This window comes from Dipodomys spectabilis, unplaced genomic scaffold (assembly GCF_019054845.1).
Source record: "Dipodomys spectabilis isolate Male_0828 unplaced genomic scaffold, ASM1905484v1 ptg000422l, whole genome shotgun sequence".
NCBI classification, from domain to species: domain Eukaryota; kingdom Metazoa; phylum Chordata; class Mammalia; order Rodentia; family Heteromyidae; genus Dipodomys; species Dipodomys spectabilis.
Genome location: NW_024871099.1, coordinates 6,409,680 through 6,467,361, shown reverse-complemented (window position 1 = coordinate 6,467,361; position 57,682 = coordinate 6,409,680). Strand labels below are relative to the sequence as shown.

At 53.2% G+C, this 57,682-nt stretch overlaps 3 protein-coding genes across 6 annotated transcripts; all 3 read left to right on the top strand.

The window, feature by feature from the left end:
* Nucleotides 1-3,975: 3,975 nt before the first annotated feature.
* Nucleotides 3,976-36,436, top strand: LOC122097542 (Fc fragment of IgG binding protein). Its single transcript, XM_042668109.1, has 19 exons — nt 3,976-4,030; nt 6,706-7,055; nt 8,547-9,117; nt 10,464-11,068; nt 12,773-13,340; nt 14,559-15,151; nt 16,624-17,209; nt 17,603-17,802; nt 18,977-19,118; nt 19,886-20,223; nt 22,278-22,854; nt 24,181-24,797; nt 26,522-27,065; nt 28,793-29,364; nt 29,975-30,548; nt 31,442-31,641; nt 33,223-33,603; nt 35,842-36,107; nt 36,236-36,436. Exons 1-19 carry the CDS (start codon nt 3,976-3,978, stop codon nt 36,243-36,245), a joined length of 7,749 nt encoding a protein of 2,582 aa, XP_042524043.1. The 3' UTR covers nt 36,246-36,436.
* A 1,942-nt stretch (nt 36,437-38,378) lies between these two features.
* Nucleotides 38,379-48,441, top strand: Fbl (fibrillarin). The gene is made up of 9 exons (XM_042668189.1): nt 38,379-38,506; nt 43,204-43,383; nt 43,492-43,593; nt 43,696-43,790; nt 44,241-44,411; nt 45,924-46,056; nt 47,072-47,184; nt 48,078-48,223; nt 48,321-48,441. Exons 1-9 carry the CDS (start codon nt 38,497-38,499, stop codon nt 48,343-48,345), a joined length of 975 nt encoding a protein of 324 aa, XP_042524123.1. The 5' UTR covers nt 38,379-38,496; the 3' UTR covers nt 48,346-48,441.
* Nucleotides 48,442-48,749: 308 nt separating this feature from the next.
* On the top strand, nt 48,750-56,879 carry Dyrk1b (dual specificity tyrosine phosphorylation regulated kinase 1B). Of its 4 annotated transcripts, XM_042668199.1 has the most exons (12): nt 48,750-48,887; nt 50,868-51,031; nt 52,401-52,520; nt 52,621-52,809; nt 53,150-53,297; nt 53,904-54,190; nt 54,635-54,781; nt 54,865-55,005; nt 55,283-55,318; nt 55,403-55,598; nt 55,944-56,050; nt 56,138-56,879. In XM_042668199.1, the coding sequence occupies exons 2-12, from the start codon at nt 50,969-50,971 to the stop codon at nt 56,504-56,506; spliced, it is 1,803 nt and encodes a 600-aa protein (XP_042524133.1). In that variant the 5' UTR covers nt 48,750-48,887; nt 50,868-50,968; the 3' UTR covers nt 56,507-56,879. The 4 variants fall into 4 exon arrangements, with proteins under 4 accessions (XP_042524133.1, XP_042524134.1, XP_042524132.1 ...); XM_042668200.1 differs by lacking the exon at nt 55,283-55,318; XM_042668198.1 differs by having other exon boundaries at nt 55,283-55,598.
* The last annotated feature ends 803 nt before the right edge of the window (nt 56,880-57,682 follow it).

Sequence of the window (57,682 nt, the reverse complement as noted above, 5' to 3'; positions counted from 1 at the left end):
GCTCCAGGCCCTGAGGTCAAGCCCCATGATAAGCACCCCTCTGTACCCCCCACAAAAGAAATAAAATGAAAAAACTACCAAGTAACCATGAAAACAATGTATACTTAACATGGCTTCGGGTGCCATTGACTGATTGAAGCCAGTTACTAAATAAAGCAGACCAATGGCTCCATTGGCCACGGATTCCAAACCACGCCAAATAATATAATTTGAGGATAACGTATGAGCGGTAAAGAGAGAATGATGATGATGATGATGATGATGATGACGATGACAGAGAGAGAGCGAGAGAGCATGAAGTGGGCTTGGGGGATGCTAGAATGTTCTCCTTGACAACTTGACCTGGGCAAAGATGATAAGGGTGTATTTATTTGATGGGCTGTATGTATTTATGATTTGTGTGCTCATTAATAGGTGTACTTGATTTCCGTAAGAGATTTGAAAATGAGATCCGTGAATCATATCAGAATGCTGGCCTACAAGGAAACAACAGGCCTAAGAGGAAACAAAACAAACATAAAAGTGAATAAGTAATTAAATACGTGGGTGGGGGGGATGATAAGCAGCTAGGTAAGTAGATAAAATGGGATCTGGGTTACCAGCCGTTCTGGAATTTGGGGGTATCTCATATGGAACCTAGCCATTTTGACTCAAATTTCACTAAATTAAAATCTCAGTCCCAGTCCAGTGCTGATGGCTCACACCTATAATCCCAGCTACTCAGTAAAGTGAGATCTGAAGGGATTGACCTTTGAAGCTAAGCCCAAGCCAGAAAAGTCTTAGCTCTTCAGCTCTTCATTTCCAACTAGCTACTAAAAAGCTGGCAGTGGAGCTGTGGTTCAAGTGGTAGACTTTGGATGGTGATCCTCAGATCTCAGCCTCCTGAGTAGCTAGGATGACAGGTGTGAGCCACCAGTGCTCAACTCCAGGTAGAGGATTTTGACAGTTTGGTTTATATTCAGTGTTTTCTTTTCTTTTTTTTTTTTTTGGCCAGTCCTGGGGCTTGAACTCAGGGCCTGGACGCTGTCCCTGAGCTTCTTCTGCTCAAAGTTAGTGCTCTACCACTTGAGCCACAGCGCCACTTTCAGCTTTTACTGTGTATGGAATACTGAGGATTCAAACCCAGGGCTTCATGCATGCTTAGGCAAGCACTCTACCACGGAGCCACATTTCCCAGCCCCTCAGTGTTTTCTTTCTTTTGAGGAATCCAGGAGTCTACTCTCTCAGCCCTCCGAGGGCCTCTGTCCTCCCAATGGGCCCCCTTTCCATGGGTGTGTGCTTATCCCCTGCTTTTTCTAGCTCTCTTTGGCTATTATCCAGCTTCGTGTTGACTTACTTTGTTTTCCTGGTTGACTTTAGAGCCTATGGGAGCTTACCCTTGTGAGTATGAGGGTGCCCAGCGCCTCCCGCCCTGACCTCCCCGAGGTTCAGTCCTCCATGATAAGAGAGGAGGAGGGGCTGTCCAGGCAGCAGCTGCCTCGTGTTGACCGAGGATTTGCAGGCTTCGCAGCGCAGCTGTTCTTCCCTGGGGGAGACTCCTTCACAAACAGTGATGTTCCACACTGAGAGGACAGAAGCAAGGCCTGAGTCCAGTCAAGACCTCAGGATGTGGACTCTAGCCCACGCTGCCTCTCTACATGCTGCCCGGACCTCCAACACTCACCTCAGGTCGATTCTGGGATGATGAGGAAGCACAGATTCTCCTCAAAATCCCACTCAGGCTAGTTACCTTCTGACGGAGGAGGGGGACCCCCTACCATGCACAATGAAAAAGCCAACGTTTCTCCCGGGGATGGGTGCACCTTGTGGTTCATGCCTTTCATCCTAGCTACTCAGGAGGCTGAGATCTGAGGATCGTGATTAGAAGCCAGCCTGGGCAGGAAAGTCTGTGAGACTCTTACCCTTCGGTGAAACACCAAAAGAAGCTGTGGATCAAGTGGTAGAGCACTAGCCTTGAATGAGAAAGGAAAGGGGAAAAAAAAAGCCAGGCACTGGTGGCTCATTCCTGTAATCCTAGCTACTTAGGAGACTGAGATCTGAGGATCACGGTTCAAAGCCAGCCCAGGCAGGAAAGTCCATAACACTCTTTTTTTGGGGGGGGAGGGGGGCTCCTGTCGTGGGGCTTCAACTCTGGGCCTGGGTGCTGTCCCTCAGCTCTTCAGCTCAAGGCTAACGCTCTACCACTTGAGCCACAGCGCCACTTCCAGATTTTTTTCTTTTTTGCTTATGTGGTGCTGAGGAATCAAACTCAGGGCCTCATGCATGCAAGGCAAGCACTCTACCACTGAGCCACCTTCCCAGCCCCATAACACTCTTATCTCCAATTAACCATTAGAAAACTGGAAGTGGCACTGTGGTTCAAGTGGTAGAGTGCTTGCCTTGAGCTGAAGAGTGCAGGGACAATGCCCAGGCCCAGAGTTCAAGCCCCATGACCAACAGAGAGAGAGAGAGAGAGAGAGAGAAAGAGAGAGAGAGAGAAGAAACAAAAGAAACAAAAGGCAAAAGTTGCTGAGGGAAAGAATTCTTCAGGAAGTAGCATGCTCATGACTTTGAGGAATGAGGAAGCAGTCCTCTTGGTCTTCATTTCCACCCCCCCCCCCCCCCCCCCCTCACCCAGGCCTCATCCTGAATTCACTCTCCATATGAAACTACAAAACAACCTACCTCCTATACAAATCACCCAGAATCCCCTTGGAAAGCAATAAACTAATATCTCTCTCTCTCTCTCTCTCTCTCTCAATCATAGTTGTGGGGTCTAGGCACTGTCTCTGAGCTCTTTTGCTCAAGGCTAGTGCTCTACCACCTTAAGCCACAGCACTAATTCTGGTTTTCTGGTGGTTCATTGGAGATAAGAGTTTTACAGACTTTCCTGCCTAGGCTGGCTTTGAACCACGATCCTCACATCTTAAGCTCTAGAGTAGCTAGAATGACGTGTGTGAATCACCAGTGCCTAGCTAATAAGCTAATTTCTCTGTGCAAGTGAGAAGCCACAAATTACAATGGACTAAAGGTGGACACATTACAGCCCATACTACAAACCTGGGTCATGGTCTTAGACCCCTGCCTCTTGCCCTCTAGAGTCAAGTAATTCATTTGTGGAGACAGGGAAGAGACCAGGACCCGGATGTGAACATTTTTTTCTATTGTTTCTGGCAGGGGCCAAAGGAAAGAATCTGGCCAGCAAGCCAGCAAACATAACCAATGCCACCTCCCACCTCTCCCCTACTATCTCCACCCTACCCCACCCCTGCCCTGAAACCCAGGCTCTCATCATCCTGATCCCCAGCTGTCTCCCTTGGGGATACCACCCTTCTAAGACTGAGCTTTCCCACTGGCTCCCAGAGTGTAGCCACCAGCTGTTCCCAAGCCCCCCCCCCCCCCTCAAACCCAGGCTCCAGAGGCTTAATCCACCCTATCAAGGGCTTCCCAGTCTCCCCATTCCAGCTGGCCCCTGAGATCAGCAGCCTCCTCCCGGAAGTTGGCATCATCAACCTGGCAAATGGCCCAGGGTGTAACTCAAGGAGTAGGGGCGGGGGCAAGAAACTCCACTATATAGCCCAGTCCATAGGCTGACCCTGTAGCTCCGGGGACCTGCAGGTGAGATGGGTTGGGCGGGGGGGGGGGGGGGCCCTTTTGGCAAAGGTGGGGACTGGAAGTTCCTTGGACTTGTCTCTGGCACCAGCCCTCTTCCCCTTCCCCACCCTACCCCTCCTTCTGGATATTTCATCTCTCTTTCTTACCCTTGGGGGTCTTTGCCCTCTCCACCTTACCCCCAGGCCCATTGGATGGCCAACCTCCCCTCCCCTGCACACGCACTCACACTGACATGGCCTGCAATCTGGCCAGCCTGGCATCACCTACTCAATTTCCCTCCCCATCTCTACCCTCCAGGCTCTTGTCCTGATGCTGACCCCTTCTGTCTTCTCCAGCCCCTCTCCCACAAACCAAGCAGCTTCTCTTTCTCTGCTTGCAGGCATGGGAGCGCTGCGGAGCTGGCGGACCCTCTGGGCTGGAGCAACCCTCCTGTGGGGTAAGTCGGACTCAGCCTCTTCCATCCACGGTCTTGTTCTAATATGAGCAACCCTGTCTGTTAGGGTTCAGCGCCCTGCTTTCCTGTCCCCTCCCCAAACCCAGCTCCCACTGTTCTCCAGATTAGCTGAGATCAGAAAGAGACCCTTAGTATCTGGAAAGAAATATGGCAGAAACACACCCCCCCTCTGAGGGAAAGCAGGTTAAAAATAAAGCAAACACACAAACAAAAATACTATAGCTGGGCGCTGGTGGCTCATGCCCGTCATCCTAGCTACTCAGGAGGCTGAGATCTGAGGATCATGGTTCAAAGCCAGCCTGGGCAGGAAAGACCGTGAGACTCTTATCTCCAATAAACTACAAGAAAACCAGAAGTGGCATTGTAGCTCAAGTGGTAGAGCGCTCGCCTTGAGCTGAAGAGCTGAAGGACAGCTCCCAAGCCTAGAGTTCAAGCCCCATAGCCAACAAAAAAACAAAACAACAAAAACCCTACCATAGTTCATTTCAGTTGCTGTAAATCCTAGCTATTCAAAAGGCTCATAGCTGAGGATCACAGTGCAAAGCCAACCTATTCAGAAAAAAATCTGAGAAACTTATCTCCAATTAACCAGCAAGAAAAGCTAGTAGTAGGGCTGGGAAAAAAAAAAAAATTCCTCAGTTCTGAGGCTAGGAAGGTGGCTCAGTGGTAGAGCGCTTGCCTTGCATGCCTGAGGCCCTGGGTTCGATTCTTCAGCACCACATAAGCAGAAAAAAAAAAGCTGGAAGTGGCGCTGTGGCTCAAGTGGTAGAGCGCTAGCCTTGAGCTGAAGAGTTGAGGGACAGCGCCCAGGCCTAGAGTTCAGGCCCATGACTGGATCCAAAAAAAAAAGAAAAGAAAAGCTAGTAGTAGAGCTCTGGATTAAGTGGTAGAGCACCAGTCTTGAGTGACAAAACCAAGAGAGAGTGCAAGATCCTGAGTATAAGCCCCAGTATGGGTGTGCACATCGCGCGTGCATGTGCACACACAAAGTCAGACACAGTGGCTCACAACTGTAATCCTAGATACTCAAGAGGCTGAGATCTGAGGATCATGATTTGAAGCCAGCCCAGGCAAGAAAGTCTGTGAGACTTCCATGTTCAGTCAAGCACTAAAAAGTCAGAGCTCAAGACCTATGACTAACAAAAAAGTGGAGATTGAGCCGGGCACCGGTGGCTCCCGCCTGTAATCCTAGCTACTCAGGAGGCTGAGATCTGAGGATCGAGGTTCAAAGCCAGCCCGAGCAGGAAAGTCCATGAAACTCTTATCTCCAATAAACCACCAGAAAACTGGAAGTGGTGCTGTGGCTCAAGTGGTAGAGCGCTCGCCTTGAGCTGAAGAGCTGAGGGACAGTATTCAGACCCAGAGTTCAAGGCCCATGAACAACAACAACAAAAAAAAAAGTGGAGATTGATGTCAGGGAGAAAGGGGTTAGAACAGAATATAACAAGCTTAGGGGAATGGAGGCTATCATCAGGAGGGGTCAGAATTCAGGATTTTTTTTTTTGTCGGTCGTAGGGTTTGAACTCTGGGCCTGGGCGCTGTCCCTCAGCTCTTCAGCTGTAGACCAGCACTCTACCACCTGAGCCGCAGCCCCATTTCTGGCTTTTTCTGCTTATGTGGTGCTGAGGAATCGAACCCAGGGCCTCATGCATGCAAGGCAAGCGCTCTACCACTGAGCCACCTTCCCAGCCCCAGAACTGAGGAATTTTTTTTTTTTTTTGGTCGGCTGTGGGGCTTGAACTCTGGGCCTGGGCGCTGTCCCTCAGCTCTTCAGCTCAAGGCGAGCGCTCTACCACTTGAGCTACAGCGCCACTTCTGGCCTTCTGGTGGTTTTATTGGAGATAGGAGTCTCACGGTCTCTCCTGCCCGGGCTGGCTTTGAACCGCGATCCTCAGATCTCAGCCTCCTGAGTAGCTAGGATTACAGGCGTGAGTCACCAGCGCCCGGCTGAACTGAGGAATTTTTGGGAGGACATCTGACCAGGGAAGGGCACTGTCCCTCAGCCTTTTTGCTCAAGGCTAGTACTCTACTACTTGAGCCACAGCTCTACTTGTAGCTTCTTTTTTTCTTTTTGGTGGCTCATTGATGATAAGAGTCTCACTGACTTTCCTACCTGGACTGGGCTTTGAACCTTGATCCTCAGATCTCAGGCTCTTGAGTAGCTGGGCATGAGCCCCATGGCTCATGGACTTTTTTTTTTTTGAACCAGTCCTGGGGCTTGAATTCAGGACCTAGGAGCTGTGCCTTAGCTTCTTCTTTTGCTCAAGGCTAGCGCTCTACCACTTGAGCCACAACAGTACTTCCGGCTTTTTCTGTGTATGTGGAACTGAGGACTCGAACCCAGGACTTCCTGCATGCTAGGCAAGCACTCTACCACTAAGCCACCTTCCCAGCCCCTTTATGCTTTTTCTTTTTTTTTTTTGGGTCCGGTCGTGGGGCCTGAACTCTGGGCCTGGGCGCTGTCCCTCAGCTCTTCAGCTCAAGGCTAGCGCTCTACCACTTGAGCCACAGCGCCACTTCCGGCTTTTTTCTTTTTGCTTATGTGGTGCTGAGGAATCGAACCCAGGGCCTCAGGCATGCAAAGCAAGTGCTTTAACCACTGAGCCACCTTCTCAGCCCCCTTTATGCTTTTTCTGAACACTTTCTTCCCTCTTCAGTTGTGCTGCCCCCAGCAGAGCCGTCCTGCAAGGGCGTGCACTGCGCGGCTGGGCAGCGCTGCCAGATGGCAGGCGGGAAGGCCTCCTGCCCCACCGAGCCAACAGCTGTGTGCCGCGCCCAGGGCGACCCGCACTACACCACCTTCGATGGCCGTCGCTATGACATGATGGGTACCTGCTCCTACACCATGGCTGAGCTGTGTGGCTCCGACTCCACCCTGCCAGCCTTCAGCGTGGAAGCCAAGAATGAACACCGAAGCAGCCGCCAGGTCTCCTATGTGGGCCTGGTCACTGTGCACGCCTACAGCCACTCGGTGTCCCTGGTCCGAGGGGAAAATGGCTTCGCCAGGGTGAGTGCCCCCCGGAAGGGGTTGGGGTTTCAGATGGCAGAGCTGTTGGTCTGAAGCAGGAGAAAGAGCCACAGCTTCACCCAGAGGTATGAGCTCCTCCGTGAGAAGCCCAAATGGAGACTCACTATCTGAAATTTGTTCTTTTTTTTTTATTTTTGGTCGTAGGACTTGAACTCTGGGCCTAGGTGCTGTCCCTGAGCTCTTCAGCTCAAGGCCAGTGCTCTGCCACTTGAGCCACAGTGCCACTTGCAGTTTTCTGGTGGTTAACTAGAGATAAGAGCCTCCTGGACTTTCCTGCCTGGGCTGGCTTTGAACTGTGATCCTCAGATCTCAGCCTCCTGAGTAGCTAGGCTGGCAGGCATGAGCCCCTGGGCTCCTAGCAGTATCTGAATCTTTCCTTCTCCACCAAATCAGCTTCTACAAAATTTATTTTTTATTTTTTGGGTCCAGTCGTGGGGCCTGAACTCTGGGCCTGGGCGCTGTCCCTCAGCTCTTCAGCTGAAGGCTAGCACTCTAGCACTTGAGCCACAGCGCCACTTCCGGCTTTTTTCTTTTTGCTTATGTGGTGCTGAGGAATCAAACCCAGTGCCTCAGGCATGCAAGGCAAGCGCTCTAACACTGAGCCACCTTCCCAGCCCCCTAGTTCAAGTGTTAGAGTGCCAATCTTGAACAAAACGTGCAAGGGTTAAAGGGAGAAACAATGCCAGTAGGAGTTGAGTGCTGGTGGCTCATACCTGTTATCCTAGCTACTCAGGAGGCTGAGGTCTAAGGATTGAGGTTCAAAGCCAGCTTGGGGCAGGTAAGGCCAGGAGACTCTTATCTCCAATGAACCATCAAGAAAACTAGAAGTGGGGAGCTGGGAAGGTGGCTCAGTGGTAGAGCGCTTGCCTTGTATGCATGAAGCCCTGGGTTCGATTCCTCAGCACCACATAAGCAGAAAAAACCGGAAGTGGGGCTGCGGCTCAGATGGTAGAGTGCTGGTCTACAGCTGAAAAGCTGAGGAACAGCGCCCAGGCCCAGAGTTCAGGTCCCACAACTGACCAAAAAAGAAAGAAAACCAGAAGTGGCTCTATGGTTCTAAGTGGTAGATTGTTAGAGCAAACAAAAACTTCAGGGACAACATTGCAGGCCCTGAGTTCAAGCTCCACAACCAACCAAAAAAACAAAAACAAAAAAGTGGGCTGGGAAGGTGGCTCAGTGGTAGAGCGCTTGCCTTGCATGCATGAGGCCCTGGGTTCGATTCCTCAGCACCACATAAGCAGAAAAAGCCGGAAGTGGTGCTGTGGTTCCAGTGGTAGAGCACTAGCCTTGAGCTGAAGAGCTGAGGGACAGCGCCCAGGCCCAGAGTTCAAGCCCCACCACAACTGACCAAAAAAAAAAAAGCTTTTTCTGTGGTTGGAACAGAAGAAGTAGATGGGTAGAGGTACAAAGCCGGGCTGGGGAGAGTGGGTACACTCACACAGGTGTCTGATCGCCCCCATCCGTGTGCAGATCGACAACCAGCGCTCACGCCTGCCAGCCTCCCTGAACCAGGGTCGCCTGCGTGTGTACCAGAGTGGCACCCGGGGCGTGGTGGAGCTGGACTTCGGGCTTGTGGTCACCTACAACTGGGACTGCCAGCTGACCCTGAGCCTGCCCCAGCGCTTCCAGGGCCAGGTGTGCGGCCTGTGTGGCAATTACAACGGGGACCCGGCCGATGACTTCCTCACGCCCGATGAGACGCAGGCGCCCGACCCCGTGGAGTTCGCCAACAGCTGGAAGCTGGATGACGGGGACTATCTGTGTGATGACGGCTGCCAGGGCAGCTGTCCGGCCTGCACCACGGGCCAGGCCCAGCACTACCAGGGGGACCGGCTGTGTGGCATGATCACCCTGCCCTCAGGCCCCTTTGCCACCTGCCACGAGTCCCTGGACCCCCGGCCCTTCCTGGAGAACTGCGTGTACGACTTGTGCGTGACGGGTGGAGAGCGGCTCAGTCTGTGCCGGGGGCTCAGCGCCTATGCCCAGGCCTGCGTGGAGATGGGGATCTCGGTTGGGAATTGGAGGCCGCAAGCCGACTGCCGTGAGTGACGCCCCCCCCCCCCCCCCCGCTTGGGGCAGGAGGGGCATGGTGGTGGGATGGTAGGGGGGAACAAAAAAAACCCTCATGCGCCAGTCCTGGGATTTGAACTCACGTCCTTGTGCTCTTGCTTGGCTTTTTTTTCCCCCTTAAGGCTAGGGTTCTACCACTTGAGCCATACACTCCCCTGGCTTTGGGATGGTTCATTAGAGTCTTAGTGACTTTCTTCCTCTAGCTGGCCTCAAACTGCGATCCTCAGCTCTCAGCCTCCTGAGTAGCTAGGATGACAGACCTGAATCACCAGTGCCTGGCTTGTGGTTTCATCTTGATGTGGGGGAGTGCCAAGAAAGATATAATGATGACCCCCCCCCCTTCCCGGCTCTGCCACCACGAGCCTATAGTTGGGGGATACAGACAGGAGACTCAAGCAGAGAAGTTGGGAGCGGGAAGAGGGACACCAAAGGGTACTGTGGGACAGCAGAGAAAGTTCCTGGTCCAGCAGGGGAGGGTCTGGGGTTGTGGTGGATTTGTCTGCATTGTTGCTGTGTCTCTGTCATGCACTCATGCCGCCCCTCCCCCATCCTGGCTCCTCTATATCTGGCACCAAAGAGACACCAGTGAGTTCATCCATCTCTCAACTCACTTGGGCAGGGTTTCCTGGTTATCTGTCAAGGGCAGGGCTAGGCCTAGGAGCTGGGGATTCAGCAGTGCCCCTTACCATGAACCCTCACAACCACCCAGCACTGATGGGGACACGGAGTGGATGGAGAGCCGAGCCGTTGGCTCATGGTCGCAGGGGACAGCTGGGATTGAAGCCAGGCCTTCTAGACTCTCACAGTCTATATAGCTCATGCTGCAATGAGGGAAAGGTGATGCAGGCAGAGGGAGCAGCCAGTGCAAAGGCCCTGGGGTAGGAAGAGGTCTGAGGGAGATGGAGTAGAGTGAGAGAGAAGAGGCCAATGACCGATGGAGGCAGATTAAAGGAAGGACTTGATAGGATTCCTTTATTTTTATTTTTTTGCCAGTCCTGGGGCTTGAACTCAGGGCCTGGGCACTGTCCCTGAGCTTCTTTTGCTCAAGACTAGCACTCTACCCCTTGAGCCACAGCGCCACTTCTGGCTTTTTCTGTGTATGTCGTACCAAAGAATTGAACCCAGGGCTTCATGCATGCTAGACAAGCACTCAACTACTACGCCACAGTCCCTACCTAGGATTCCTTCTTTAGAGGTTCTTCTGTCTGGACAGATAGGGAGACAAGGCTACTATATAGTGAGCAGAGCAGAGCTTGGGGTGGGGGGGACTCAAGGCCCTCTCCTCCACCTTGATCAAACCTCTCCTGATTCCCACAGCCCTGTGCTGCCCAGCCAACAGCCGCTACGAGCTCTGCAGCCCCGCCTGCCCGGCCTCCTGCAATTCCGAAGCGGCTCCGGCCAACTGCTCCCAGCGGCCCTGCGTGGAGGGCTGCGTGTGCCTCCCGGGCTTCGTGGCCAGCGGCGGGGCCTGCGTGCCGGCCTCCTCCTGCGGCTGCACCTTCCAGGGCCGTCCACTCGTGGCGGGCGAGGAGGTGTGGGAAGACGACCGCTGCCGGCGTCGCTGCACCTGCGATGGAGCCACGGGGCAGGTGACCTGCCGGGACACGCAGGGCTGCCCCACGGGTGAGCGCTGTCGCGTCCAGAACGGCCTCCAGGGTTGCTACCCGGACAGCTTTGCCAGCTGCGAGGCATCCGGGGACCCACACTACCTCAGCTTCGATGGCCGGCGCTTTGACTTCATGGGCACCTGTACCTACCTGCTGGTGGGATCCTGCGGGCAGAATGCGGCGCTGCCCGCCTTCCGGGTGCTGGTGGAGAACGAGCATCGGGGCAGCCAGAGCGTGAGCTACACGCGGGCCGTGCGGGTGGAAGCCCACGGTGTGGCTGTGGAAGTACGCAGAGAGCACCCAGGTCAAGTGCTGGTGAGTGATGGAAGGTGGGCAGGGGACTGGCTGAGGGTGGAGGTTCAAAGCCAGCCCTGAGGAAGGAAGGTCTGTGAGGTGCTTATCTCCAGTGAATCCCCCAAAAGCCACAAAAGGAGTTTAGGCCTCCAGTTGGTAGAACACTAGCCTTGATCTAAAACAAAGGTCCAAGGCTGGGAAGGTGGCTCAGTGGTAGAGCGCTTGCCTTGCATGCCTGAGGCCCTGGGTTCGATTCCTCAGTACCACATAAGCAAAAAGAAAAAAAAAGCCGGAAGTGGCGCTGTGGCTCAAGTGGTAGAGCGCTAGCCTTGAGCTGAAGAGCTGAGGGACAGCGCCCAGGCCCAGAGTTCAGGCCTCATGACCGAGCCCAAAACAAACAAACAAACAAAAACAAAGGTCCAGGCACTGATGGCTCACATCTGTCATTCTAGGAGGCTGAGATCTGAGGATCGCAGTTCAAAGTCAGCCTGGGCAGGAAAGTCTGTGAGACTCTTATCTCCAGTAAACCACCGGAAAACCGGAAGTGGCACTGTGGCTCAAGGGATAGAGCGCTCACCTTGAGCTGAAGAGCTGAGGGACAGTGCCCCAAACCCTGAGTTCCAGTCCCAGTATCATTAACAACATCAACAATAACAACAACAACAAAGTGGGCTAGGAATGTGGCTTAGTGGTAGAGTGCTTGCTTAGCATCCATGAAGCCCTGGGCTCCATTCCTCAAAGCTGGAAGTGTTACTGTGGCTCAAGTGATACAGTGCTAGCCTTGAGCAAAAGAAGCTCAGGGACAAGTGCCCAAGCCCTGAGTTCAAGCCCCAGGACTGGCCAAAGGGGGGAAAAAAAAAGATCTGGGGGAAAAAAGTCTGGGATAGTAGTGGGGGTCAGAGTGGTTCAAGCCTGTAATCCTAGCTACTGAGGAGCAGCGATGGAGGGATCAGGCTCCAGGCCAGTCCTGGGGTATGAGGTGGGGTGTTAGAAAGACTTCATCTCAACCCAATGACTGGGCACTGTGGTGCACAGCTGTTCTGAGATGGTTAAGCAAAAGCAGGAGGATCACAGGCCAAACTGCCCAAGCAGCCCAGGCATAAAGCATGACACCAGCTTTTTGGTGGCTCATTTGGAGATAAGAGTCTCATAGACTTCCATCCTAGGCTGGCTTTGACCCAGACCCTCAGATCTCAGCCTCTTGAGTAGCTAGGATTACAGGCAACAGCACTGGCACCCTGGCTGAAAGACTCAATGTTTAAAGAATGAGGAGCAACAGAATGGTGTTAGCTAGAGAGGAGACCAGGGTTGCAGAAGAAGGAGGGAATGTTACAACCCCAGGGTACAGTAAGTCTTGGGGCTAGGCTGAGCCTTGAAAGCCAGAACTAAAGCAGCCACAACGGCCATTGGTGCTTCAGACAAAGGTCCTGAGGTCTGGGAAATTTGAAGATCTGCCAAGTAATGAGGAGACAGAACCAGGCAGGATTTGAAGACCAGGAATTAGGGACTTGGATTTCCCTTTTACATGTGAAAGATGAGGGATGATAGGCAGAGGACACAGCAAGTGCAAAGGTCCTGAGGCAGGCAGGACCAAGCAGAATGTGTTGAAGAGAATCGCAAGGTGGTGGCCGTGGGGGAGAGGGGAGGGAGGATTGCGGGAGCCGAGTGAGCCAGGGGTGAGCCACAGCCTTATGGATACGCTGACCAGTTGGCATCTGTGCCCAGGTGGATGGCGTCCTTCGCTACCTGCCCTTCCAGGCAGCCAACGGCAAAGTGCAGGTGTTCCGCCAGGGAAACCGTGCGGTGGTGAGAACAGACTTTGCCCTGACGGTCACCTACAACTGGGATGCCCACGTGACCGCCAAAGTGCCCGGCAGTTATGCCGAAGCCCTCTGTGGGCTCTGCGGGAACTTTAATGGCAACCCAGAGGATGACTTTGCCCTGCGAGGTGGCGGCCAGGCTGCCAGCGCGCTGGCCTTCGGGAACAGCTGGCAGGAGGAGAGCAGGCCGGGCTGTGAAGCCACGGAACCGGGAGACTGCCCCAACCTGGGCTCGCTCATCACCGAGCAGCTGCAGAATAAGAAGGAGTGCGGGATCCTGGCTGACCCCGAGGGGCCGTTCCGGGAGTGTCACAACGAGCTGAACCCCCAGGGCGCCCTGCGTGACTGTGTCTACGACCGCTGCCTGTTTCCGGGCCAGTCTAGACCGTTGTGTGATGCCCTGGCCGCGTACGCCGCTGCGTGCCAGGCTGCGGGGGCCACTGTGTACCCATGGAGGACGGAGGAGCTTTGTCGTGAGTACCTAGCATGCCCTTCCATTATTCATTACCATAACTTTGATCACTTTTATTCTATGATTATTATTATTACTTCTGTCAGTTGTGGGGCTTGAACTCAGGGCCTGGGCGCTGTCTCTGAGCTCTTCAGCTCAAGGCTAGTGTGCTTTACCACTTGAGCCATAGCGTCACTTCCAGTTTTCTGTTGGTTTATTGAAGATCAGAGTCTTAGGACTTTTCTTGCTCAGGCTGGCTTTGAACCATGATCCTTAGATCTTAGCCTCCTGAGTTACTTGGATTACAGGTGTGAGCCACTGGTGCCCAGCTACTATAATAACTTTTTTTTTTTTTGCCAGTCCTGGGGCTTGAACTCAGGGCCTGGGCACTGTCCCATAACATCTTTTGCTCAAGGCTAGCATTCTAACACTTGAGCCACAGTGCCTCTTCTGGCTTTTTCTGTTTATGTGGTGCTGAGGAATGCAACCTAGGGTTTCATGCATGCTAGGGAAACACTCTGCCACTAAGCCACATTCCCAGCCCCTACTATAATAATTTTTCTGGGGGGGAAGGGGTCTGGTCGTGGGGCCTGAACTCTGGGCCTGGGGACTGTCCCTGAGCTCTCCAGCTCAAGGCTAGCGCTCTACCACTTGAGCCACAGCACCACTTCCGGCTTTTTTTTTCCTGCTTATGTGGTGCTGAAGAATTGAACCCAGGGCCTCATGCATGCAAGGCAAGCGCTCTACCACTGAGCCACCTTCCCAACCCATTACAATAATTTTTAAATGCTAGGGCCTTACACTTTTTTTTTTCTTTTTGGTCGGTCGTGGGGCTTGAACTCTGGGTCTGGGCGCTGTCTCTCATCTCTTCATCTCAAGGCGAGCGCTCTACCACTTGAGCCACAGCACCACTTCTAGCTTTTTCTGCTTATGTGGTGGTGAGGAATCGAACCCAGGGCCTCATGCATGCATGGCGAGCACTCTACCACGGAGCTACCTTCCCAGTCCAGGGCCTTCCACTTTAGGTGGGCTTTTTCTCCTCCAGGCTGGCAATCAGCCACTTGAGCCACGCCTCCACTTCCAGCTTTGGGCTAGCTCATTGGAGATAAGAATCTCCTACAATTGTCTATCTGAACCTCGATCCTCTGGATCCCAGTCTCCTGAGTAGCTAGGGTGACAGGCGGGAGCCACTAGCACCCAGCTGAAGGATTCTGGCTGACTCTGGCCCCTCTCCCCACAGCCCTGAGCTGCCCTCCCCACAGCCACTACGAACCGTGTTCCTACGGCTGCCCGCTGTCCTGTGGAGACCTTCCCGTGTCAGGGGGCTGCGGCTCCGAATGCCAAGAGAGCTGCGTGTGTGACGATGGCTACGCACTCAGCGGCGAGGCCTGCGTGCCCCTGTCCTCCTGCGGCTGCATCCACGAGGGGGCGTACTACCTACCCGGCCAGACCTTCTACCCCGGCCCCGAGTGCAATTCCCTCTGCCACTGCCAAGAGGGCGGCCTGGTGTCCTGTGAGCCCTCGTCCTGCGGCCCGCATGAGGCCTGCCGGCCGTCCAATGGCGTCCTGGGATGCGTAGCTGTGGGCAGCACCACGTGCCAGGCGTCAGGAGACCCCCATTACACCACCTTTGATGGCCACCGCTTCGACTTCATGGGCACCTGTGTGTACGTGCTGGCTCAGACTTGCGGGAACCGGCCCGGCCTGCCTCAGTTTACCATCCTGCAGGAGAACAAGGCCTGGGGCAATGGCAAAGTGAGCGTGACCAAGGCCATCACGGTCATCGTGGCCAATTACACCCTGAAGCTGGAGCAGCAACGGTGGAAGGTCACGGTGAGAGGGGGGAGGGGGAGGGGCGAGGCCCTGGTGGGGAGGACCACAGGTGGGGGAGGATCGGAAAGGGGAACACAGACCCCCCCAAGGGGGATGTGCTTTAAAAAAAAAAACCAAGCATTAGCTCCCAGCCCCCACTGTCCTTTAACTCTGTTTTGCTCAAGGCTGGCTGGTGCTCTACCACGTGAACCACACCCCCTGACTTTTTGGTTGCTGGAGAAAAGAGTTTCATGGACTTTCTTGCCCAGGCTGGCTTTGATCCATGATCCTCACATGTGAGCCTTCTGAGTAGCTAGAATTGTATGTGTGAGTCACTGGCACCTGGCTCACTGCTTTATTATTATTATTATTATATTTTTGCCAGTCCTGGGGCATGAACTCAGGGCCTGAGCACTGTCCCTGAGCCTCTTTATGCTCAAGGATAGCACTCTACCCCTTGAGCCACAGTACCACTGCTGGCTTTTTCTGAGTTGTTTATTGGAGATGAGAGTCTCATACACTTCCCTACCCAAGCTGGCTTCAAACCTCAATCCTCAGATCTCAGCCTCCTGAGTAGCTAGGATTACAGGTGTGAGCCACCAGCATCCAGCTAACCATACTATTATTGGAGCTATTTATACTTTTTTATTTTATTTACTTTTTTTGTCAGTCGTGGGGCTTGAGCTCTGGGTCTGGGCGCTGTCCCTCAGCTCTTCAGCACAAGGCGAGCACTCTACCACTTCAGCCACAGGGCAACTTCCAGTTTTCTGGGGGTTGATTAGAGATAAGAAGCTCATGGACTTTCCTGCCCGGGTTGGGTTTGAGGTCCTCAGATCTCAGCCTCCTGAGTAGCTAGGACTGCAGGTGTGAGCCACCTGCACCCGGCTATTTATACATCTTTTACAAATATGGCTACCATCTGGGCGCAGGTGGCTCACGCCTGTCATTCTAGCAACTCAGGAGGCTGAGATCTGAGGATCATGGTTCAATGTCAGCCTGGGCAGGAAAGTCCATAAAACTCTTATCTCCAATGAACCACCAGAAAACTGGAAGTGGAGCTGGAGCTCAGAGGGGTGGAGCACTAGGTTTGAATAACAACCAAAAAAAATGCTCAGGGACAGCACCCAGGCCCTGACTTCAAGCCTCAGGACCAGCACCAAAAATATATATACTAAAGTTAAGAGAGATGAGGTCGGGCTGGGAAGGTGGCTCAGTGGTAGAGCACTTGCTTTGCATGCATGAGGCCCTGGGTTCGATTCCTCAGCACCACATAAGCAAAAAAGAAAAAAGCCGGAAGTGGCGCTGTGGCTCAAGTGGTAGAGTGCTAGCCTTGAGCTGAAGAGCTGAGGGAAAGCGCCCAGGCCCAGAGTTCAGGCCCCACGACCGGACCCCCCCCCCCAAAAAAAAAGAGAGATGAGGTCATGGGAAGATGAGACAGGGGACATTGGAAGGCCAGACCACCCCCACCATGTTTGCTGTCCTTTATCTCCCAGGTGAACGGTGTGGACATGAACTTGCCTGTGCTGCTGGCTGAGGGACAGATCCATGTCTACCAGCATGGCTCCGATGTGGTGATAGAGACCGACTTTGGTCTGCGGGTGACCTATGACCTGATGTACAATGTGAGGGTCACCATCCCAGGCAACTACTACCAGCAGATGTGTGGCTTGTGTGGAGATTACAACGGTGACTCCAAGGATGACCTGCAGAAGCCCGACGGCTCCCAAGCAGCCAACCCCAACGAGTTTGGTAACTCCTGGGAAGAAAAAGTTCCCGACTCTCCTTGCGCGCCGGTACCCGATTGCAAACCAGGAGAAGACTGCAATGCCCAGTGCAGCCCCGAGCTGGAGAGCCAGTACCAGAACGAAGAGTTCTGTGGATTCCTCACCAAGCCCACGGGACCGCTGGCTGCCTGCCACCAGCTGCTCGATCCCCAGGGTCCCCTGCAAGACTGTGTGTTCGATCTCTGCCAGGCCGGTGGGAATCTGAGCATTCTCTGTGACCACATTCACGCTTACGTGAGCGCGTGCCAGGCGATGGAAGGTCAAGTGGAACCCTGGCGGACGGAGTCTTTCTGTCGTGAGTCACGGGGTGGGGAGGAGAGGGGGGCATCCATCGAGGGGATGGGGAGAGGGGAGGTCGAGGCACAGGAGAGTGTAGACTTAAGCTGGGTGCCAGTGGCTCACACCTGTCATCCTAGCTACTCAGGAGGCTGAGATCTGAGGATCACAGTTCGATGCCAGCCTGGGCAGGAAAGTCTGTGAGACTCTTCTCTTCAATGAACCACCAGAAAATGGAAGTAGGGCTGTGGCTCAAAGTGGCAGAGCACTAGCCTTGAGCAAAAAGAGATCAAGGATAGCACCCAGGCCCCGAGTTCAAGCCCCATGACCGACAACAACAACAAAAAAAAGGGTGTGGACTCAACGCCCTGAAGCATGCCCTGTGTTCTGATCAGCACCCCCTTTCTTACAGCCATGAAGTGCCCTCCTCACAGCCACTATGAGCTCTGCGCAGACACCTGCTCCCTGGGGTGCTGGGCTATAAGCTCCAGCCCGCACTGCCCAGGCGGTTGTGCAGAAGGCTGTGAGTGTGACTCTGGCTTCCTGTACAACGGAACAGCATGCGTGCCCATCCAGGAGTGTGGCTGTTACCACAACGGGGCCTACTACAAGGTAGGAAACCTCCGCATCCAGGGCAGAGCCGCCTGACTTCGTTCTAGACACATCCCTGCCCTCAACGCCCATCACCTTCTGAACATGGCTCCCATCTGCCCCTTCCCTGGCCTCGTCTGGGTCCATCTCGCTTCCCCCACGCCCCCACTGGTACTTCCTGTGATCCTATGACCCTTCACAGGGCCATAGGAAAGGCCGGTCTAAATATGTCTGTGGGTTTGGAATCTTTAAACCCTTCCCTGACTCCTCAGTTGAAAATATACCTTGCAGGAGCTGGTGGCTCATGCCCGTAATCCTAGATATTTGGGAGGCTCAGATCCAAGAATCAGGATTCAAAGTCAACTCGGGCAGAAAAGTCTCTATGATTATTTGTTGTTGGTGGTCATGGGGAGCTCTTTTTGCTCAAGGCTAGCGCTCTGCCACTTTGAGCCACAGCTCTACTTCTGGTTTTTGAATAATTAATTGGAAATAAGAGTTTCACAAACTTTTCTGCCTGGGCTGACTTTGAACCACAATCCTCAGATCTCAGCCTCCTGAGTAGCTAGAATGACAGGTGTGAGCCACCGGCACCAGCTTCCCTAAAACTTTAATTCCCATTAAACTACCAAAAAGAAGCAGAGATGTGGCTCGAGAGGTAAAGAGCCAACCTTGTGCAAAAAAAAAAAAGCCAAGTGAGAATGTGAGGCCTGAGTTCAAGCACGCACGCGTGCACGCACGCACACACACACACACACACACACACACACACACAGCAGTTTCCCAGTCTTCCTTGGCCTTTGCCCCTCCTCCCTCTCCACCTGGACTTAAACATATCCACTCCATTCTACTTTCTTTATCCGGTGCCGGGATTATCTGCAACTTACAGATGAGGAAACCAAGGGGAGGCAGAGGTCAGGTGATGGGCAGTTTGGAAATAGCAGAGCCAGCTCAAACCCAGGCATATTTCTCCAGCCTTCTCTGCTGTGCGACTCTGGGGTTCAGACACCCCAGCTGCCTAGGGCGTGTTACACAATGCATGAACGAGTGAATGCGTGCAAGGGAGTGAGTGTGTGAATGGGAGGAGGCCCACAGCGACACTGTGCACTCATATCTGACAAGGGACCGTCCTGCGGAGCGCCAGCCCGCCAGACCCCTCTGCACCTCTCATAGATGACTGTGCCCTCTGTCCCCACAGCCGGAGCAGACGGTCCTCCTCAATGGCTGCCAGCAGAAGTGTGTGTGCCATGCTGGCGAGGGTATGGTGTGCCAGGACCACAGCTGCAAGCCAGGCCAGGTGTGCGAGCCCTCCGGAGGTGTCCTGAGCTGTGTTACTAAAGGTACTGGGCTGTGGGACCCAGGATGGATGACTGGGACTTGAGCGATGCCAGTGCTCTGAGTTTGGCCCCCTTCAAGGCCTGGATCTCAGCTGTGAGAACCTGTGATACTGGACTGTGTCCAGTTCATCATACAGTCAGAACTTGAAGGACTGCCCGGGTGTGTCTTGGGCCCTGGGATCGGGTCTTGCCTTCCATAACCTTCAGAGCCAGTAGTCCTGGTACAGATTGCGGCAGGTGTGGGCAAACAGCTATTCTTCGCAGACCTCCTTGTGCAGGTCCCAGGGCTTGAACTCAGGGCCTGGGCACTGTCCCTGAGTTGTTGATGTTGTTGTTGTTTTTGTCGGCGTGGAGCCTGAACTCTGGGCATGGGTGCCGTTCTTCAGCTCTTCAGCTCAAGACTAGCACTCTACCTCTTGAGCCACAGCCCCACTTCCGGCCTTTTCTGCTTATGTGGTGCTGAGGAATCAAACCCAGGGCCTCATGCATGCAAGGCAAGCACTCTACCACTGAGCCACCTTCCCAGCCACTGAGTTGTTTTTTGTTCGTTTCTTTAACGCTCTACTGTTGAGCCATATCTCCACTTTGGGCTTTTGGGTTGTTACTTGGAGATAAGAGTCTCAGAGACTTTCCTGCCTGGCTTGGCAGATCTCAGCTTCCTGAGTAGCTGGGATTACAGGTGTGAGCTACCGATGCCTGAGTGCTAACAGCTGTTCTTAGGGTAGGCAGCCCATCAACACCCTCTCTTCTCTGCCCCCAACTCCCCTCAGATCCATGCCATGGGGTAACCTGCCGGCCACAAGAAACATGCAAAGACCAAAACGGCCAGGGTGTGTGCGTGCCCAACTACAACTCCACGTGCTGGCTATGGGGCGATCCTCACTACCATTCCTTCGACGGCTGGAGCTTTGATTTCCAGGGTACCTGTGACTATGTCCTGGCAACCACCTTCTGCCCAGGGGTCAGCGCCCAGGGCCTGACGCCCTTCACCATCACCACCAAGAACGAGAACCGGGGCAGCCCCTCCGTGTCCTATGTCAAGCAGGTCACCGTGTCCACCCTAGGAGTCAACATCTCCATCCACAAGAACGAGATCGGGAAAGTCCGGGTACGTCTAGCAGGGTGGTCCCAGAGGGGCAAATTAAGTCCTGACAGCCATAGTTAACAAGCTCAGAGCTCTTCTTCATCTAGGCCTGGAACCACAGAGCAGCAAAGGCAATGGTGATTGATCACAGCAACCCAGGCATCTCTTCCCAGGAAACTGAGCCAAGTTAGGGCCAGGGCGCTGTCCCTGAGCGCTTCTGCTCAAGGCTAGTGCTCTTCCACTTTGAGCTACAGAGCCACTTCCGGTTTTTTTGGTAGTTCACTGGAGATAAGAGTCTCATGGGGACTTTCTTGCCTGGGCTGGCTTTGAACCTTGATCCTCACATCTCTGAGTAGCTAGGATGACAGGCACAAGCCACCAGCACCTGGCTCCCTTCCGGCTTTCTGTGGCTAATGGGAGATGAGTGTCTCATGGACTTTCTTGCCCCTGTTGGCTTTGAACTGTGATCCCTGGATCTCAGTCTCCTCCTTAGTAGCTCTATGAGGATAGGCAGGTGACTTAAGTTGATAGGGCTCGGTGTCCACATCTGGGAAGTGGGCATCAGAAGCAGTCCCTGCCCCCACAGCAAAGTGGTATAAGTGAAGGACTCAGCTCTGAGTGATACCCCAGTGAACATTGGTGGGTGTTAAGGAGGAAACTAATGAGAAGCGAGAAAGTGTTTGGGAAGATGCCCACAGAAGTGGAGAGACAGGCTAACAGCAGCAAAGAGGGAAGGAGGATGGGCAGGATGGGATAGGCAGCCACTGTATGGTCATGAGTGAGGGGAGATGCCTGACCAGAGAGAGGCTCCAGTATGACAGGGTAGCAGGAAGGGAGAGAGAGTCGGAGATCTAGAGAGGAAATGCAGGTGCACAGGCATACAGAGATCTAGGGAGAAAGAGCAGAGGTGGGGGGAATCAAGCTGGACATTAATGGTGCCAGCCTGTAATCCTGGCTACTCAAGAGGCTGAGATCTGAGGACTGTGGTTCTAAGCCAGCTTGGGGCAGGCAAATCATGAGACTCCAATAAGCAACCAAATGCTGAAAGTGGAGGTGTAGTTCAAGTGTTTTTTTTTTTTTGGGTCCAGTCGTGGGGCCTGAACTCTGGGCCTGGGCGCTGTCCCTCAGCTCTTCAGCTCAAGGCTAGCGCTCTACCCCTTGAGCCACAGCGCCACTTCCGGCTTTTTTCTTTTTGCTTATGTGGTGCTGAGGAATCGAACCCAGGGCCTCATGCATGCAAGGCAAGCGCTATACCACTGAGCCACCTTCCCAGCCCCCTAGTTCAAGTGTTAGAGTGCCAATCTTGAACAAAGCGCTAAGGGACAGTGCCCAGGCCTTGAGTTCAAGCCTTTGTACTGGCAAGACAGAGAGAGAAATGCGAGCACGTGCACGCACGTGCACGCACGCGTGTGCACACACACACACACACACACACACACACAGGCAGACAGAGGCAAAGAGACAGAGAGATCAAATGAGAGGTCTCAGTTCCCAGAGCTTGAATAAGAACAGCTATCCCCAATTAAAAAAAAATTATTTATTTATTTTATTACTATTTTTTTTTGAGCCATGGCACCACTTCAGGCTTTTTCTGTTATGTGGTATGAGGAATCGAACCCAGGGCTTCATGTACTGTACCACTAAGCCACATTCCCAGCCCTATTTATTTTTTGTTGGTCGTGGGCCTTGAACTCTGGGCCTGGGCACTGTCCCTGAGATCTTTTGCTCGAGGCTAGCGCTCTACCACTTAAGCCACAGCACTACTTCCTGTTTTCTGGTGGTTAATTAGAGATAAGAATCTCATAGAGACTTTTCTGCTGAGGCTGCCTTTGAACCATGATCCTCAAATCTCAGCCTCCTGAGTAGGTAGGATGATAAGTATGAGCCACTGGCAATTGGCAGTTAGACAATGTCCGTACAACTATCAATCATGAGAATGGTATAGGTAATTCCTGTTCTCTGGCAGGAGAAGGAAAAGGAAGGAAGGAGAGGGAAGGAAGGAAGGAAGGAGGGAAGGAGGGAAGGAGAGCTCCACCCTTACCTCATGGGACCCCCATTTGCCTCCCTCCCTCCTTCAGGTGAACGGTGTGCTGACAGCCCTGCCTGTCTCTGTGGCTGGTGGACGGATTTTGGTGACCCATGGTGGGTCCAAGGCTGTTCTGGCAACTGACTTTGGACTTCAAGTCACCTATGACTGGAACTGGCGGGTAGAGGTGACACTGACCAGCAGCTACTATGACGCAGTGTGTGGGCTCTGTGGGGATATGGACCAAAACCCCAGCAATGATAAGATCTTCCCCAATGGCACAGTGGCTCCATCCATACCCAGTTGGGGCGGCAGCTGGCAAGTTCCAGGCTGGGACCCATTCTGCTGGCATGAATGCCACGGCTCCTGCCCAACATGCCCTGAGAACCAGCTGGAGAAATATGAGGGTCCTGCCTTCTGTGGACCCCTAAACCCAACTAGCACAAGCAGCCCCTTCGCCTCCTGCCATTCCCATGTGCCGCCTGAAGACTACTTTAAGGGCTGTGTTCTAGATGTCTGCCTGGGTGGAGGAGTCCAAGACATACTTTGTCAGGCCTTGGCTGCCTATGCGGCTGCCTGCCAGGCTGCAGGTATCACCATCAAGGACTGGAGGACCCAGGCCGGCTGTGGTGAGTTGCTGGGGAGAGGAAGCCAAGTCTGAGGGTGCAGTCAGTCTCCTTTCTGTGGGACCCGTTAGGTTTTACTTTAGTCCCTTGCAGGAGGGAGGGGGAGGGTGTCTTTCTGCTTTTGTTTGTTTGTGCCAGTACTGGCACAAACTCAGGGTCTCTCCTTCTTACTTAAGACTGGTACTCTAGACCGGGCACCAGTGTCTCATGCCTGTCATTCTAGCTACTCAGGAGGCTGAGATCTGAGGATCATGGTTCAAAGCCAGCCCGGGCAGGAAAGTCCATGAGACTCTTATCTCCAATGAACCACCAGAAAACCAGAAGTAGTGCTGTGGCTCAAGTGGTAGAGTACTAGCCTTGAGCTGAAGAGCTGCGGGACAGTGCCCAAGCCAAGAGTTCAAGCCCCACAACTAACTTAAAAAAAAACAACAGGGCTGGGAAGGTGGCTCAGTGGTAGAGCGCTTGCCTTGCATGCCTGAGACCCTGGGTTCGATTCCTCAGCACCACATAAGCAAAAAGAAAAAAGCCAGAAGTGGCACTGTGGCTCAAGTGGTAGAGCGCTAGCCTTGAGCTGAAGAGGTGAGGGACAGCGCCCAGGCCCAGAGTTCAGGCCCCATGACCGGACTCCCCCTCCCAAAAGAAAAATAGAAACTGTGGTACTCTATCACTTAAACCACACCCCCCACTTCCAATGTTTTGCTGGTTCATTGTAGATGAATATCTCAGATTTATCTATCTAAGATAGCTTTGAACCAAAATCCTCAGATCTCAGCCTCCTGAGGAGCTAGGATTACAAAGTGTGAGTAACCAGTGTCTGGCATCTTTCTGTTGCTTTTTTGTTGTTGGTTGTCAGGCTTGAACTCAGGACCCTGAGCTTCTTTTGCTCAAGGCTAATCCTCTACCACTTGAGCTATAGCACCACTTCCAGTTTCGTGGTGGTCCATTGGAGATAAGAGTCTCAGAACTTTTGTGTTCAGGCTGGCTTTGAACCTTGATCCTCAGCTCACAGCCTCCTGAGTAGCTAGGATTACAGGCATGAGCCAGCAGTACCCAACTTTTCTGCTGCTTTGTGTCTATTTGTCTTGACATTTCTCCATTTTCTTTTGATTATCTGTCATTCTGTTTCTCATTCATGTTTTCTGTCTGTCCTATATCACTGTTTGGGCCTCTGTCTGTCAATGTCTCTTCTTTTGCGCTCTCTCTGTTTCTCTCCCTCTCTCTCCCCCTTCCCCTGTGCTTCTCCCTCCCCTCTCTCTCTTGCCATCTTATCCAGAATCCATCTCATACCCCTTCCCTTTCTTTCCCTTCCATCCCTTCATCTGTCCACAGAGATGTCCTGCCCAGACAACAGCCACTACGAACTCTGTGGGCCGCCTTGCCCGGCCAGCTGCCCACCCCCGGCACGGCTCACGACTCCAGCTGTGTGTGAGGGTCCCTGTACAGAAGGCTGCCAGTGTGATGAGGGCTTCGTACTGAGTGCTGACCACTGTGTCCCCCTGGAGGGCGGCTGTGGCTGCTGGGACAATGGCACCTACCACGAGGCAGGCACTGACTTTTGGACCGATGCCACCTGCTCCCGGCGGTGCCGCTGTGAATCAGGGAGTGGCTCGCTGGTCTGTACCTCTGCCAGCTGTGGGCCAGGTGAAGAGTGTGCCTTGTTGCCCTCTGGCCAGTATGGCTGCCAACCCACCAGCACTGTTGAATGCCAGGCCTGGGGTGACCCCCATTACATTACCCTGGATGGGCACCGATTCGACTTCCAGGGCAACTGTGAGTATCTTCTGAGTGCGCCCTGCCACAAAGCACCTGAGGGCACCGAGGACTTCAATGTCACTGTTGTCAACGAGCACCGGGGCAGCCAGGCTGTCAGCTACACCCGCAGTGTCAGTCTGCAAATCTACGGCCATAGTCTGACCCTCAGCGCCCTCTGGCCCCAAAAGCTACAGGTGAGGGAGCTGCTTCCCCCCCACCCCCACTCCCCCTCCCCCAATGCAGAAGGGCTGCCAGCTTTGGGGTGCAGGAGGCTGTAAGGATTGGGCAATTCCTCCTTTTATAGTTATTTTTTTTCTTGGTGCCTATCTTGGGGCTTGAATTCAAGGCCTGGGCTCTGTCCCTGCCCTTCTTATGCTCAAGGCTATAGCAACTCTACCATTTGAGCCACAGCTCCACTTCTGAGTTTTGGTGTGTTTTTGTTATGTTTTTATTTTTATTTTTTGTTGTTGTTGGTGGTCAGGGGACTTGAACTCTGGGCCTGGGTGCTGTCCCTCAGCTCTTCAGCTCAAGGCGAGCACTCTACCACTTGAGCCACAGCACCACTGCTGGTTTTCTGGTGGTTTATTGGAGATAAGAGTCTCACAGCCTTTCCTGCCCTGGGCTGGTTTTCAACTGTGATCCTCAGTTCTTAGCCTCCTGAGTAGCTAGGATGACAGGCGTGAGCTACCAGTGCCCAGCTGGGTTTGTTTTTGTTTTTGCTTTTCTTTGTAGTTTAGTGGAAATATGAGTCCCATAGAATTTCTTGCCCGGGCTGGCTTTCAATCACAATCCTCAGATTTCAGTCTTCTGAGTAGCTAGGATTATAGGCGTGAGCCACTGGTGCTTGGCCCTTTCACAGTTTTAACTGAACCATCCTGGGAAGCTCACACTATAGGCCTATTTATAGGGCTTAGAGCAGTGATATATGTTTCTCTTACCCTTGACTTATTCCTCTGGAAATGGTCTTCATAAAGTACCTGCTTCAGGGTAGCATGGGGTAAATGACATTATGTCTATAGGTGCTTTATTATTATTATTACTACATTATTACTATTATTACCATCGTTATTATTATTATTATTTTGGTAGCTCTTGAACTCAGGGGTATGGGTACTGCTCCTGAGCTTTTTTGCTCAAGGCTTAGTGCTCCACCACTTTTTTTTTTTTTTTTAGAGAAAAGTAGCTTATTATTATTTATTTATTTTTTTTGGTCGGTCGTGGGCTTGAACTCTGGGCCTGGGTGCTATCCCTCAGCTCTTCAGCTCAAGGCTAGCGCTCTACCACTTGAGCTACAGCACCACTTCCTCCACCACTTTTCATTTTTTGTCCATCATGTGGCTTGAACTCTGGGAGCTGTCCCTGAGCTCTTCAGCTCAAGACCAGTGCTCTACCACTTGAGCTATAGCACCACTTCCCATTTTTCTGGTGGTTAATTGGAGGTAAGAGTCTCAGGGACTTTCCTGTCTGGGCTGGCTTTGAACTGCGATCCTCAGATCTCAGTCTCTTGAGTAGCTAGGATTACAGGCCTGAACCACTGGTGTCCAACTTGCTCTACCACTTTGAGCCATGGCACCACTTCTGTGGTTAATTGGAGATAAGAATCTCATGGACCTTCCTGCCCAAGCTGGCTTGGAACTGAGATCCTCACATCTCAGCCTCCTGAGTAGCTAGGATGAGCGGCGTGCGACACCAGCACCCAGCAACTTTTTATTTTTTTTTTGTCAGTTGTAGGGTTTGAACTCATATCCTGGGTGCTGTCCTTGAGCTCTTTTTGATCAAGGCTAGCACTCTACCACTTTGAGCCACAGCTTCGCTTCCAACTTTTTTATATTACTATAATAACAGGGGAGGACACCTCTGGGGGGGGGGGGAGATCCCATAGCTCCTGAGTGATAGAGACAATCCCCTTCCCCGGCAGGTGGACGGCGAGCTGGTGGATCTGCCCTTCCAGCTGGACTCTCGCCTGCACGCTTACCTGAGCGGCAGCGATGTGGTGGTCACCACAACTTTTGGGCTCTCGCTGACTTTCGACGGCAACAACTTCGTGCGCCTGCGCGTGCCCGCGGCGTACGCGGGCGCCCTCTGCGGCCTGTGCGGGAACTACAACAAGGACCCGGCAGACGACCTGACAGCCGTAGACGGGGACCCAAGCGGTTGGCAAGTAGGGGGCCAGCCAGGCTGCGGAGAATGCGTGCCGGGGCCATGTCCCCCAACCTGCACACCCGAGCAACTGGAGCCCTTCCGTGGTCCCGAAGCCTGCGGTGTCATCTCGGACCCCAAAGGCCCATTAGCACCGTGCCACAGCCTCCTGCCACCTGAGCAGTACTTAGAGGCTTGCTTGCTGGATGCCTGCCAGGCTCAGGGCCATCCCCGAGGCCTCTGTCCTGCTGTGGCCACTTACGTGGCAGCCTGTCAGGCCGCTGGGGCCCAGATTGATGAGTGGAGGCGGCCAGACTTCTGTCGTGAGTACTGATCTGTGTATTTGTGTGTGGTGGTGGTGGGGGTTCATCTTTCCCCATCCCAGGACTATGAGGCGAGAATCCCCACCACCACCACCACCACCACCACCATGGAGCTGGGGGCCCATCCTTATTGCCCTGAACAGATACACCTGACACAGACACACACTGAAATAAGGCCAGGTCTGGTAACCCAGTAGGAGGAGTTCACTCAGACTGACCTGATCAGAAACCCTGGGCTAGTCCCCCCCCCCCCCCCCCCCCCCCCCCCGGGGATTCATGCTTCATCTCTCAGTGACCCAGACATGGTGGTGATCCAATCAAAGTCACACAGCAAGGAGCCACTGGTCTCACCTGCTCTGATGTCCTGTGACTGTCTTACACACTGGGATACATTTGGTCACCCATCATCAGCTAGGTACCAGTATTCTCTGGGTAGACTGTACATTTATTTTTTTATTTTTTACTTTTTGGGTCCGGTCGTGGGGCCTGAACACTGGGCCTGGGTGCTGTCCCTCAGCTCTTCAGCTCAAGGCTAGCGCTCTACCACTTGAGCCACAGCGCCACTTCCAGCTTTTTTCTTTTTGCTTATGTGGTGCTGATGTATTGATCCCAGGGCAAGGCAAGCGCTCTACCACTGAGCTACCTTCCCAGCCCTAGACTGTACATTTAATAACACCAACTGGAGCCCGGCACTGGTGGTTCACACCTGTAATCCTAGCTACTCAGGAGGCTGAGATCTGAGGATCGCAGTTCAAAGCCAGCCCGGGCAGGAAAATCTGTGAGACTCTTCTCTCTAATAAGCCAGAAAACCAGAGCGGCGCTGTGGCTCAAGCGGTAGAGCACTTGAGCTGAAGAGCTGAGGGACAGTGCCTAGGCCCAGAGTTCAAGTCACACGTCCAAAACAACAACAAAAAAAAAACCAGAAAACAAAAACCGCCAACTGGTTGGATACACTCAGGTAGATCCAGGACCAGCGTCGGGAAAGAACTACACACATTTTCCTGGGAAATTCTCTTCAGGCAGATCTACTAGATCAAGTTTACACCTAATCAGGTACATAAATATCAGTCTTTGCCTGAAAAATGCTTTATCAGAATCTGACAGGTTTTCCAGGTCTTGTCAGATACCACAGCCAGGTACACTCAGGCTGACTGGTTCCTTGATCACAGTCAGACCCTGAGACAGCCATGGCTAGTTTGAATCCTGCCTATTCAACTCAAGAGGCAGTCATTTAACTCTTCCCTCCCTCCCCCCTCCCTCCCTCTCTTCCTCCCTCCATCCCTCCCTTCTTCCTTCCTCCCTCTCTTCTTCCTTCCTTCCTTCCTCTCTCTCTCTCTCTCTCTCTCTCTTTCTCTCTCTCTCCTCTTTCTCTCTTTCTAAATTTCTTTCAAGTTCTAGGGCTTGAACTCAGGGCTTGGACACTGTCTCTGAGCCTCTTTATGTTCATGGCTAGTAATCCACTGCTTACAGGGCCACTTCCAGGTTTCGAGTTCAAGCCCCAGGACCAGCACATACACACACACACACACACACACACCCGAGGTACTTGGTCAAGTTAACACACATCTGGTCGGGGAGATCTGGTCATGTCTCGCCACCCCCATACTGAATCCCCCCATGAGATGCTCTGGATCACCCCTCCACACTTGGTCCAGACAGGGTCTCCCATTAGGGACCTATGCTTGTCTCACTTTTGCACCTGCTTTGTACCTGCCGTATGTCCACAGCTCTCCAGTGCCCTGCCAACAGCCACTATGAGCTTTGCGGTAACTCCTGCCCAGTGAGCTGCCCCAGCCTCTCTGCACCCGAGGGCTGTGAGCCCACCTGCCGTGAAGGCTGTGCCTGCGATGCCGGCTTTGTGCTCAGTGGTGACACCTGTGTGCCAGTGAGCCAGTGTGGCTGTCTCCATGGTGGCCGCTACTACCCGCTCGGCTCAGTCTTCTACCCGGGCCCTGAGTGCGAGCGGCGCTGTGAATGTGGACCTGGGGGCAAGGTCAGCTGCCAGGAGGGTGCGGCCTGTGGTCCCTATGAAGAGTGCCGGGTAGAGGAAGGCGTGCAGGCCTGCCATCCTACGGGCTGTGGCCGCTGTCTGGCCAATGAGGGAATCCATTACGTCACCCTGGATGGGCGTGTCTATGACCTGCACGGCTCTTGCTCCTACGTCTTGGCCCAAGTCTGTCAACCCAAACCCGGAGAGGAGAACTTTGCCATCGTGTTAGAGAAGGACTCGGCTGGCCAGCCCCAACGTGTGCTGGTGACTGTGAACGACCAGGTTGTGACTCTGGCTAAAGGACAGCAGGTGAGTGAACTTTGACGCTGTTTTGGGATTGGGGTTGGGGGGGAGACACGCTGGGCTCGGGTGCTGGCCCTCAGCTCAAGGCTCGTGCTCTACTACTTGAGCCACAGCACCAGTTTTCTGATGGTTAATTGAAAATAAGAGTCTCATGGACTTTCTTGCCCAGGCTGTCTTTGAACCATGATCCTCAGATCTCAGCCTCCTGAGTAGCTAGGATGACAGGCATGAGCCACCGGTGCTTGGCTTACTTTGGGATTTTTTTTTTTTTGGGTCCGGTCATGGGGCCTGAACTCTGGGCCTGGGCGCTGTCCCTCAGCTCTTCAGCTCAAGGCTAGCGCTCTACCACTTGAGCCATAGCGCCACTTCCGGCTTTTTTTCTTTTTGCTTATGTGGTGCTGAGGAATCGAACCCAGGGCCTCAGGCATGCAAGGCAAGCGCTCTACCACTGAGCCACCTTCCCAGCCCCTACTTTGGGATTTTTAACATGACCTTAACCTACATTAAAAGTTGGGGTACAACTATGGCTTGAAGTTCTTCCCTGAGGGTGGGAGACGTCTCAAGCTTCATGCTGGACAGCCTGACCTGAATGATCTGTGACTCTCTACTCATTCAGGTCACCATAGATGGCCAGCGGGTGACCCTGCCTGTGGCCATGGGCAGCGTGCGAGTGACCGCAGAAGGCCGCAACATGATTCTCCAGACAACCAAGGGGCTGCGCCTCCTCTTTGATGGAGATGCCCACATCCTCATCTCCATCCCCAGCCCCTTCCATGGACGGGTCTGTGGCCTCTGTGGGAACTTCAACAGCAACTGGACAGATGACTTCAGGTTCCCCAATGGCACGATGTCCCCCAGTGTGGAGGCTTTTGCAGAATCATGGCGTGTGCCCAGCTCTGTCGAGGGCTGTAGCGAGGGCTGTGGACCCAAAGGCTGCCCCGTGTGCTTGGCAGAGGAGACAGCAAAGTACGAGGACAACAAGGCCTGTGGGAAGCTCCGTGACCCCAAAGGCCCCTTCGCAGCCTGTCACGGAGTGGTGAATCCCACAGAATACTTCCGCCAGTGCGTGTACGACCAGTGTGCCCACCAGGGCGACGTGGCCTTTCTCTGCCGCAGCCTGGCAGCCTACACGGCCGCCTGCCAGGCAGCTGGTGCCACTGTGAAACCCTGGAGGACAGATAGCTTCTGCCGTGAGTATCCATGGGCCCCTCAGAGGCCACCTCCCTGCCACTCGGGGACTGTCCCTTCCTCTAGTAGCCCATTGTCCTCAAACCTCACCCTTGACTTCTCTCCTTAGGGATCAACCCAGTTCTTTCTGTGGTAACTTGTGAGAAGTTGGGGTACCCTGGAACCCACATAAAAGACTTTGTCTGTGTCTTACCACCCTTTCCAGTAGAGGGAAGGCTACAGAGATTAGACTTCCAGATATAATACAGTACACGCACACACCCCTCTTGCCAGTACTGGGTGCTCTGTCCCTGAGCTTTTGTGCTCAAGGCTAGTGTTCTACCACTTGAGCCACAATTCCAACTTCTGACTTTCTTTAGTTGTTGTTTGTATAAAGGTGGTGTACATAAGTCAGATAAAGAATACCTTGATTTTTGGACCAGATCACCTCTTCACGTCTGTTTTTGTTTTTGTTCTCGTTTTTTGCTGGTCCTAGGGCTTGAACTCTGGTTCTGGGTATTGCCCCCTGAGCTCCTTTTGCTCAAGGCTCGTGCTCTACCACTTGAGCCACAGCGCCACTACCAGGTTTTTCTGTGATTAATTGGAGTTAAGAATCTTGTGGATTTTCCTGCCCAGGCTGGCTTTGAACCGTGATCCTCAGATCTCAGCCTTTTGAGTAGCTAGGATTACAGGCCTGAGCCACCAGGGCCAGGCATGATTTGGGCTTTTTGATGATTCATTGGAGATCGAGTCTCATAGACTTTTTTGCTTAGACTGGCTTCGAACCCCGATCCTTGGGTCTCAGCCTCCTGAGTAGTTAGGATGACAGATGTGGGCCACCAGCACCCCAGGCTTCCATTACTTTTTTCACTCTGCTTGCAGTGTGGTGACCTCATCCTACCTCTTCTCTCTGCAGCTCTCCAGTGCCCCGACCACAGCCACTACTCCGTGTGCACTCGCTCCTGTCAGGGCTCCTGTGCTGCCCTCTCTGGCCTCACTGGCTGCTCCTCTCTCTGCTTCGAGGGTTGTGAATGTGACGACCGCTTCCTGCTCTCCCAGGGTGTCTGCATCCCTGTCCAAGAATGTGGCTGTGCTCATAATGGCCACTATCTGCCGGTGAGCAGGGGCTGGGGGTGGGTGGCGTGGTGGGAGGAGCTTAAAGGGGACTCGCATCTGGGATTAAGTTTCTATTCAAGAATGGAGCTAGGAGAGCTACCCTATGTCCCAGCTAAATGACTCAAGGTGGGTAAATCTGGCCTGTAGTAATTTCTCAGCTAATCATCCCAGACTTGGTAGCTGAAAACAAGGGACATGCACCCCCTTCCATCCCTTTTCCTCCCACACCCCCTCCCCCAGTTTTGGAGGTTACAGGTGAGAAATCAGCGTCAAGCCTGGTGATGTACCACTTGAACCACACCTCCACTTCCAGCTTTTTGTTGGTTCAGTGGCGATAAGAGTTTCTCAGATTTGTCTACCAGGGCTGGCTTAGAACAATGATCCTCAGATCTCAGCCTCCTGATTTGTTAGGATTACTGGCATGAGCCACCAGCGCCTAGCATCTCACTTCATTTCTTTTTTTTTCTTCTTCTTCTTGTTATTATAAAGGTGATATACAAAGGGGGTAGAATTCCATCAGTTAAGTAAACAGTGCATTTCTTTTTGGAAAATGTGATCCCTTCCCTGGTTCTCTCCCACCTTTTCCCTCCTGTCCCCACCCACAAGTTGCATAGTTCATTTTCAACAAAATCCCCTTCCTTCCTTCCTTCATTCTTTCCTTCCTTCCTTCCGTTCTTTCTCTCCTCTTTCTTTCTTTCTTTTTGTCGGTCATGGGCTTGAACTCAGAGCCTGAGAGCTGTCCCGGAGCTCTCACTCAAGGCTGATGCCCTATCACTTTGAGCCACAGTGCAACTTCCTGTTTTCTGTTTATTGGAGATAAGAGTCTCATGGACTTTCCTGCCTAGGTTGACTTCAAATTACAATCCCAAGAGTCTCACGGACTTTCCTGCCTAGGTTGACTTCAAACTACAATCCTCAGATCTCAGCCTCCTGGGTAGCTAGGATATGAGTCACCTGCACCTACTTAACATAGTCCACTTCTTTTTGTTTTTGTTTTTGTTGCTTGTGGGGCTTGAACTCTAGGTCTGGGCGCTGTGCCTGAGCTCTTCAGCTCAAGACGAGTACTCTACTCCTTGAGCAACAGTGCCACATCTGGTTTTCTGGTGGTTAATTGGAGATATAAGAGTCTCATCGATTTTCCTGCCCAGGCTGGCTTTGAACAGCCATCCTCAGATCTCAGCCTCCTGAGTAGCTGGGTTTACAGGCGTGAGCCACCAGCGCCTGGCCATAGTCCATTTCTTTTTTTTTTTTTTTTTTGGGGGGGGGGGGGTCTGGTCATGGGGCCTGAACTCTGGGCCTGGGCGCTGTCCCTCAGCTCTTCAGCTCAAGGCTAGAGCTCTACTACTTGAGCCACAGCGCCACTTCCGGCTTTTTTCTTTTTGCTTATGTGGTGCTGAGGAATCGAACCCAGAGCCTCATGCATGCAAGGCAAGCGCTCCACCACTGAGCCACCTTCCCAGCCCCGCCATAGTCCATTTCTAACTAAGAGTTTGCTCCCAACTCCTGCCTGTGTGAATACACAGGGTTGGAAGACTCACTGCCATCACCGAGTGGCTCTTACCAGGTCCTTTCTGTACACAGATGAACTCCTCACTGCTGACTGAAGACTGCAGCCAGCGTTGTTCCTGCTCCTCAAGTGCAGTCCTTACATGCCAGGAGGCTGGCTGCCCATCAGGCCATGTCTGTGAGATCCAGGAGGGTATTCACGATTGCTGGCCTGCCCGTGGTCTCTGCTCCGTCTCCCTGGGTACCAACCTCACCACCTTCGATGGAGCCTACGGTGCCATCAGCTCTTCTGGGTTTTATGAGCTCTCTTCCCTCTGCCCGGGACTACAGAACATTCCCTGGTACCGGGTAGTTATTGATGTGCAGTCTTGCCAGGACAATGTGCAAACTGTGGGTGAAGTTCACATCTTTTTCCAGGAAGGGCTGGTCACGGTAACTCCACACAAAGGCGTGTGGGTAAGTATGGCCATAGGTAGGTGCAAATGTCTCCCCTGGGCTTTTGCTTTTCTCATTGTGTCCTGTATTCCTGGTTGCCTGGTTGACTTGCTGTTTTTCTTTTTTCTTTTTGTTGGCCATAGGGCTTGAACTCAGGGCCCGGGCACTGTTCCTGAGCTCTTCAGTTCAATGCTACCACTCTACCACTTTGAGCCACAGTGCCACTTCCAGTTTTCTGGTGGTTACCTGGAGACAACAGTCTCATGGCCTTTCCCTGCCTAGACTAGCTTTGAACTGGGATCCTCAGATCTCAGCCTCCCGAGTAGATAGGATTAGATAGGATTACAGGCGTGAGCCACTGGCACCTGGCTGCTATCTGTTTTTCTTAGCCAGACTGTAATTTGATCTCTGGATTTGTGTACTTGTCTCAATATTTCAGAGTTCGTCCCTCTGTTCAGGCTGAATCCTTGAGGAGCAAGTAGATTCTCAAGTAATGGGATAGTTTTGGTATTAGTATTCACCAAGACTCTGATCATTACAAATCACAGAAAATGACTTTCAAATTGAATTAAGTAAAGGTAAATACATTAGTCTATATAATGAGAGCATCCTAAGATAGAGCCTTTGGGTTTTTTTTTTTTTGTCAGTCACGGGGCTTGAACTCTGGGCCTGGGCACTGTCCCTCAGCTCTTCAGCTCAAGGCGAGCACTCTACCACTTGAGCTACAGCGCCACTTCCGGTTTTCTGGTGGTTTTTATTGGAGATAGGAGTCTCACGGTCTCTCCTGCCCAGGCTGGCTTTGAACCGCGATCCTCAGATCTCAGCCTCCTGAGTAGCTAGGATTACAGGCGTGAGCCACCAGCGCCTGGCAAAATAGAGCCTTTGGAATGACTGGATCCGGGTACCCTGGGAATAGTTCCAGGTTGTACCTCCATCTTCTAGACTTCTTGTCCACTCAGTCAGCTTCATTCTCAGACAAGCTCTCTTTTCACAGGCACAGAGATAATCCCCTTCTTTGTCCAAGCATAACATTCCACTAGTCTTAGCACCTCAGTAGCAAGTGGTCTAACCAATGCATGGCATTACTTCTCACTGGGGCCAGTTTGGATCACATGACCACTGGCAGAACGAATTATTGGTGGTCTTATCATCTCAATGATGTAATTGGTCAGACTGAAGTCACATGACCCACCAGGGATTTACCCAAGATCTTTCCTTTTGTTTTTTTGTTTGGGGGGGGGGGGCAGGTCTGGTCCTGGGGCCTGAACTCTGGACCTGGGCGCTGTCCCTCAGCTCTTCAGCTCAAGGCTAGCGCTCTACCACTTGAGCCACAGCGCCACTTCTGGCTTTTTTTCTTTTTGCTTATGTGGTGCTGAGGAATCGAACCGAGGGCCTCAGGCATGCAAGGCAAGCACTCTACCACTGAGCCACCTTCCCAGCCCCCCAAGATCTTTCCTAAATGCAGCAATTCATTTATGTGGGTAGGGAACCTTTTTTCTTTTCTTCTCTTTTTCTTTTTTCTTTCTTTTCTTTCTTTTTTTTTTTTTTTGGTCATGGGGCTTGAACTCTGGACCTGGTGCTGTCCCTCAGCTCTTCAGCTCAAGGTGAATGCTCTACCACTTGAGCCACAGCACCACTTCCAGTTTTCTTGTAGTTTATTGGCAATAAGAATCTCACAGACTTTCCTGTCTGGGCTGGCTTTGAACCAAGATCCTCAGATCCTCAGCCTCCTGAGTAGCTAGGATTACAGGTGTGAACCACCAGCACCTGGCCTAGAGAACCTTTTTCTACTAAGGGCTATTTGGATATTATAATTTGCAATCCACACAAAGTCATCAATACATGCAAATGGACTCCGGAAGCTGACAAAAAGAACAATACAAAGCCCAACACTGGTAGCTCACGCCTGTAATCCTAGCCACTCAGGAGGCTGAGATCTTAGGATCATGATTTGAAGCCAGCCTGAGCAGGAAAGTCTGAGACTTCATCAACCACCAAGAAGCCCAAAGTGGAGCTGTGGCTCTAGTGGTAGAGCCACAGCCTTGCACAAAAGAAAAAAAGAAAGCTATGAGAGTTCCCAGGCCCTGAGTTCAATTAAGCGTGAGCTTGCATCTCCACATGGTGCATTTCTCCAGGTCTCCATCTCTTTCAGCACCTCCTGCTTTGCTTTAGCACCTTGAACTTGGTGCTTGAGCATTCCATGCTGGAAACCCTCCAGTTCTCCAATGGCTCTGTCCTCACATTCTTCTTCATCACCAGGTGAATGGTCTCCAGGTGGATCTTCCAGCTAATGTGTCATCTGTGTCTGTGAGCCAATCCCCTGACTCTATACTAGTCCACCAGAAGGAAGGGGTCCAGGTGAGGCTTGGAACCAATGGGCAGCTGGCTGTGATGATCAGTGACAGCCATACTGGCCTGCTGTGTGGGGCTTGTGGAAACTTTGATGGGGACCAGAACAATGACTTGCCCAACTCCCTGGGGAAGACGGTGATGGAGAAATGGAGAGCACCAGACTTCTCTCCATGGTAAGCGATGTGGTAAGGGATGTGGCTTCGTGGGGACAGGGACCCTTGAGTCCTCATGGACAAGGGGGGGACAGTTTGGGGTGGGGAAATGTCAGTAAGATAAGGTGCTGATTATCTGTCCCTTGCAGTTACAACTGAGGAATCATTCATGGACAATGAAGGCTTTATGGACCAGAAATGAAGATTTCAAGACCTGACCTCCCTAGAGGTCACAATGTTTGAAGATTGTCCTTGTATGTCCCCCCTTCCCCACTCCACATGCTACCCCTCTGCCAAACTACTGAGACCAAATGTAAGAGCATTGAGTAAATATCTCCAGTCAAGCTGCATGCCAATGTGTCTGTCTCATTCTGTACCATCTCTGATTTCCTTCCTACACAGCAGGGGAACCTGGATGTGTAGATTTTTACTGGGGTTGAGAGGATGGATGGATGCATTCATGCATAAGATGCATGGGTAGCCAGGTGCTAGTGGTTCATGCCTGTAATCCTAGCTACTCATGAGGATGAGATCTGAGAATCATGATTTGAAGCCAGCCCAGGAAAGAAAGTTCAGAATATAGGCCAGAAGGAAGCTGTAGTTCAAGTGGTAGAGGGGTAGCCTTAAGCAAAAAAGCTCAGGGAGGAGGTGGGAACATAGTTTAGTGGTAAAGTGCTGACCTAGCATGCATGACGCCCTGGGTTCGATTCCTCAGTACCACATAAACAGAAAAAGCCGGAAGAATAGTGCTGTGGCTAAAGTGGTAGAGCACTATCCTTGAGCGAAAGCAGCGCAGGGACATTGCCCAGGTCCTGAATTCAAGCCCCAGGACTGGCAAAACAAAAACAAAAACTCAGGACAATTGTCCCAGGACTAGTGAGTATGTACACACACAGGTAGGTAGATGAAGAAATAAGTGTTGTGGAGGGTAGGGAAATACATTAAGAATTGGAATAGATTAAGAATCTATTGCTGGATGCTGGTGGCTCAAGCCTGTAATCCCAGTACGCAGGAAGATGAGATCTGAGGCTTGCCAGCGTGGGCAGAAAAGTCAGGGTGAAGCTGGGCGCCAGTGGCTCATGCTTGTAATCCTAGCTACTCAGGAGGCTGAGATCTGAGGATCATGGTTCAAAGCCAGCAGGAAACTCTGTGAAACTCTTATCTCCAATAAATCATCAAAAAACCCGAAATGACGCTGTAGCTCAAGTGGTAGAGCGCTAGCCTTCAGCTGAACAGCCGATCAGGCCCAGAGTTCAAGCCCCAGGACTGGCAAAAAAAAAAAAAAAAAGGCCTCCCTTTGGGCTGGGAAGGTGGCTCAGTGGTAGAGCGCTTGCCTTGCATGCTCGAGGCCCTGGGTTCGATTCTTCAGCATCACATAAGTAAAAAGAAAAAAGCCGGAAGTGGCGCTATGGCTCAAGTGGTAGAGCGCTAGCCTTGAGCTGAAGAGCTGAGGGACAGCGCCCAGGCCCAGAGTTCAGGCCCCACGACCGGACCCCCCCCAAAAAAAAGAAAAGTCAGGGTGAGACTCTATCTCTAATTAACCACTCAAAAACCCGGAAGTGGAGCTGTGGCTTAGCTGTGGGTAGAGTGCTAGCCTTGAGCCAAAGAAGCTCAGGGAGAGCACCCAAGCCCTGAGTTCAAGCCCCACAACTGACCCCCCCAAAATAAAAAATCTATTGGGATATAGATTAAGATGACTGACTGGATGGAGGGAAGAAGTAGAAGATGAAGACACAGATCAACAGATTCTGGATTTTGGCTTTATCATCGATAGCCCTAGCCAATTACTCAAGTTATGTCTGACTCAGTTTCCCTAATCTTGAAAGTGAAACGACAAAGCCGAGCGCCGGTGGCTCACACCTAGCTACCCAAAGGAGGTTGAAATCTGAAGATCACAGTTCAAAGCCAACCCTGACAGAAAAGTCCATAAGACTCTTATCCAATTAACTAGCTTAAAAAAAAGGCCCTGCAGCTCACATGGTACGCCTTGAGTAGTTCAAACCCAGTACAGGCACAAACAAAAAAAGAAAGGGAGGGAATCATTGCGGAGAAGCCCAGGGTACAGGTGAGGTCTAACAGGATCACCGCAGAGCCCGCGTTGAGGGCGAGGGGCGGGACAAAGGGGAAACCGGAAGCAGCCTTGAGCTAAGGATTGCGGAACGCACTAAGAGGAGAAGACCAATCACAAATGTGAGGGGCGGTGCTTAGCCAGGCCAAGAGCCCCGCCTGCCGCGCACGCGCGCTGAGTTCCGGGCTCTGTGAGGCCGGGGGCGGGACTACGTGGTTGCGTCACGCGCCGGACCCTGCCGCGCGCCTGCGCTCCTTTCCACGTGCGAAAGCTTGCTCCTGACTCGTGGAGTCTGGGACGCCACAAACTCCTCGGAGCCGAGCAACTACAGCGCCCACCACCATGAAGCCAGGTGCGGTCCGGAGCTGGGGCCAGGGGTCCAGGCAGGGGTGCAGGGAGACGGGCGGGAATCGGAGGGGCGGGGCCTTGGCCTAGGGCCCGGCGTTCTGAGCGCGGGATCCGGTCTCGTGTGGGGATGGGGATCCCAGGTCGGCCCTAGGATCGATCCTGACCCCTGACCCCTGACCTCTGACCCCAGGCCTGGTGGGGGGGGGGAGTTGTGACCGGATTTGGAGGTCACGGTCGCCTTGGCCTGTGGCCGTTGTGGGGCTGTGACTGGAGGGGTCTTGACCTGGGTTTCGTGGATTAGAGGCGGTCAACAGGATTGTTGAGTTTGGGCCAGGGTTATTGCTCGGAAATCCCAAGTCATTGTCCGGATTCCAACATCTTCCAGGGTCTTGAATGAATGGATTTTGGGGTTCTGGCTAGAGACCCAGATACTGAGACCGGGAGCTGGCTCTAAGGGATCCTCCGACTTCTCTCCCGCACCACCACCACCATCCCTCGGATCTCAAGCCCTCCGAGCTGAACACCCTGTCCCCATATTCTGTGCCTGACCAAGACTCTGGTCCACTTTGCCACCTCCACTTGCTTTTTCCCTTGAGCTACAACCCGACCCTTTTGTGTGAATTTTGTTGTTTTGGTTTTTGTATTAGTACCTGGGCAGTGTCCTCTTACTCAGCTTTCTTTTATGGCTAGCATTCTACCACTTGAGCCACACCTCCAGGTCAACGTTTTGCTGGTTAATTAGAGACGGAATCTGTATTACAGACTTTTCTTCTAGGGCTAGCTTTGAACTCGGGTGCTCCAGGTCTCAGCCTCCAGAGTAGATGGGTTTACAGGCGCACACGGTCATACCTGGCTTTTTTTTTTTTTTTAGTTTTTAAAGTTAGAGTCCTTCCTGGTGTCTTGGAAATTCCTAAATCAGGCTTTCCCAACCCCCCTATCCTGTCTTGGAGAACTTGCTTCCCTAAGTTGGGGGAAATTTTAACAGTTCCCAAAATTGTCTGTCTGCCTCATTTGAGTTGTTTTGTGTGTGCATGTGTGTATATGTGTGTACAAATAAAGTCACTTGCACATAGTTTGAGGAATCTCTCCCCATTCCTCAGTGTTTGGGGATCTCATGAAATAGGGTTGAGGGTTGCTAGACTGTGTACTGTGCTAAGACCCTGACATCTCTGCAAGCACCCTTGTGGGCTGCTTTTCCTCAGGAATCAGTTTGTGTTTTCTTCCCTCCTACCTTTAATCCAGAAACTCATTCCTCTGTTTTGAATCATAGCATTCAAACTGCGAGGCAGACCGTGTGTTTATCTCCTGTACTTTGTGTTCAGCTATTTACTCTTTCCAACTTAATGAGGTGGGAATTGACTCCTTGGCAACCTTGCCTGCTCCCTAGTGTCCTCAGTGGTGATGACATGGCCATCTTCCTATACCAAGACAACTGATCACTGTCTGACCCCTGCTTTCTGGATGGAAAGAGGTGCTTTCTCCAAGAGGCAGGACCAGAGACTGGAGAATCACGCACAAACACTGTCTCCTTTAATGTTTATTGATCCCCTATTTTGTGTTGGATACAGAGATGGCACTGGGGATGTAATGGTTACTGAAAACAACGGAAAATCCTCTAGTTGGTGCAGAGACCTGCATGAATAGAAAGCCAAGGCTATGCCCCAGTGGCAGGACCCTAGGCAGTGGGATGGGAAGAGAGTGTAATGCCCCACAAATGCCCAAAGCAATGAAACCAGCATCTCTGAGTAGGTCCCAGAACTTAGGAGAGTTTGGACACTCTGTTGTATGGCTTTGTAAGTCAGGAAAAGGAATTTGGATTTCATTTTGGATGTGGTGGAAGCCCTTGGAGGGATTTGGTCAGAGAAATGACCTGCCTGGGAGAGATCAGCAACTGGCTGCTGTGTGGAAAGCTGACAGTAGAGGGAGCAGAGGATAAAAAGTGAACAGTGTTACATTAGGTTACGGAGTTTGGAAATTCAACTGTGGTCTGAGATCTAACCCCAGGACCACAATCCATCAATAGAAAATAACTAGCAAGCCGGGCGCCGGTGTTTCACGCCTGTAATCCTAGCTACTCCGGAGGCTGAGATCTAGGATTGCGGTTTAAAGCCAACACAGGCAGGAAAAGTCAGAGACTCTTGTCTCCAATAAACCACTCAGAAAGCTGTAAGTGGCACTGTGACTCAAGTGGTAGAACACTAGCCTTGAGCTGAAGAGTTGAAGGACAGCGCACAGGCCCAGAGTTCAAGCCCCACCACCGACAGAAAGAAAGGGAGGGAAGTAGGGAAGGGAAGGGAGAAAATAGCAAAGTATATAGTAGCTTGCACTTGTAATCCCACTTGTCATCAAGAACCTGCATCTCAAACAGGCCTGTGGTGGCAACCTCTGTGGTCCCAGCTACCCAGGTAGGAGGATTTCAGTCTGGGACCTGCCCAAAAAAACAAACAAAACAGACACAAGACTCTCTGAAAAAAAAAAATAAAGGATGGACAGACACTTGCATGTCTCAGGTGATAAGACTATTGCTCAGAAAGTGTGAGGCCCTGAATGCAAACCTACTTCTTCCAAAATAAATAAGTAGATGAGGCTGGGAAGGTGGCTCAGTGGTAGAGTGCTTGCCCTTGCATGCGTGAGGCCCTGGGTTCGATTCCTCAGCACCACATAAGCAGAAAAACCAGGAGGTGGTGCTGTGGCTCAAGTGGTAGAGTGCTAGCCTTGAGCTGAAGAGCTGAGGGACAGCACCCAGGCCTAGAGTTCAGGCCTCACGACCGACCAAAAAAAAAAAAAAGTAGTTGTATGGAGGAGTTTTAATTCAGCAGGTCAGATTATGACTATAATGTATCTTGATTTGTTGGTTAATTTTGAGATAGAGTCTCCATCCCTTTCCACGCATCCACCTGGAATGTGATCCTCCTATTTTTTTATTTCCCTGTGTAGCTGGAAGTCTGACGGACTTTTGTGCCTAGGTTGGCTTGAGACTTCGTTTTTCCAATCTCAGCCTTCCACATAGCTAGTGTTGCAGGTGTGAGCCACCAGCACCCAGCTGTAAATTTATTATTGAGTAAGTTATTTCAAGGAAGATCATTTTAGCTGTCATTAAGTTTCAAACTGATCATGCAAACTAAAGTGATTTTTTTTTTTCCAGAGTAGTACTTCAGAGCTTTTGAAACCATCACAGAAAAATCAAATATTGAGTCGATTAGTACCAGAACTCTGTCTGCTTTGAACATTGTTTTATGTAATCGAAAAAAGTTTGCTCTGACCTGAAACAACAAAAACAAAAGTTTTCCAAGTTGATGTTCAACTTGGTGGTGGTTGTAGGGCTTGAACTCAGGACCTTGGTGCTGTCTCTAAGCTCTGTTTTGCTCAAGGCTAGTGCTTTACTACTTCGAGCCACAACACTTCCAGTTTTCTGGTGCTTAATTGCAGATAGGAGTCTTCTTGCCTGGGGTTTGCTTCAAAATACAATTCTCTGATCCCAACCTTTTGAGTAGCGGGATTATAGGCGTGAGCCACCAGCACCTGGCTTGTCTTCAGCTTTATTTTACTGACCACTCCTAAAGCACCTGTTGACTATTGGTCATCCTTGAAGGACAGTTGGTTGTTGTTTTCCCATGGGCTGGGTGAACATTGCAAGCTTGGAAACAGATAAACGAGCAGGGGACTGTATGTTGCCAACATCCATTTGGATATTAGCACTTCTTTCCAGCCATGGGGGAGGGGGGTATGAAAATGTGTTTCCCAAGGTTTGGTGGGGATCCTATGGCCACAGGACCTGCACACTTTCTGGACTCAACTGAAATTGACAGTGGGTGAGTTTGGGTGGGCCAACAATCCCACATCCATCCTAACCCTCTGGTGTGAGCTTGACCTATCAGTGATCTGGCTTACAAATTTAATCTTTGTCTACCCTCACCATATTTTGAGGGAGAAAGGGAGTTACCCCATACACTAACCTAGCTCAACATTGGTGAATTTTACTTGTTGTGCAGCTTTACAAAGGATATTACAAGGCAGGTACCAGTGACTCACAACCTACAATCCTAAACCACTCAGGAGACTGAGATTTGAAGATCAGGGTTCAAAGCACGCCTGGGCAGGAAATTCTGTGAAACTCTTATTCCCCAGTGAACCGCCAGAAAACCGGAAGTGGAACTGTGGTTCAAATGGTAGCATGCTAGCCTCAGGCACAAAAGCTCATGCACAGTGGGCTGGGAAGGTGGCTCAATGGTAGAGCACTTGCCTTGCATGCCTGAGGCCCTGGGTTCGATTCCTCAGCACCACATAAGCAAAAAAAAGAAAAAAGCCAGAAGTGGCCCTGTGGCTCAAGTGGTAGAGCGCTAGCCTTGAGCTGAAGAGCTGAGGGACAGCGCCCAGGCTCAGAGTTCAGGCCCCATGACCGGACCCAAAAAAAAAAAAGCTCATGCACAGTACACAGGCCCTGAGTTCGAGCCCAAGGACCTGCTTAAAAATGAATAAGACCAGATAGATCTGTGTTCTGTGGTAAGGTCATTGGCATGGTCAATAGTGGCTATTTCTCATTGTATTGGTCCATTGTTTCTGATGGACACTTCCGTGGTCATCCTGCATTTGCTGCTGCTGCTACATTCATTCCATTATCCTGTCCGGAACCGCCAGGTAAGGTTGGTTTAGCCTGTTAACCTTCATCACCCTGATTCCTGTCTTTTGTTTCCACTGCAGGCTTCAGCCCCCGTGGGGGAGGCCGAGGAGGCTTTGGTGACAGAGGCGGTCGAGGCGGAGGCCGAGGAGGCTTTGGCGGGGGTCGCGGGGGCTTTGGCGGAGGCCGTGGGGGCTTTGGTGGGGGGCGAGGGCGAGGTGGAGGCTTCCGGGGCCGAGGTGGCGGCGGCGGTGGAGGAAGAGGTGAGTGAAGACAGCAAGTAGGGACATGGCCTTTTATGGGGTGTGGGGAGGGAAGAGACGGGGGTGGGCAGGGGGCTTTCTTTCCTACTGCTGCTTTTCCTGGTGTAGGTGGAGGCTTCCAGGGTGGGGGCAACCGGGGTCGTGGCCGGGGAGGAAAGAAAGGAAACCAGTCCGGGAAGAATGTGATGGTGGAGCCCCATCGACACGAGGGTGAGTAAGGAAGTATGGGACTGGGGGAGGGGAGCCCCAAGACTGGAGGAAGCCGGGAGCCCACAGGTCTCAGCCTTTCCCCTTCCCAACCTCCCCCACCAGGTGTCTTCATTTGCCGCGGAAAGGAAGATGCACTGGTCACCAAAAACCTGGTCCCTGGAGAATCTGTTTATGGAGAGAAGAGAGTCTCCATCGCGGTGAGAGAGGGTCCCTGTCCACCCCAGGCCAGGCAGCCGAGGATCTTAACATGGCTCCCTCCAGATCCTGATGGCTCTCCCTGGCCTTCTCACCGTCATCTGTCTGTGCTCTGTGCTTCCTGTCTCCTCTCCTGGCCTGATCTTCTGCCTCCATACCACGCGTTACTAAAGGCAGGATCTGTGTTTTCTGCACTGATGGGTCCCAGTGTCAGGGACAGGAAATGATGACAGAGTGCCCGATCTTACTGCTCCTCCTTGGCGTTGGTTGTCTGTTGCTCTTCTCTTCTCCTGGGGTCAGCATCCTCCGGGGCAAGGCAGGGCTGCGTCTGTCATCCCTGCTGTGTACCCACGTGTGGTTGTGACTGGACCCACCCCATTTCATCTGAGGGATGTGGGGTCCTGCAGAAGGACCCAGCACTGACTTCCTCCCATTCATCTCTCCCGGGCCAGGAGGGAGATGACAAAATTGAATACCGAGCCTGGAACCCCTTCCGTTCCAAGCTGGCCGCAGCAATCCTGGGTGGCGTGGACCAGATCCATATCAAGCCCGGAGCCAAGGTGCTGTACCTTGGGGCCGCCTCAGGCACCACCGTCTCCCACGTCTCTGACATCGTAGGCCCGGTGAGTGGATGGGTGTGACAAGGAGGAGGCGAAAGCTGCCTCCCCTAGGCCAACTCGGAGTGGGGCTTGGCTGCTTTCCCGTGCTGAGGTGCTGGGCTGGGCCTTTGCCTGTAAGTGCCTTACTCACAGCTGGGAGGAATTAAGCTCAGCATCTCAAAGGCCTAACCTCATTCAGCAATGCTCCTGGATTCTCTTGCCAGAAGAGTGTGGGTGTAGCTGACCCATTGCATAGAGATATTGCACTATTTAAGTTTGTCCTCTTTACAAAGAAATCCTTTCTCCAAGGTTGGGGTCTGGTTCAAATGGTAGGACTTATCCTAGAAAGAGCAAGCCAGAAGCCCTAGTTCAGATATCACCAGCAAAGAAAAGGCCCTGCCTCAAAAATCTAGTCTTCTGATTTCCCTTGAGAGAACTAGTTGTCATGGTTCTGGCTTGCATTTTTCTGTATGGTTCCCCCTGGAATTCCGTGTAGAGAGCACTGGGCACCCAGGTTCATTTATTTCATGATCTTTTCTTATTTATACAATTAGAGGCTGTTTAACTTGGTAGTGAAAACTCTGAGGCCCATCCAGGCATAATGGTGCCCCCTGTAATTCCAGCACTTGTAGGCAGAAGCAGTGGGATCATGAGTTCAAGGCCAGCCTAAACTATGTAGGGAGACCCTGTCACAAACACACATTCAGGGTCTGTGGTAGATATTTGACAATCCTATGGCTTTTGGCAAGGTGTGCCTCACCTTTCTGGGCCTCAGTTTAACCCTCTGGAGAATGAGTTGTGAAAATTAAACATGTAAATTTGTCTCATTTCCTGGGCCCAGTGTAAATGCCTTTAGCTCTTCTGTTTTTGTTTGTTTTTTGCCAGTCCTGGGGCTTGAATTTTAGGCCTGGGCACTATCCCTGAATTTCTTTTTGCTCAAGGCTAGCACTCTACCACTTGAGCCACAGTGCCACTTCCAGCCTTATCTGAGTAGTTTATTGGAGTTAAGAGTCTCGTGCACTTTCCTGCCCTGGGCTGGCTTTGAACCACAATTACAGGTGTGAGCCACCAACACCTGGTCCTTATTTTTTATAGTGGGGCTTGAACTGTGGGCTGGGCTTTGCATGCTCACTTGGCTTTTTTGATCGAAGCTGGCTACCACTTGAGCTACAGCTCCACTTACAGCTTTTTGCTGGCTAATTGAACTCAGATTTATCTGCCCAGGTTGGCTTTGAATCACAGTCCTTAAGGATCTGAATAACTTAAGATTCTAAATAGGAGGCACTAGAGTCTTGCTTGGCTGCCTGGTTTTAAGCCTCTGTTGGGAACTTGGGTTTTGGGGTTCAACAAAGTGGGATTGTATAGTTTGGCTGTTTAGCTAGTCATTTCCTGTCTCAGCCTGACTTTTAAGGAATATGGGCATAATATCCGTAAGTGGTGGGTGTTGAAGTGCTGTGTAGTAGGAGCCTAGAAGTAAGCCCTGCATATATGAGCCCCGTGCAGTACCATTGTAAACTGTTCGTGGGTTCACTTCAGGATGGTCTGGTCTACGCGGTCGAGTTCTCCCACCGCTCTGGCCGGGACCTCATTAACTTGGCCAAGAAGAGGACCAATATCATTCCTGTGATTGAGGACGCCCGGCACCCACACAAATACCGCATGCTCATCGGTGAGGGGGTCTGGAGAAGGGGTGGCCCTGGGCAGGTAGGACAGCAGCTCCAGCTTTCCCTGGGAGAGGCCTGTGGAGTTAGAATGGGTGAGCGGGCAGCTGGACCGCGGGAGTGGAAAGTTGAGGGTGGCCCAGTGAGAGGTGGCAGTGGCAACGCTGCCTCCGTGCGTTGGGGTGTCTGATCTCCTCCCTCCTCAGGACCCTGTGCTTCCTGCCTCCCTCCAAAACACCATGCCTTAGTCACCGCCCGTGGCTTCCATTTGAAAGCCTCTTTCCAGGGAACATATTATCGGGTGAGACCCTATCACAGAAAGCACAAACTTGAGTTGTGGCCTGGCCCAGAGGGGCCCATTTTGAAATTTAATGACGTTATTTTTTTTTTTTAACAATTTTGAAAAGTCTAGTACAAACATGGGAAAGCCTTGCAAATCATCCCCGGAGGTAATTGATGAGAGCATCTGCTACCCACTTTTCCCACTTCTTAAAGAAACCATTATTTTCTTTGTATCCACACTTCATGAAAAATAAAAGACTTCCATTCCATTCATTTTTTTTTTTCTTTAAGTATTGTTTTCCCTGCACTTACCACTTCCTCCTCCCCCCCCCCCCCAGCTTATTTTCATGTGAAGTCCTGCACATGCTCTTGCCTTTAATTGCTCACCTTTGCTGTCTTTTGATGACGTGTCTGTCTTCCCCTCCTCACCCCCCCAGACCCTGGAGCATCTCGAGGGCAGGGTCCGGGTCTGACTCGTCTCTGTGTCCCCCACGCCCAGCCCAGGGCTGGCCACAGAGTAGGTGGCATCCGTGGTTTACAAAAGGGTGGAGTGATTGTGGGTTTTGGACCCATCTTAGGGGTACTCTGGAGGGAGGTGGATCAGTGGGGGGGTGGGAAGTAAGACTGGAGGCAGGGGGTCCCCCAGGAACCTGCTGATGATGGAGCACACACAGTTCCCATGGGAGGGTCTGGGAAGATCTATGATGGGTCTAACTGGAAACTGCCACTTTTTTCTCCTAGCAATGGTAGATGTGATCTTTGCCGATGTGGCCCAGCCAGATCAAACCCGGATTGTGGCCTTGAATGCCCACACCTTCCTGCGGAATGGAGGACACTTTGTGATTTCCATTAAGGTATGGGGAGGTGTCTTTTTGCATTTAAAAACCAGTCTACTGGGCTCCAGTGACCCATGCCTGTAATCCTAGCTACTTAGGAGGCTGAGCTCTGAAGAAAGCAGGAAAGGCTGAGATTCTACACAGAAAAGGCTGGAAGTGGCACTGTGACTCAAGTGGTAGAGCTAGCCTTGAGCTAATGAAGCTTATGGACAGCTCCCAGGCCCTGAGTTCAAGCCCCAGGACCGATATTATAACTATGTAACTTTGAGCCATGACTTAACCTACCTTTATGACTCATTTCTTAGTTTTATCTCAGTTAAAGGTAGATGTGAGGTTTAAATGATTCAACATATGTTTACTGTTGGAAGCAGATCCTGGCACAGAATGTGTGTTTTGATGGTAGATGTATTTTTTCCAAAATAATTTGTAATACAGAAAACTCCCATGTGTCTTTCAACCAGGTCAGAATTTGTTAGCCTTTTCCTCTTTTAATGTAAACTACATGTATCTTAATTTCTTGGTAGAGAAAATGGTGACAAAAATTTTATTAACATACATTGGCCATACTAGGGGAGATTTCATTGTGACATTTCCATGCATATACACAATATATTCCAATTTCTCCCCACTATGCTCTCCCTTACCTGTCTCTGTCAAGTGTGTGTGTTGAGAGAGGGGGTCCTGGGGCTTGAACTTGGGGCCTCAGCATTGCCCCTGAGATTTTTGGCTCAAGGCACAAGCACTGTACCAGTTGAACCACAGCTCCACTCCCAGCTTTTGGTGATTAATTGAAGATGAGTATCTCTGATTTGTCTGCCCCAGGGCTGGGCTTTGAACTGTAATCCTCAAATCCCAGCCACCTGGGTAGCCACCCGTGGGGTGGACGGCCCTGAGACCCTGACTCTCTGCAGGCCAACTGCATCGACTCCACTGCCTCGGCGGAGGCCGTATTCGCCTCAGAGGTGAAGAAGATGCAGCAGGAGAACATGAAGCCCCAGGAGCAGCTGACCCTAGAGCCCTACGAGAGAGACCACGCGGTGGTGGTAGGCGTGTACAGGTGAGTGGGGCCTGCGGGTCAGCCCAGCAGCCCTCTGGGCCGTGGTTGGGGGCCTGGGGACCCCGCAGCCAGATGACAAGCTGTCTCCTGTTGCCAGGCCACCTCCCAAGGTGAAGAACTGAAGCTTCAGCTCCGGGTGGTTCTGCTCCGGGTGGTTCTGAGGAATGTGCTGCTGCTGTTGCACGTGGGATTGTTTTTCTATTAAAAGACTCTTCTGACGCCTGTGTGCCCGCTGCCCATCGCTCCGCCCGGACGCACCACAGGGACACGCGTGCGCGCTCGCTGGCCGGGCAAGAAAGCCGTTGTGGTGGGGGTTGGGATGGCCTGCCCGGCCACAAGGCGCATGCTCCTTTCCTAGTAGTGACGTGTGCGGCCGGAACCTTAGGCCCTCGGGCCTGATTGGTTGCTAGCTACGCATGTGCACCAATAAGCACCTGGAGAGCGCAGGCGCCAACAGCGGTCTGTGTCACGTGACGGGAGCGGTGGGGGGCTGGGGGCGGAGCCCGGGGCAGGGGGGCCGGTTTGTTGTGGTCGCCATTTTGCTGGTTGCATTACTGGGTAATCAGGGCCCTGGCTCTTCGCGTCCGCTGGATACCCTCGGCCCGTGGGCAGGTCTGAGCTCGGGCTGCCCGAGCGGTTTGAGTCCCCTTACCCGCGCCCCCAGGTAACGACGCGGTGACGGCGGGGAGGCGGCAGGGGTTCTCGGGGAGGGTAGGACGGGATCCGCCCTGCCCGGCACCGCCGCGAGAATTAGCACGAGGCTGCGGGAAAGAGGGGGCGTCGGGCAGGTGCGGGCCGGGTCCGACTATTCAGAGTCGGATTCCTGGAAGGGGCCGGGCCCGCGGGAGCCTTCTGAAGAGGGAGGTCGGGAGGGGGTGGTCGGGCCCCACTCCCGCCCTTTGTTTGGGCTCGGCTTCGTCGGCCGCTTCTTCGTCGCCTAGCAACAGCTGCCCTGGGCTGCGATTGGCTGGGCTCTTGGCAGGGACGACCAATGGCACCGTTGTTGCCATGGGAGGTGCGGCTTGCCAAGCTCAGTTGGGCCCCGCCTGCCGGGCATTGCCGGCCGGGGCGGGCCTCCTGGGTAGGGGGGGCGGGACAGCGGGGTCCCCAGGGGCGGGTGACCGCTAGGGGCGGGGCGGGGCCGGTGGGGCGAGGGTTAACCCGCCCCTCCCCCGTCCACCTGCTCTCCCCCTTCCCCCGCATGACCCGGGCTGACCCTCCCCCTTCCTACCCCCAAGCAGCGGTGGCGGCGGCGGCTGCTGTTGTCACCCACCGGCCGCCTGTCCCGCTTGCCCTCCTCGCTGCAGGGTTTGCCGGGCCGGCAGGGCCGGGGACAGGCGGCCACCTTCTGACCGCTGCCACCACCGCCATGCTGGCCATTCGCCCACCCCACTGGGGGCCCCACCGCGCCCCAGCCCCCCGTGGGCCCGGTGCCAGCCCTGACCAGGGTATGGGGTGGGGGCTGGGAGAGGCGCTCCTGGGGTGGGAAGACTATGGGGAGGGGGAGGGGGGGAATGGCAGCGGGAGGACTTGTTTTGGTAGGAAATCCCAAGAAAGTAGGAGTCCTGGAGTGGTAGAGTATGGGATTAAGGTATCTGATATGGAGAGAGAACCGATGGCAGAGACTTTATTTTAGTGGACACTTGGGAGGGGAGATCTCCAGTTTGGGGGTATTTGGCTGTGGAGGCCTTCTAGGAATAGACACAGTGGCGGCAAGACCCAATATAGAAAGGGGTGACTGGAGAAAGGAGTGCTAGAAATATTGGATAGTGTACGGGATGTCCAGTGTGAGGGCAGAAAGGACAATCGCTCTAGACTGGGAAAACACTTTCTTCTGCTCCCATGAGGAGTGGGCCTTGCCTGGGAGGGGGTCTGGGGTAATGTGGGGACTCTCCTGATGTGGCCCAGAGGGAATGGAATATATATATAGGGGCACTACCTGGAGGGGAGGGTCCTTGGTGTGAGAGACCTGATACAGAAGACGTTTTGGAAGGATATGGAGAGTCCCCTGGGAAAGGTGCACCCTGTGGTCAAGAAAGCCTAGTAGTCATACTCTTACATAGGGGTCCAGGAGACCCTCAAGAACCCTGATATGGTTTTAGGGATGCATGGTCTTAGAGCTGCCATGGTTTAGGGAAAGCTAGAATTCTCAGGCTTGGGGAAACCACTGAGAAGAGTAGGCTTGAAGTGAAGGGATGCATGGTATAGAAGAGACCCAGCTACTAAAGGAAGACTAAGACAGTGGGGTCCTGTGTGAGGGGCCCTGGAAAAGAGCCAGGTGTAGACCTGGAGAAAAGAATGAACTCTACTCCCCAGACTGCTGTTTTCCTCCTCTTCCCTCCTCCCAATGATTGGTGTCTTTCTGTCCCCCTTTCCTGTCATGGCCTACATCTGCCTCCTCCCACCCCCGTCTGGCCCCAATCATTCTCTTTCACATGTGTGCTGTCTCATTTACTTACTTGATCTTCATTTGTCGAGGGACTTTGCTGTTCCCCTGCCACTTCTGTGTTGCTACCTGTTGCCCTGCTGCACCTTTTGCTTTCCCTCTTCTCTGCCTTCCTCCTCATACCCACCTCTCCCCTGCCTGCTCCTGTCCTCCACACCCTCTTTCCATGTCATCTCTTCATCTCCCCCCTGCTCTCAGGTCTCAGCGGCGGTGGCAGCCGAGGTGCAGGATGCGAGAAGGCGCCCCCCGGCCGGGCTCCCGCTCCAGGCCTCGCACCCCTGCGGCCCTCTGAGCCCACCATGGCCGTTCCACCAGGCCATGGCCCCTTCTCTGGCTTCCCGGGGCCCCAGGAGCACACACAGGTAGGCATTCAGCTGGCTCCTCACCTGCCTGAGGGTAGATGGAGGCTGGGATAGATGGGTCTCAGTACACAATCTGATTGCACATGAGTCTCCGAAGGACCTCATGGGCCTCAAAGGACTGAAAGAGTTCCAGGCAGAGGTAAGAGTTTGGACAGCCTGGGTACAAATGCTGCCCTGCCTGGTGACTATCCACCACTGTGGTTCTTCATATATGTCACCTCTTCTGTAAGACTGGACCACTGATGACCCTTCCCTCCCTCCCAGTGTGCGAGGATCAAACAAATGCTCAGAACAGGTCTTGGCACATGGCCATTTAAATGCTAAGAGGTCTAGAGCAAAAGGCAAGTGGGAAAGACAGGCGAGCTGAAGACAAGCTACAGACAAGATCCAAGGACAGAATCTCTAAGGCTAAGACATCAAAACAAAATGGAGCCTGGAAACTATGATCCTAGCTACACAGGAAGCTAAGAGCTGGAGGATGATGGTTCAAGACTCCATCTCCAGAATAACGAGTAAAAAGCAGAGCTTGAGGCATGGCTCAAGAGGCATAGAACACCAGTCAGGAGCTGCAAACCCTAATACTGCTACACACACACACACACACAAGCAAAATGGAGGAGCTGCAAACCCTAATACTGCTACACACACATACACACACACACACAAGCAAAATGGATGGGAGATCCAGGGATCCACATCCTGAGGCCAAGAGCCTTGAGGTGAAGGTTAAAGGCTAGAAGTTAAATCCCAGGGGGAAGAGGAGCTCAACTATTGGATGTCCAGAGTGGTCTCAGGTAGAAGGCTTGTGGGGAAGGGGGCAGGGAGGAGGTAACAGTGCCAGGCTTCTGAAATATTGCTCCCACTGAAGCTCAGGAGTAAAAGCTGGGAATGTGGCTTAGTGGTGCAGTGCTTGCCTAGCATGCATGAAGCCCTGGATTCAATTCCTCAGTACCACATACACAGAAAAAACTGAAATTGGTGCTGTGGCTCAAGTGGTGGAGTGCTAGCCTGGAGCAAAAGAAGCTCAGGGACAGTGCCCAGGCCCTAAGTTCAAGCCTCAGGACTGGGGAAAAAACAAAAGCATGCAGGGCTGACTTCAGGCCAGCCTGAAAGGTCAGAAGTAAACTCACAGCTTCACTCGGGAAAGCTTACTAGGGAACACCCCCTGTGTGCCAGGCCCTGCTCAAGGTGCTGGAGATAGATGGCAGCCAGGACCAGATCTGTGCCCTTGGGGAGCTTACATTCTAGTGGGGGGCCAGTGATGAGAAAGTACATGTGGTCACCAGGGACCAGCAGCCCTTAATTAGCCCTCCCCTTAGAGTTGGGAGGGGAAGGCCTGTCCTCAGCATCTGCCCCCCCTGCCCCACAGACATTGCCTGATGTGCGGCTGCTGCCTCGGAGGCTGCCGCTGGCCTTCCGGGATGCCACTTCAGCCCCCCTGCGCAAGCTCTCTGTGGATCTCATCAAGACCTACAAGTACATCAATGAGGTGGGCAGGGAGCCAGGCGCCTGGGCAGGGCGCCCAGGGGTCTTGGCTGCTGGCACAGGTCACTCACCAGTCCTTGTCTCCTGGCCACCTGGCTGGGCAGGTGTACTATGCGAAGAAGAAACGGCGGGCCCAGCAGGTGCCACCCCAGGACTCGAGCACCAAGAAGGAGAAGCGGGTCCTGAACCATGGTTACGATGACGACAACCATGACTACATTGTGCGCAGTGGCGAGCGCTGGCTGGAGCGCTACGAGATTGACTCTCTGATTGGCAAAGGCTCCTTTGGCCAGGTGCGGGCAGGAGGTGGGGGCACCGGCACCTGCTGATAGGAGCCCACATTCACACTGTGGCTCTGTGGCTTCAAGTCTTGTGCAGGACCACTCACCTCAGTCCAGCCACTTAGTTGTGCCTCAGTTTACTTTTCTGGAGAAGTAGAAATAACCAGAGACTGCATACAAGAGAACTTACTTTGCACCCAGTGTTGATACCAGTGTCCACTGAGGGTGAACCCTCAGCCAGGAGTCGTTGGTTGGAGGACCAGTGTAGTTGGTGGGTCTCCTGGCTGGAGGGAGAAGCTCAGCATGTGGCTCTGACCCCCTCCTCATCTGGTGCTGTGTCCCCCCCCAACAGGTGGTGAAAGCCTATGATCATCAGACCCAGGAGCTGGTGGCCATCAAGATCATCAAGAACAAAAAGGCCTTCCTGAACCAGGCACAGATCGAGTTGCGGCTGCTGGAGCTGATGAACCAGCATGACACAGAGATGAAGTACTACATAGGTAAGACCTGGAGCTGGCTGGCTTCCGCACAGAGCACCTGGGTTTGCCAGCAGGCTGGGGTCCTCCACTTCAGTGGTTCTCTGGATTCCCCTGCCTCCTTTGCGATTATTCCTGTTTGCTTGGTAAAAGTGGTCAGTGTTTACCAGGCTCTGCTGTGAGCAGGTCACATCAATCACCTCCCTTACAGCTCACATTCTTGCCCATGTTGGAGATAAGAAACTGAGGAACTGGGTATTGTCACTTGCATGAGGTGACAGTTTGTGGCAGCAGAGCTTTAATTTGATGACTGGGGGTGGGGGGGTGGTCCTATTAGAAAGAGTGTGTAGATTGTATTTTATAAGGAGAGCAAATGGAAAAGCACCTTTCCGCTCCACAAAACTCACAAAAATGGTGTTATATTTTAAATGTGAAGTGTTAAAAGGCCTGCTGAGAGCAAATAGAAAGTTTTTGGTTTAATCAGAGGTTTGGCAGAGCCCAAGGGACAGTAAGTGAGCCAGTTCCTTGCCATTAGAAACATTGTGGCGAGCTGGTGGCACCCAAGGGCATAGCAAGGGGGCATGGCTGGGAAGAAACAGATTAATTCCTGTGTGGGCCCTCCCCTGGCAGTGCACCTGAAGCGGCACTTCATGTTCCGGAACCACCTGTGCCTGGTGTTCGAGCTGCTGTCCTACAACCTGTATGACCTCCTGCGAAACACACACTTCCGAGGCGTCTCGCTGAACCTGACCCGGAAGCTGGCGCAGCAGCTCTGTACAGCGTTGCTCTTCCTGGCCACGCCCGAACTCAGCATCATCCACTGCGACCTCAAGCCAGAGAACATTCTCCTCTGCAACCCCAAGCGCAGTGCCATCAAGATCGTGGACTTCGGCAGCTCCTGCCAACTTGGCCAGCGGGTGCGGCTCAGACCTGCTGGGGCAAGGGCGTGGGAGGGGCAGAGTGGGGCGGGGCCAGCAGTGGAAGGAGATGGCTCCAGGATGTGGGAAAGGAGGTAGGAGAGAGGCCCACAGGGTGAGGGTACTGCCCACCAGGAAGAGGAACTTGAGTCTGAGGAGTAAGGCCAGTTCTGTAGCTCCAGCTGTGATGTTGGAGTTGGCTGGTCACAGGTCTGGTGCTGCTCAGTGAGCAGGCCTAAGTTATACTAGTGTTGGGGCCCTGGGGACCACCAGCCTGTGACTGGGGGTGACCTAGAAGGCCACGGAAGGGGACAGCCACAGGCTGCTGAGCAAGATGGTGCCGGAGGCTCCTAGGCAGGAATGCTGAGAGCTATGACAGCAAGGGGCTGGTGCTAGGTCAGATCTCCCACCACCTGGGAGCCCTGACCGTTCTATTCCCTCTAGATCTATCAGTACATCCAGAGCCGCTTCTACCGCTCCCCGGAGGTGCTCCTGGGCACACCCTACGACCTGGCCATCGACATGTGGTCCCTGGGCTGCATCCTGGTAGAGATGCACACTGGGGAGCCTCTCTTCAGTGGCTCCAATGAGGTGCGCCCTCAGGACGGGGTGTGCCGGAGGGGGCAGGAGGGGACCTGGTTGTACTGGGGCCCCTGACCACCACCTGCCCGCAGGTGGACCAGATGGGCCGCATTGTGGAGGTGCTGGGCATCCCACCAGCCCCCATGCTGGAGCAGGCCCCCAAGGCTCGCAAGTACTTTGAGCGGCTGCCTGGGGGTGGCTGGACCCTACGCAGGACAAAGGAACTCAGGAAGGTGCGCCCTGCCCCATGCCAGCCCTCCTTCCCTGGGTGGCCCTCACTCTCACACTTGGGGCTCCCTCTCTTCCCTGCTTCCTCTGTGTCTTTCCCTGCCTCCCTCCCACCCCCAATTGTCTGCCCTCTCCTTCCTTCCCTGCCCTCCCTGCACCTTGTCTTAGCTTCTCTGTTTCCACTTTCTTTCTTGTGCCTCTGTTTCCCCGTGTGTGTCTCCCTGCCCCTCCTGCCCACTGACGGCCACTCTCTTGCCCCCCCTCCCACCCCCTCCCTGCCAGGATTACCAGGGCCCCGGGACACGGCGGCTGCAGGAGGTGCTGGGCGTGCAGACGGGCGGGCCCGGGGGCCGGCGGGCGGGGGAGCCGGGCCACAGCCCCGCCGACTACCTCCGCTTCCAGGACCTGGTGCTGCGCATGCTGGAGTACGAGCCTGCCGCCCGCATCAGCCCCCTGGGCGCCCTGCAGCATGGCTTCTTCCGCCGCACGGCCGACGAGGCCACCAACACGGGCCCGGCAGGCAGCAGTGCCTCCACCTCGCCCGCGCCCCTCGACACCTGCCCCTCCTCTAGCACCGCCAGCTCCATCTCCAGCTCGGGTGGGTGCTCAGCGCCCCGAGCTTCCAAACTGCCTGCTTCTCAGTTCCCAGCGGAGATGGGGTGGGGGGCTCCCCCTTCACGCTTGCTCAGACTCCTGAAATTGGTTCTGTAACAGCTAGAAAGACTCCCATTCCGCAGCTCAAAATTGGACTGGGGCTGGGAGCATGACTCAAGTGATAGAATACCTGCCCTTAGTTCAAACCCAGGAGGGCAAAAACAAAAAACAAAAAAAAAACACTGGATCTTTCAAAGGGGCTCTGTCCTAGAGCCCAAACCTGGCCTAGGCTGTGAACCAGGCTCAGTCACCTCTCACCTGTGCGGCCTCTTCTCCCTGGTGCTTCTAGGAGGTTCCAGTGGCTCCTCCAGTGACAACCGGGCCTACCGCTACAGCAACCGATATTGTGGGGGCCCTGGGCCCCCAATCTCTGACTGTGAGATGAACAGCCCCCAGGTATTGTGGGGGCTCTGTAAGTGGGTGTGGGGTACCAGAGGCTGCAGAACCTGGGTCTCCATCACCCCACCCCTTTTGCTTTTTTAGGTTCTGCCCTCCCAGCCGCTGCGCCCCTGGGCAGGGGGCGATGTGCCCCACAAGACACATCAAGCCCCTACCTCTGCCTCATCACTGCCGGGGACCGGGGCCCAGTTACCCCCCCAGCCCCGATGCCTTGGCCGTCCCCCATCACCAACCTCACCACCACCCCCGGAGCTGATGGATGTGAGCCTGGTGGGAGGCCCTTCAGACTCCCCACCTCACCCAGCGCCTGCCCCCCAGCACCCGGCTGCCTCAGCCCTCCGGACTCGGATGACAGGAGGTCGTCCACCTCTCCCACCCCCTGATGACCCTGCCTCTCTGGGGCCTCGCCTGGGCCTCCGTGGTGTACCCCAGAGCACAGCAGCCAGCTCATGACCCCGCCCCCTCTCTGGGGCCCTTCCTGAAGCCATACCCCCCCCCCCCATCTGGGGGCCCTGGGCTCCCATCCTCATCTCTCCCCCTAGACTGGAATTGCTGCTACCCAGCTGGGGTGGGTGAGGCCTGCACTGATTGGGGCCTGGGGAAAGGGTCAAGGAGAGGGGTTTGGCCACACCCTCCCCACTAAGGACTGGACCCTTGGCCTCCTCTCCCCCTTGTTTTCTATTTATTGTACCAAAGACAGTGGTGGTCCGGTGGGGGAGGGGGAGACATTCTCCCTTGCCCCAGGATCCTAGGAGGGGTGGGGGCAGGTAGGGGGAGATGGCCTTGCTCCTCCTCGCTGTACCCCCCAGTAAAGAGCTTTCTCACATGCCTGCCTGAGCGTTTGCAGGGCCTTGGCTCCCCCTCACCCGCCCTCAGAGCCATTGTGGGGAGAGGTGTAGGGGAGAGGGGGTGTTGGAAGAGCTCTAGTGTAAGTACATCCCTTCTGGGTAAATTAAAGAGTTGATGCAGGCATGGGGCTGCAGGAGAGGCTACAGAATCCTGGGCATGTTGTGGGTAGAGGCCTAGCCCACATTTGCCTTTTCCAGGGTAAAAAGACCCCAAAAGGGTAGAGGCCCCCTTAGGCTCACCTGTCTGCGAAACACCATGTTCTGCTCTCCTAAACCACGGCTCGCTGGGGGGGTTGGTTGCACGTCAGAGGCTGTTTATGCCAGGCAGGTATCCAATGTTGATGCCGTCGGGGAGCAGACGAGCGGCGAGCACAGCTTATGCCCAACCCATGCCTGGTCCCACTTCGGGCTCATTGTAGAAAGAAGCATTTTGAGATTTTTTTCAGGCAAAGATGCTCCCTTGGTTCCAGGTAAGTAGTCTTGTTTCCATGGCAATCTGGGAACTTCCGTCTCCTATTAGCCAATCAAGAACCGCACGGTTCAAAGAGTACTGTCTCCACCACTGGGGCGCGGCGCTCTCTGGGAAATGGAGTTCTATGCGGTGATTTCTTTGTCGGCCTTTCGTTGGGGGAACTACAAAGACCAGAATTCTCCGCGCACGCTTGAAGGCGAGGCTAGACGGGTAGGGCCCGGATGTTGGAGGCGGTCGCTAAAGGCAGAGAAGGCTGTGATTGGACGGTTTGCTGCATGCATTGTGCGGTGTCGCGTTCTCGAGTGTCGG

Coding starts and splice junctions, on each gene's coding strand:
- LOC122097542 (XM_042668109.1), top strand. CDS start 3,976: ATGGGAGCGCTGCGGAGCTGGCGGACCCTCTGGGCTGGAGCAACCCTC. Junction 7,056..8,546: donor GGGAAAATGGCTTCGCCAGG/GTGAGTGCCCCC, acceptor ATCCGTGTGCAG/ATCGACAACCAGCGCTCACG. Junction 29,365..29,974: donor CTCTGGCTAAAGGACAGCAG/GTGAGTGAACTT, acceptor CTACTCATTCAG/GTCACCATAGATGGCCAGCG.
- Dyrk1b (XM_042668201.1), top strand. CDS start 49,593: ATGCTGGCCATTCGCCCACCCCACTGGGGGCCCCACCGCGCCCCAGCC. Junction 55,006..55,282: donor GGACAAAGGAACTCAGGAAG/GTGCGCCCTGCC, acceptor CCTCCCTGCCAG/GATTACCAGGGCCCCGGGAC. Junction 55,599..55,943: donor CAGCTCCATCTCCAGCTCGG/GTGGGTGCTCAG, acceptor TGGTGCTTCTAG/GAGGTTCCAGTGGCTCCTCC.
- Fbl (XM_042668189.1), top strand. Junction 43,384..43,491: donor CGGCGGCGGTGGAGGAAGAG/GTGAGTGAAGAC, acceptor TTCCTGGTGTAG/GTGGAGGCTTCCAGGGTGGG. Junction 46,057..47,071: donor CAAATACCGCATGCTCATCG/GTGAGGGGGTCT, acceptor TTTTTCTCCTAG/CAATGGTAGATGTGATCTTT.